This window comes from Hyla sarda, chromosome 6 (genome assembly GCF_029499605.1).
Source record: "Hyla sarda isolate aHylSar1 chromosome 6, aHylSar1.hap1, whole genome shotgun sequence".
Taxonomy (NCBI): domain Eukaryota; kingdom Metazoa; phylum Chordata; class Amphibia; order Anura; family Hylidae; genus Hyla; species Hyla sarda.
Window position 1 is genome coordinate 16,954,953 of NC_079194.1, and position 72,089 is coordinate 17,027,041.

At 44.2% G+C, this 72,089-nt stretch overlaps 1 protein-coding gene across 1 annotated transcript; it reads right to left on the minus strand.

Moving 5' to 3' along the window:
* Positions 1-33,092: 33,092 nt before the first annotated feature.
* On the minus strand, positions 33,093-51,243 carry LOC130275361 (vomeronasal type-2 receptor 26-like). Its single transcript, XM_056523237.1, has 3 exons — positions 51,189-51,243; positions 35,520-35,640; positions 33,093-34,033 (listed from the first exon to the last, which is right to left on the minus strand). The coding sequence occupies exons 1-3, from the start codon at positions 51,228-51,230 to the stop codon at positions 33,135-33,137; spliced, it is 1,062 nt and encodes a 353-aa protein (XP_056379212.1). The 5' UTR covers positions 51,231-51,243; the 3' UTR covers positions 33,093-33,134.
* Positions 51,244-72,089: the final 20,846 nt, after the last annotated feature.

The window sequence follows — 72,089 nt, forward strand, 5'->3', positions numbered from 1 at the left end:
ATGGAGTTTAATGAAGCGATTTGTGCGATAGAATCGCGGCGATATTCGTATTCGTTGCGGATCGAATTTTTCATGAAATTCGTAACTAATTCGGGTTTGTCAACTTTGATTCGCTCATCTCTACTAGCTACCATAAATCTTCAATTTAAATTTTAAAATGTATCTTTTAATCTTAGGGATTGTGAGGCCCTATGGTCTCCTCATGTTGCTGAGACATTACCTAAGAAGATTTATGGTAGCACTAGCTACCATAAATCTTCAATTTAAATTTGAAATTAATCTTTTAAACTTAGGGATTGTGAAGCCCTATTGTCTCCTCATGCTGCCGCCAGCTCCAGGCTGTGTCATTCAGCCACTATAGGGTTTACTTATTCTGCTGGACCTGGAACATTACCTAAAAAATTTTTATGGTACCACTAGCTACCATAAATCTTCAATTTAAATTTGAAAATTCATCTTAGGGATTGTGGAGCCATATGGTCTCCTCATGCTGCTGCGAGCTGCAGACTGTGTCACTCAGCCACTATATGCTGCCACCAACTCCAGGCTGTGTCATTCAGCCACTATATGGTCTCCTCATGCTGCTGCCAACTCTGGGCTGTGTCATTCAGCCACTATATGGTCTCTTCATGCAGCCAACACCTCCTTGCTGTGTCATTCAGCCACTATATGGTCTCTTCATGCTGCCGCCAACTCCACGCTGTGTCATTCAGGCACTATATGGTCTCCTCATACTGATGCCATCTCCAGTCTCTGTCATTGTGCCGCTCTGCTGCAGTGATTCTAATAGCCATGCCGGTAATCTGCATGTCATACTAAATAACAGTATTGTTTCACTAACACAGCACACTCCCTATGAGTGTTAGGACAAGACAAAGTGGTCTTTAGCCTTTCTGTAGGCCAGAAATATACATTTTTAATATTGATTTGCCATGAAAAAGTCCTTCTCTGTTGTGCAAAACTCAACTGACATAAACTTGTTAAAAATGCAATTTCTTTTCTTAACATATATATCTTTTTTTTATGTTTTCAAAGTTTTTTCAAGGGGTATTCTGGTGGGAAAAAAATGTATTTATTTATTTATTTTTTCAAAACAATTGGTGCCAGAAAGTTATACAGATTTGTAAATTACTTCTTTTAAAAATTCTTAATCCTTCCAGTACTTATCAGTTGCTGTATGCTCCAGAGGAAGTTAAAGGGGTACTCCGGTGGAAAACTTTTTTTTTTTCTTTTTTAAATCAACTGGTGCCAGAAAGTTAAACAGATTTGTAAATTACTCCTATTAAAAAATCTTAAACCTTCCAAGAGTTATTAGCTGCTGAATACTACAGAAGAAACTCTACTTTTTGGAACACAGAGCTCTTTGCTGACATCACGAGCACAGTGCTCTCTGCTTATATCTCTGTTTATTTTAGGAACTGTGCAGAGCAATATTTCTCCTACTCTGGACAGTCCTTAAAATGAACAGAGATGTCAGCAAAGAGCACTGTGCTCGTGATTCAGCAGAAAGCTCTGTGTTCCAAAAAGAAAATAATTTCTTCTGTAGTATTCAGCAGCTAATACGTCCTGGAAGGATTAAAAAATTTTAATAGAAGTAATTTGCAAATTTTACTTGATAGCAGACAGGGACGGGTTCACACTTCCACATACAGAAAATCGACTGCTGGTAACACCATTCTGCGCACAGTCATGTCACCCAAAACATACGGTTTTAGCCGTCCCGGTGGGTGAACTGACTCGTGCTATCAGAAATTGTTCCACAGATGAATCTTTTCAAATAGAATCGGATAATATTTTTCATCGCTTGGGTCAGAGAGGTTACCAGCCCTGGTGTCTGAACAGAGCCAAAAATCTAGAGACAGTCTCCTTACACCAAAACCTAATCAAACATTTTCGAATACGGTATCAAAGCCTACCTTTACCACTACTTACAGTCTAGAATTCAATAGTATTAAATCTATTATTAATAAATTCTTACCTATCTTATGTCAGGACACCATCCTTAATAAATATTAAAAAAATGGCATACATTTTTCGAGTAGACGGGCCCCTAATCTAGGTAATCTTTTATCTCTGAGTGCCTTGCCACTTGCTTCCACTGCAGGTTCTCGTTCATGGATTAAACTGAATGGGTTTTTCAAATGCTGTTTACCTAGATGCGTCGTGTGTGCACATGCTGCCAAGACTTCTACGATTTCAATTCCTGATTCGAATTCTGTGCCGATTAAACAATTTATCAACTGTGAATCTACTCACGTACAAAATAGATTGTAATAGCTGCAATGTATCCTATATCGGCAGCACTAAAAGAACTTTGAAAAAACGCATCCAGGAACATCTAAGAGCTATTGGCAGCAGTTCTTACACTAACGCATCCAATGTCTCCAAACATTTCAAAAATGTTCACGATGGTAATGTAGCCCACTTTTCTTTTTCAGGTATTGAGATAGTTTGTTCACATGACAGAGGTGGAAACCGCATCAAATCATTACGCAATAGGGAGATCTTTTGGATTTACTCTTTGCGCACATTTCAACCACATGGGTTCAATTTTAAATCGGACGTCATTCTTCATTACTAACTAGTTTTAGGTTGCCATTGATGCTTTATATATATTATTATCTATTGTATTATTATTTATAATCATTAGTGTTTTGGCAACCTTTTTCCTCTAAATATACACTTTGTGTCCTCCTAAAAAATGATTTATGATTTTGTACCTGTTATATATAGCAGATGGGTGCCTCTATTTTTGGAACGGACAGGGTGAATCCCTGGTTCGTAGGATAGAAATCTTACTCACCTGTTCCATTAGGAGGTTGGGATTCATTCCCCCACCCTTCTGCTTCCCACCATGCATCTGATGAAAGGTCACATGACCTGAAACGCGGCATACTTGGCGCTGATTCCTGGAATTTTAAATGTTTGTCTTATTGAAGTCTCTCCATGTCGATGATTTTACGTGGTTCCAATAAAGGTGAAGTTTCTTAATCGCTGGCATCTACCTGCTTTCTTCATAATTTGCAAATCTGTTTAACTTTCTGTCACCAGTTGATTTAAAAAAAAAATAATTCCACCGGATTACCCCTTTAAGTTGTTCTTTGCAGTCTGACCGCAGTGCTCTCTGCTGACACCTCTGTCCATGTCAGGGACTGTCCAGAGCAGGAGAGGTTTGCTCATCGGTGAGCACTGTGGTCAGACAGAAAAGAACAACTCAACTTCTTCTGTAGTACACAGCAGCTGATAAGTACTGGAAGGATTCTGATTCTTTTATATAACTTACCAATCTGTTTAACTATCTGAAGCCAGTTGAAATAAAAACAATTTTTCCATCTGAGTATTCCTTTAACCCCTTCAGGACGGAGCCCATTTTGGCCTTAAGGACCGGAGCGTTTTTTGCACATCTGACCACTGTCACTTTAAGCATTAATAACTCTGGGATGCTTTTAGTTATCATTCTGATTCCAAGATTGTTTTTTCGTGACATATTCTACTTTAACATAGTGGTAAATTTTTGTCGATACTTGCATCCTTTCTTGGTGAAAAATCCATAAATTTGATGAAAAATTTGAAAATTTTGCATTTTTCTAACTTTGAAGCTTTCTGCTTGTAAGGAAAATGGATATTACGAATACATTTTTTTTCTGGTTCACATATACAATATGTCTACTTTATGTTTGCATCATAAAATTTATGAGTTTTTACTTTTGAAAGACATCAGAGGGCTTCAACGGTCAGCAGCAATTTTCCGATTTTTCACAAAATTTTCAAACTCAGTATTTTTCAGGGACAAGTTCAGGTTTGAAGTGGATTTGAAGGGTCTTCATATTAGAAATACCCCATAAATGACCCCATTATAAAAACTAAACCCCCCAAAGTATTCAAAATGACATTCAGTAAGTGTTTTAACCCTTTAGGTGTTTCACTGGAATAGCAGTAAAGTGAAGGAGAAAATTCACAATCTTCATTTTTTACACTCACATGTTCTTGTAGACCCACTTTTTGAATTTTTACAAGGGGTAAAAGGACAAAATTTTTACTTGTATTTGTAGCTCAATTTCTCTCGAGTAAGCACATACCTCATATGTCTATGTAAAGTGTTCGGCGGGCGCAGTAGAGGGCTCAGAAGCGAAGGAGCGACAAGGGGATTTTGGAGAGTATGTTTTTCTGAAATGGTTTTTGGGGGCATGTTGCATTTAGGAAGCCCTTATGGTGCCAGAACAGCAAAAAAAAACCACATGGCATACCATTTTGGAAACAAGACCCCTCGGGGAATGTAACATGGGATAAAGTGAACCTTAATACCCCACAGGTGTTTCACGACTTTTGCAAATGTCAAAAAAAAAAAAAAATTTCCTAAAATGCTTGTTTTCCCAAAAACTTTTAATTTTTAAAAAGGGTAATAGCAGAAAATACCCCTAAAAATTTGAAGCCCAATTTCTCCTGATTCAGAAAACACTCCATATGGGGGTGAAAAGTGCTCTGCTGGCGCACTACAGGTCTCGGAAGAGAAGGAGTCACATTTGGCTTTTTGAAAGCAAATTTTTCTCTGGGGGCATGCCGCATTTAGGAAGCCCCTATGGTGCCAGGACAGCAAAAAAAAAACCACATGGCATATCATTTTGGAAACTAGACCCCTCGGGGAACGTAACAAGGGGTTAAGTGAACCTTTATACCCCACAGGTGTTTCACGACTTTTGCATATGTAAAAAAAAAAAAAATATTTTTACCTAAAATGCTTGTTTTCCCAAAAATTTTACATTTTTAAAAAGGGTAAAAGCAGAAAATACCCCCCAAAATTTGTAACACAATTTCTCCCGAGTACGGCGATACCCCATATGTGACCCTTAACTGTTGCCTTGAAATACGACAGGGCTCCAAAGTGAGAGCGCCATGCGCATTTGAGGCCTAAATTAGGGACTTGCATAGGGGTGGACATAGGGGAATTCTACGCCAAGTGATTCCCAAACAGGGTGCCTCCAGCTGTTGCAAAACTCTCAGCATGCCTGGACAGTCAACGGCTGTCAGACAATATTGGGAGTTGTTTTGCAACAGCTGGAGGCTCCGTTCTGGAAACAGTGGCGTACTAGACGTTTTTCATTTTTATTGGGGAGGGGAGTGGGGCTGTGTAGGGGTATGTGTATATGTAGTGTTTTTTACTTTTTATTTTATTTTTTGTGCTAGTGTAGTGTAGTGTTTTGTGTTTTTAGGGTACAGTCGCACGAGCGGGGGTTCACAGTAGTTTCTCGCTGGCAGTTTGAGCTGCAGCAGAAAGTTTGCGGCAGCTCAAACTTGCAGCCAGATACTTACTGTAATCCTCCGCCCATGTGAGTGTACCCTGTACGTTCACATTGGGGGGGGGGGACATCCAGCTGTTGCATAACTACAACTCCCAGCATGCCCGTTGGCTGTCGGTGACTGCTGAGAGTTGTAGTTTTGCAACAACTGTAGGCACACTAACTCAGTGTTTCACAACCAGTGTGCCTCCAGCTGTTGCAAAACTACAACTCCCAGCATGTACGGTGCATGGTGTACGGTGACTGCTGAGTTGTAGTTTGCAACAGCTGGAGGCACACCGGTCGTGAAACACTGAGTTAGGTAAATAAAAAACTCTGAGTTTCACAACCAGTGTGCCTTCAGCTGTTGCAAAACTACAACTTTCAGCAGTCACCGACAGCCAACAGGCATGCTGGGAGTTGTAGTTATGCAACCAGCAGATGCACCACTACAACTCCCAGCATGCCCTTTAGCTGTTTGTGCAAGCTGGGAGTTGTAGTTATACAACAGCTGAAGGTACACTTTTCCATAGAAAAAATGTGCCTCCAGCTGTTGCAAAACCATAAGTCCCAGCATGCCCATAAGGGAATGCTGGGAGTTGTGGTGGTCTGCCTCCTGCTGTTGCATAACTACAGCTCCCAGCATGCCCTTTTTGCATGCTGGGAGCTGTAGCTAAGCAACAGCAGGAGGCTGTCACTCACCTCCAACGATCCAGCCGCATGGTGTCAGTTCCGCCGCCGCCGCTGCTCCTGGGGCCCCGATCCCAACATTGACGCCGGGGATCGGGGTCCCCAGCACCCGCTCACATCCTCCGGAGGAGTGACACCCGCAGCAGGCGCCCTGATTGGTCGGCCGGTAATCCGGCCGACGAATCAGGGCGATCGTGAGGTGGCACCAGTGCCACCTCACCCCTGCAGGCTCTGGCTGTTCGGGGCCATCAGAGACGGCCCCGAACAGCCAGTAATTCCGGGTCACCGGGTCACTGGAAACCCGAGTGACCCGGAATCGCCGCAGATCGCTGGACTGAATTGTCCAGCGATCTGCGGCGATCGCCGACATGGTGGGGCGTAATGACCCCCCTGGGGGATATGCCGGGATGCCTGCTGAACGATTTCAGCAGGCATCCGGCTCCCGTCCCCAACCGGCTAGTGGTGGGGGCCGGAATTCCCACGGGCGTATGGATACGCCCTTGTTCCTTAAGGACTCGGGATGCAGGGCGTATCCATATGCCCTATGTCCTGAAGAGGTTAAGGACTAGGTCAATTTTAGCTATTTCCTCTTTGCACTGTAATAATTATAACGCTCTTATTTTTTCATCTGCACACTCAGATAAGGACTTGGTTATTGCGTGACCAGTTGTACTTTGTAATGAGACCTTTCATTTACTCTATACATATACTCTTTTTTTACCCTGTTCATCCTGTGGTCAAAATAACATTATCTTAATACTTTAGGCTGGGTTAATTACAGCAATTAGAGATGAGGGAACTTTTAAAAAATTCAATTCGGCCAATTCGCTGAATTTTCCGAAAAAGTTTGTTTTGATCTGAATTTTTTCGCGATGAATCTATATTAAAAAAGGCCATTTCTAGCCTACATACAGCCTCTATAGGGGTATAGAACACTTTGCTGTGTTCTAAAATGCATATGGAGTGTGCTGGGGTAGTGAAATAATACTGTTATTCAGAATAACATGCAGATTACCGGCATCGCTTTTATAATCACTGCCGTACAGCAGCACAATAACAGAGCCTGGTGATGGCATCAGTGTCAGGAGACCATATAGTGACTGAATGACATAGCATGGAGGTGTTAGCAGCATGAGGAGAGCAATTAGTGGCTGAATGGCACAGTGTGGAGGTGTTGGCAGCATGAGGACCCCATATAGTGGCTGAATGACACAGCGTGGAGGTGTTGGCAGCATGAGGAGCACATATAGTGGCTGAATGGCACAGCGTGGAGGTGTTGGCAGCATGAGGACACCATATAGTGGCTGAATGACACAGCATGGAGATATTGGAAGCATGAGGAGACCATATAGTGGATGAATGGCACAGCCCGGAGTTGCCAGCAGCATGAGTAGGCAATAGTCCTTCACAATCCCTAAGATTAAAAGAGGAATTAAGACATTTAAACTGAAGATTTTGGATAGCGGGTGCTACCTATGAGAAAATGCTTAATTCCCAGACCCAGGCCCCACAGCGGCATCAGTAAACCATATATTGCCTGAATGACACAGCCTGGAGTTGGCTGAAGCGCGAGTATACAGCAGGGCTTCACAATCCCCCCCAAAAAAACACAACAATTCTATACATTTTTGAGAAAGATTTTGGATAGCGGGTACTACCTATGAGAAAATTTGAAATTCCCAGACCCAGGCCCCACAGCGGCATCAGTAACCCATATATTGTCTGAATGACACACAGCCTGGAGTTGGCTGATGCACGAGTACACAGCAGGGCTTCACAATCCCCCCCCCCCCCCCCCCCAAAAAAAAAAAAAACAACAATTTTATAATATATAGGTGCTACCTATGAGAAAATGTGAAATTCCAAGACCCAGGCCCAGCAGCGCCATCATTTTTTGATATGAAATTTAAAACAACCTTTGCGTGTCCCGGAATCCAGAGTGTGGGTGCAAAGGACCAAATCCCACAAGCCCCCACAGGGCTCATGTGGCCGTGAGATTTAGGCGCAATGTCTCCATTGCCCTGACCGGCCATTGTTTCCAAGACTTCTCACCAAGGCAAACCATGTAAAGAACAGCGTGACACCGCCGTGACCTGCAACACATGGTATGCTGAAGGGCCACTGTGACTTGTCTGGGCAGTGGAGGCTTAAGACACAGTAGAGGATGTGGAGGCGGAGTAGCTCACTGTCACAGGACCAACGGGCTGACAGAGTGTAGCAGGAAGCAGCATTGAGTACACACCAGGGCTTCAGAATCCCAAAGAAAAAACAACCATTTAAAAAAAAAATGTAAGAATATTTAGGACAGCTGGTGCTACCTCTATAATGCCTGAATGACACAGCCTGGAGTTAGCTGATGCATGAGTACACACTAGGGCTTCACAATCCCTCCCAAAAAAACACAACAATTTTAAAAATTTATGAAGAAGACTTTTGGATAGCGGGTGCTACCTATGTGAAAATTTGAAATTCCCAGGCCCAGCAGCGCCATCAGTAAACCATATATTGCCTGAATGACACAGGCTGGAGTTGGCTGATGCATGAGTACGCACCAAAGCTTCACAATCCCTAATAAAAAAGACAAACATTTTTGACGAAAATTTTAAACGAAAATTTAGGACGAGTGCTCTCTATTTATTACCAGAATGACGCAGCCTGGAGTTGGCTGCAGCATGAGGAGACCATTGAAATGTGTGATTTTTTTATTTGAAATTTAAATCAATATTTGTGTCCCAGATACCGCGGTGTGGGTACAAAGGACCTAATCTCACAAGCACCCACAGGGCTCATGTGGCCGTAAGATATAGGTGCAACATCTCCATAGCCCTGACCAGCCATTTTTGGTTTTTGTACCTTTGTTTAAGAACAAGCGCATATCAAAGAGTCCAGAAGACTCTATAATGCAGGACGATGGAGCAACAAAAGACATTCTTCTATAAAAAAAATTTTTTATGAAATAAAGAAGCAGAGTTCATCCCTCTGCGTATTTTTTTTGAAAATTTTACTTAAAAAATCACACGCAACAAGCGTTCAGTGGTGTAATGGTTATTATTGTGGAAAATTCAAGTTTATTACTGTGATAATTATCTGAAAAGTTGAAAAAAAACACTACCAAAGAGTGTTTAATAACCCCATACATTGCACCATAAATGTTGAAATTTAAATTAAGCATGTATGTATGTATTTCAAAAATCCTAAAATTAAAGGCCCAATCCCAGAAGCATTATGAAGTCAAGTAGTTCCTGAAAGACACAGGAGCAGTCAGAAGTAGGCATCAGCAGTACCCAAGAGGCTTTAATAACCCCTTACATTGCACGATCACTCGCAAAATCGAGCAATAACAGGTGTGTTATGCCCTCAGATGTCCGAGGCTGCACGCGCGCTACACTGAACGGACCAGTGTGTAACCCGCTGAACCCCGTTCGCGATAGGGATCAGGGATTGCAATTATTTGCCAGGAAAGAAGAATCACAACTAAGTGCTGCTCATAAGCTCGTGTTCATTAAGTCCCTGCCCTTTGTACAAACCGCATGTCTCTACTACCGATTAAATGGTTTAGTGAGGTCCTCGGATCGGCCCTGCTAAACTTCCAAAAATTGAAGGCCCAAGGCCTGAGGCATCAGGGAGGCAATTATTTCCTGAAAGACACAGAATGAGTCAGGAGCAGTCATTCGCAGTACCCTAGAGGGTTTCATAACCCCTTACATTGAAAGATCAATGTTGAAATTTGCATTAAGCATGTATTTAGCTGCTGCTAAACATCCAAAAATTGAAGGCCCAAGGCCCGAGGCATCAGGGAGGCAATTATTTCCTGAAAGATACAGAATGAGTCTGGAGCAGTCATTCGCAGTACCCAAGAGGATTTCCTAACCCCTTACATTTAAAGATCAATGTTGACATTTGCATTAACCCCTTCATGACCCAGCCCATTTTCACCTTCAGGACCTGGGCATTTTTTGAACATCTGACGACTGTTACTTTAAACATTAATAACTCTGGAATGCTTTTACTCATCATTCTGATTCCGAGATAGTTTTTTCATGACATATTCTACTTTATACAAATTCACCGATGTGGTCTAAAATAGCAGATGATCCTCAACCCCAAGTGCAGTTGTGCACTGTAAGCTGGGGTAGAGGTCCTGCATTTATAGACCACAATATAGGTTCACTACTGTGGTAGATGTGACAACGACATTAACTAACCCTCAAAACTGATGTTAAAATTCAGACATTAGCCAGTATATCCTTATATTAAGGACATACCGGAGCCCGCACACCAATGCCAAGGTTTCTCAGATGGTACGGGTCCTAACAACTAACCTACCTGTGCATGATAGGCAAAACCAGGAACCAAATTACAGCAGTATTAGGCCTAGGCTTGTAGACTGCTCCCAGGTTAGCTCCAGTGTGACTATGCACACATAGAATGGGAGAGGGAGAGACAGGCTACAAGCCCCACCCTGGTTGGCTAGATATAGTGCCGGCCTCACAGGTGAAACCTTAATGCTACCCAGTATGATAAAAAGGGTGCATTAGTATAAACTTTAGACATGAAACAACTTACAATTGCGTGGTCTGCAATGGCAAGAGATACTCAACCCCAAGTGCAGTTGTGCACCTATACTGGGGTGGAGCTCCTGCACTTGTGGTCTGTTGCTATAGGCGATCCCCAGCATGAAAATATGCATACAATGGAGGATGCCTGCAAACGGTCACAAGTCCCACAAGGCATCCTACACATGAGAAATGTGTGGATGCATGGAATTTAAACATTAGACAAATTTTACCAATAACTTTATGTTATTGGTAAAATTTCACTGATATTTGCATCCTTTCTTGGAAAAAAAAAATCTAAAAATTTCTTGAAAATTTTGAAAATTTAGCATTTTTCTAACTTTGAAACTCTCTGCTTGTAAGAAAAATGGATATTCTAAATAAATTACATATTGATTCACATATATAATATGTCTACTTTATGTTTGCATCAAAAAATTTATTGTTTTTACTTTTGGAAGACATCAAAGGGCTTCAAAGTTCCGCAGCAATTTTCCAATTTTTCTCAAGATTTTCAAAATGTACTTTTTCAGGGACCAGTTCAGGTTGGAAGTGGATTTTAAGGGTCTTCATATTAGAAATACCCCATAAATCACCCCATTATAAAAACTGCACCTGCAAAGTATTCAAAATGACATTCAGTAAGTGTTTTAACCTTTTAGGTGTTTCACAGGAATAGCAGCAAAGTGAAGGAGAAAATTCAAATGTTCTTGTAGACCCAATTTTTAAATTTTTACAAGGTGTAAAAGGAGAGAAATCACCCTAAAATTTGTAACCCAATTTCTCTCAAGTAAACACCTCATATTTGTATGTAAAGTGTTCGGCGGGCGCAGTAGAGGGCTCAGAAGGGAAGAAGCAACAATGGGATTTTGGAGAGTGAGCTTTTCTGAAAGGGTTTTTGGGGGGCATGTCCCATTTAGGAAGCCCCTATGGTGCCAGAATAGTGGACCCCCCCCACATGACCCCATTTTGCAAACTACACCCCTCATGGAATTTAATAAGGGGTGCAGTGAGCATTTACACCCCCCTGGCGTTTGACAGATATTTGAAACAGTGGATTGTTCAAATGAAAAATTGTATTTTTCATTTTCACAGACCACTGTTCCAAAAATCTGTCATACATCAGTGGGGTGTAAATGCTCACTGCACCCCTTATTACATTCCATGAGGGGTGTAGTTTCCAAAATGGGGTCACATATGGATATTTATTGTTTTGCGTTTATGTCAGAACTGCTGTAACAATCAGCCACCCCTGTGCAAATCACCTCAAATGTAGATGGTGCACTCTCCCTGCTGAGCTTTGTTGTGCGCCCCCAGAGCACTTTGCGCCCACATATGGGGTATCTCCGTACTCGGGAGAAATTGCATTACAAATTTTGAGGGTCTTTTTTCCCTTTAACCTCTTGTGAAAATGAAAAGTATGCGGCAACACCAGCATGTCAGTGTAAAAAATTTAATTTTTATACACTAACATGCTGGTGTAGACCCCAACTTCACCTTTTCATAGGGGTTAAAGAAGAAAAAGCCCCCCAAAATTTGTAAGGCAATTTCTCCCGAGTACGGAGATACCCCATATGTGTCCCAAAACTGTTGCCCTGAAATACGACAGGGCTCCAAAGTGAGAGAGCGCCATGCGCATTTGAGACCTAAATTAGGGATTTGCATAGGGGTGGACATAGGGGTATTCTATGCCAGTGATTCCCAAACAGGGTGCCTACAGCTGTTGCAAAACTCCCTTCATGCCTGGACAGTCAATGGCTGTCCGGCAATACTGGGAGTTGTTTTTTCGCAACACCTGGAGGCTCTGTTTTGGAAACAGTAGCGTACCAGACATTTTTCATTTTTATTGGGGAGGGGAGGGGGGCTGTGTAGGGGTATGTGTATATGTAGTGTTTTTTATTTTAGGTTATTGTAAGTGTAGTTAAGTGTTTTTATGGTACAGTCACACGGGCAGAGGTTCACAGCAAGTTTGCCGCTGGGAGCTTGAGCTGCAGCGCAAAATTTGCGCCATCTCAAACTTGCAGCACTCACTGTAAACCTCCGCCCATGTGAGTGTACCCTGTACATTCACATTGGGGGGAGGGGGGCAAATATCCAGCTGTTGCAAAACTACAACTCCGTGCATGCCCTTTGGCTGTCCGTGCATGCTGGGAGTTGTAGTTTTGCAACAGCTGGAGGCACACTAGTTGCGAAACACGGAGTTAGATAACAAACTGGTGTTTCGCAACCAGTGTGCCTTCAGCTGTTGCAAAAACGACAAATCTCAGCATGCAGTTACAGCAGAAGGGCATGCTGGGACTTGTAGTTATGCAACAGCTAGAGGCATACTGCTACAACTCCCAGCATGCCCTTTGGCTGTCCGTGCATGCTGGGGGTTGTAGTTATCTAACAGCTGAAGGCACACTGGTTGCAAAACACTTGAAAGTTTATTACTTAACTTAGTGTTTCCAAACCAGTGTGCCTCCAGTTGTTGCAAAACGACAACTCCCAGCATGCCCAGACTGCTCAGGCATGCTGGAAGTTGTAGTTCGGCAATATCTGAAGGATCAGATGTTGCCGAACTATAACTTCCAGCATGCTTGGGCAGCCTGGTATGCTGGGAGTTGTAGTTTTGCAACATCTGGAGGTCAACAGTTTGGAGACTATATGGTCTCCAATCTGTGCTCTTCCAGATGTTACAGAACTACAACTCCCAGCAAGCCTGGACAGACTGAGCATGCTGAGATTTGTAGTTTTGCAACATCTGGAAGAGCACAGATTGGAGACCATTATACAGTGGTCTCCAAACTGTGGACCTCCAGATATTGCAAAACTGCAACTCCCAGCATGCACAGAAAGCCAAAGGCTGTCTGGGCATGCTGGGAGTTGCAGTTTTGAAACTCCCAGAGGCAGCGGTGAGATCGCTTTAAGGCTGCCAATGAAGATGCCGCCCTGCTGCTGCAAACTCACCGCGGGGATGCACCACCGCCGGGACCGCCTGGAGGAGGCCGCTCGCGCCGGGACCGCTCAGGACACCGCATGGCCGGGTAAGTGATGCCGGGGGACGGGTAAGGGACACTTAGCAGAGCGGTGTGTGTCCCGATCCCGTGATCGGGACTCACACACCGCGCTGCTGTCAGCTAGTCAGATTTGACTAGCTGATAGCAGCGATCGCTGGGGGAGGGGGTGGGGGATGAAACCCCCCGTGGTCGCATGGTAAGATGGCTGGCTATCAGTGATAACCACCATCTTACCGGGCGCTGCGGGATGCCCCGAGTAGCGGCAAAAATGTTCATGACGTACCTGGTACGTCATGGGTTGGGAACACCTTCCCACTCATGACGTACAGGTATGTCATAGGTCGGGAAGGGGTTAAGCATGTATTTAGCTACTGCTAAACATCCAAAAATTGAAGGCCCAAGGCCTGAGGCATCATGGAGGCAAGTAGTTCCTGAAAGACACAGAATGAGTCAGGAGCAGTCAGGAGCAGTACCCTAGAGGGTTTCATAACCAACCCCTTACATTTAAAGATCAATGTGAAAATTTGCATTAAGCATGTATTTAGCTGCTGCTAAACATCCAAAAATGAAAGGCCCAAGGCCAGAAGCATCAGTGAGGCAAGTAGTTCCTGAAAGACACAGGATGAGCCAGGAGCAGGCAATCGCAGTACTAAAGAGGGTTTCATGACCATAATTGATAACCCAAAAGGGTTTCATAACCAACCATAATTGGGAAATGTTGATGTATCAGCATGGTCAATCTACTCTGAGGCATATGGCATTGGTGGCTGGAAATCCTGGCTGATCCATCCCTGATTCATCTTGACAAATGTCAGTCTCTCCACATTTTTAGTGGACAGACGAGTTTGCCTTGGGGTGACTATGGCCCTGGCCGCACTAAACACCCGCCCTGATGGCATACTACTGGTAGGGCAGGACAGCTTTTCCATGGCAAACTCTGCTAGTTGCGGCCATAAATCAAGTTTGGCTGCCCAGAAGTCCAGCGGATTTTCAATGGTTGTTGGCATGGCCATGTAAAGGTATGCCACCACCTGCTGGTTCAGGTCCTGTTCCATGTCTACCTGCTGCTGATGAGTTGCTTCACTATGCGGGTGGAGAAAGCTACTCATCAGCGACTGTAGACTCAGGCTGCTGCTGATTGAGCTGGTACTGCTCCTGCCCCCCCTCCCCAGCAGCCATGGCAGTGGAAAGTGAGTGCAGAGGGCCCCCCTGAGTCAGACCTGCGAGTGGATGGACTATGTGGCCGATAGGCATCAGCCAACTGACTACGTAGAATCTCTCTGTAGTAGGTCAGTTTGTCCTCCCTCTCAGTGGGTGTAAAAAAAGGCCCCCATTTTGGGACGGTAGCTAGGGTCTAATAAGGTGGGGATCCAGAAGTCATCCCGCTGATGAATTTTGACAATTCGGGGGTCACTACGCAAGCAACTGAGCATGCATCGTGCCATTTGCGCCAGTGACTCAAAGGCACTACCTGCCTCCATCTCGACTGCATACTGCCACGGTGTGTCTGGGTCCTCTGCCTCACCTTCCTCATAACCCTCCAGCTCCTCTGGCTGCTCCTACTCCTCCTCTCCTGTCCGATAACAAGAAACACCGTCCATCTCATCCAACCTAAACTGTGCTCCGCTCTGCCCCTTATCGTCCTCCTCCTCCAGTTCAGCCCCCACAGGGCTCATGTAGCCTTGAGACGGTGGAGGATGAGGAGGTGGCGTTGCACACTGTAACAGGACCAACTGCCTGGGAGCGAGAGCGTGGAGGAGGAAGCGGTGTGACCTGTCCAAGTTGCTGTTGTGGCTGTGCAGCAACCACATTTACCCAGTGGGCCGTAAAAGACAAGTATTTTCATGCCCGTAGTTACAGCTCCACACGTCGGCGCTGCCGTGCACTTTTGAACACACCGACAGGCTCAAGGACTAGCCCACCTTCTCTTGTACAAACTTATGCAGGGCTGGTACTGCCTTCTTCGCAAAGAAATGACGGCTTGGGACTCTCCACCTCGGCTCGGCACAAGCCATCAATTCTCTGAAAGGTGCAGAGTCCACCCCTTGAAAAGGGAGGGACTGCAGCACCAGCAACTTGGACAGTAGCACATTCAACTTCTGCGCCGTTGGATGAGTGGGGGCATACTGTTGTCTCTTGGACATGGCTTCGCCAATGGATTGTTGGCGGAATGACTGACTAAAAGCCGGAAAAGCAGGAGCGACAGAAGGAGGGTTTGACACACAGCTCCCTTCGGCTGAGGTGGTGGAGCCTTGGCTGGATGAAGGAGGGAGCGGATGGCCACTGGGTGATGCAGCAGGCAGGACCACTACATCGGAGCCACGGTTCTCCCAGGCCGCTTTATGGTGGCGAAGCATGTGTTGATGCAGGGCCTTGGTGCCGACATTGGGACCCTGGCCAAGCTTCACCTTCTGCCGACAGATCTTGCATGTGGCTACGTGAACCTCCTCCGGATGCCTTATGAAAAACTTCCACACCGCAGAGTAGCTTATTTTCTCACCCGCAGTCCGCACTAATTGAATGCTACTGGCACCGTCTTCAGGAACCCCTGTTTCACTACCTCCCGGAAAGGTAGGCTGCCGCGAAGCAGGTGGTCTCCCCCGGGCACGTTTGGCTCCTGAATTTCCATTACTGCAACCACGCTGACTGCCAACCGTGCTACCACCTTGCTGCCTCAAGGGCAACCTGCAACTCTCTTCTTCTGATGATGATGATGCCCCTTCTGCTCCCGGCTACCAATTGTGATCAGCTTCATCATCATCAACAGGTGTGTGCACGTCACTGATGTCCTCCTCAGATTCCCCAACAGTGTCTGCTTCAGGAACCTGAACCCTTGCAACACCGCCTCCCACGTCACTCTCCGCATCACTACTTGGCCGCCTAGCGGAGCAGGCAGCGCATGTCTCCTCCCCTTCTTGGCTGTCCAGTAGCTGCTGACTGTTCTCTATTAGATCGTCCTCAGTAAATAGTGGAGCTGAGCCCACAGCATAAGATACTTCTTTAGGAGAGGGAACAGCATAGGACAAAGGCAATGGGAGGACAGGGACTTCTCCCAGGCCATGCCAACTGAGGGTTGTGTCTTAGGAATCCACCGACTGTTGACTGGGGGTGTCAGATGTCACTTGTGATGATGTGGAGGAGTGTGTTAACCAATCGACAACGGCAGATGAGTTGCTGGTGGAGACACGACCGCTGGCTGATAACGGGAGCTCAGGTCTCTCGCTGCGACTCCTGCTGCCACTCTCCCCAAGTCTGCTGCCAACTCTACCTGAAGTATTTAAGCCTCTGCCACTACTCTGTGCATGTCCTGTGCACGTGCATAGTGCGTTTATGAGGGTATTACAATACGCTACACTACTCTTTAAACAGTATTTGTCTAGAACAGCAGCCGGTGATTACTTATGGCTGTCCTTTCACAGTATTTAGGCCCTTGACAGATTAACAGGTACTAGATGGTACAATACTTGGATGTACGTATGCGGTATGTACTGATGAGGGCAGTAATATGCGTAACTATACGCAGAAAAAACTCTGTATTTTTGTAAAACACCAGCCGGTGAATACTATTTTTTGGACTTTGACGGTATGGAGCACCTTGACAGCTTAACATGTACTAAATGGTTCAATACTTGGAATTACCTATGCAGTATGCACGGAGGAGGGCAGTAATATGCGTAACTATACGCAGAAAAAAATCAGTATTTTTGTAAAACATCAGCCGGTGAATACTATTGTTTGGACTTTGACGGTATGGAGCACTTTGACAGCTTAACATGTACTAAATGGTACAATACTTGGATGTACCTATGCGGTATGCACTGATGAGGGCAGTAATATGCGTAACTATACGCAGAAAAAACTCTTTAAAAAAAAAAAAAAAACAGCCGGTGAACACTATTGTTTGGACTTGCACAGTATGTAGCCCCTTGACAGATTAACAGGTACAAAATGGTACAAATGCACTACAGTCCACTGAACATTCACGTATTTCTGAACAGCAGCAGGACCCAACAGTGCAGCACCACACACAAAAAAAAAATTCCAGGGATTACACCCTAAATTGCACTCTGTCACACAATTCTGAGCAGCAGAAGATTTGTGGAGCAAAATAAAAAACTCAATTGGGCTGACAAATTAGGAGATAAGATGCTTCAGAAAGTTCAGGCAGCTTGGAGATCTGTATGAGGCAGCTGACAGCTATCTGCCCCTCTCTACTGCAATGCTCAATAACGTGAATAGGAGGTTTAGCTATCAATGATCCTTCTCAGTGTAACAGCAAAGCACTCTGCACTCCTGTCTTTTCCTAATGCTGATGTGACTAGCAGTTGCAGTGTAACGCTGTGGTATGAGCTATTCCCACACACGCAGTCCCGTCCTCTCTATCCGAGTGCATAGATGAAATGAAGAGAGGCAAGATGGCCGCCGATTATATGGGGGCTGTGACATCACAGGGGTCAGTGAACACTGATAGGCTGCATCTCACATATGATTCAGGGTCAGCCCGTCTACCTTCATTCCTGCCGCTGTTTCCCGCCCTCCCATAATCCCCTGCCCCATGTACTCACATGTGGATCCGCCATTTAGGTCTCCAATAGCCTGGAACGCTGTAAAATGGAGTTTAATGAAGCAATTCGCACGATCGAATCGCGGCGATATTCGTATTCGTTGCAAATCGAATTTTTCATGAAATTCGTAAAGAATTTGGGTTTGTCAACTTCGATTCGCTCATCTCTAACAGCAATACCAAACTTTTTTGTATTGATCTGACTTTTTGCTTTTTACTTCAGTTTTTCTGGGATTTGATGCAATCCAAAAACACTGCTTTTGGTTTGGTGTTTTTTTTTTTTTTACATTTACTCCATTTACTGCCGTACAGGAAAAACAATTTTATATTTCAATAATTCTGACAACTATACACATGATAATACCAAACATGTTTTAGTTTTTTAATTATGTTTACATGTTTTTTGTATAAAAAATGAAAATAAACTTTATTAGTCCCCTTAGGGGACTCTTTAGGCAGATTCATTAGATTTATATACAGATCATGGAAAAAACTTGCTTGTTTGAATGAATCAGGCATGGAGTAATAAGAAATTGAAACCACCTGTGGTAAATGGCACTGATTAGAAAGTACTACATCACCCCTGCTGTCCGCTGCCTACTAAAACTCCCACCTATCCTCCACTGCCTGCTGTTCTTTGGCTACTACACCTCTCACCAATCTCACCGATCCACCATCTCCTGCTATCTGCTGCCTACTACAACCCCCACACTACAACACCACTAAAACTCAGCAGTCCACCACCTCCTGCTGTAGGCTGGCTACTATAACTCTTACCAGTCTGCCACATCCAGCTGTAAGCTGGCTACTATAACTCCCACCAGTCTGCCTTTGCATGCTGTATGCTGCCTACAACTACCACCAATCCACCATCATTCTTTCTGCTGCTACTACCAGCCAGGCCTGCACATACACAGGACAACCCATGTTGGCTATTACAGCTCTTACTAGTCTGTTACCTCCTGCTGTACTCTGGCTATTACAACTCCTATGGGTCTACCACTGACTTCTGTCCTTTATGTTGGCTACTGCAAGTTCCACCAGTCTACCACTGCCTGCTGTTCACTGGCTACTACAACTCTCACCAATCTGCCATCTCCTTTAGACTGCTACCTTCTAAAACTCCCACCAGTTCACCACTTGCTGCTGTCCGCTGACTACTACACTTCCACCAGTCCACCATTTCTTGCTGTCCGCTGCTTACTAAAACTCCTAGTCCCCCACTGCTTGTTGTATGTTGGCTACACCTACCACCAGTCCACCATTACCCTTGTTGCTGCTACTAATAGCAAGGCCTACACATACACAACCCATGATTTCCAAAAAAGGGATACTTTTTGGAACACTTGGAAGTGGTCATACCTATGTGTGCATTTTAACACTGGTAGACATCTGCCAACAACCAGGTATACTTTATGCAGCTTCATTTTAGTGTTGAGGCTTATTTCATTGTCAGTTCACAGAGAACTAGTTCAACGCAAACTGAACATTTTCTGGAAGTTCGGCGAGCCTGACAACCCAAACTTTTCAAAAGTTCGCTCATCTCTACCCAATGTTAATGCTGCTTCCTCTCTATTCCAATACAGAGGAATTGACCGCTCAGTGAATCAGTGGCTACTGGTCTACTGGTTATACCTCTAGTTAGGCAGCCAAGCATTTGACTTGCATTTTCTACTGCCTGGCTTCACTGTTGACTCAGGATTGAGTGTTATCAGCATTCCCTTAGTACAGGCTGCCTGCTGTATTGGAGCACCGATCGGTTGGGACGGAGACAGGTAGGGAATTTGCCGCGATGGTCCTGATCAGCTCCTTGAGCTAGCTAGCAATGCTTTTTTACCATCTCAGATGCTGCAATTAACTTTGATTGGGGTCGATCCACTCTCACAAGGTGGCCTTGACGTGGTGAGTGGGCTTGTATACTAACAACCTGTTCATTTTTTTAAATTATGCTGAGAAGCAAGTAGATCAAAACATAAATGGTTGATGTGCGGCTATGTTTCTCTTTGTGTTGTACATTTGTAGACTCTCCCATCTTCCATGGCCAGCACTCCACTCCACCCAGTCAGCCCAGTCATTTTTAATTAGCAGGGGACTGCATAAGGGTTTCCTCCTTACATTCTCCCAGCCCTCTGGTAGGGAGCATTTGGTAAGTGTTCACACTGGTGGACACTGGTGTGGATGTATACTAACAACCTGTTAGTTTTTTAAATTATGCTGAGAAGCAAGTAGATCAAAATACAAATGGTGGATGTGCGGCTTTGTTTCTCTTTGTCTTGTACAATTAACTTTGATTGTTGCATCTATAGGGTTAATGCTTGGCAACGTCAGTCATTAGCCGGGGTCCTGGCTGCTGATCTGATAGCAACTGTGACCGGTTATGAAGCTCAATCGTTTCCTGAAAGGACTCAGGACCTGCATGTACACCCTGTGTCCTCTAAAGGGCATTTTGTAAATGCATTGTGTTACACTAGGCCCACGTTTTTCTCTTTTTTTTTTTTTTTTTAACCCATACATAAGGACTGAGGGGTGTGTAATATATTCTACTAACTCTGCACTTTAATTACCATATTAGATGCTTTTCTTTAGAATTTTTTGATTGTATTATTGAATTACAATAAATATACACATATTCATAATCTTGCATCTAATTTATTATATTGGTATGCTATTTATTTATGGAAAGAAAACAATTCCTCCTGGCACATTTAGACAGAATATGCTTTTATTTTATATTACTTAAGTGTCTTTAAACTCTGAATAATGTTTTTTATTAGAGACAAGGCAAACTACGTGAAAAACAAAGATAAAAAGTGGCAAAAAGGTAGGATGGACAACAATGGATAACATTAGTAATAGAAATAAAATATACAGTATTACAGGATGGTAGACAAATATAAATGATTATAATATAGCTCCAATGCAACCAACCTTGATCTTTGACCCCACAATTGACAAAATATCATACTACTAATAAATTGTTGCCTAGAATCTAGTAGCCATGATTATTTTAGACACTGTTTCTTACAGTGTAAGAGTCCTTAAGTTGCTTTCTGTAAACTCCAGGTGGCCACTCGGCCATCCAGCCCAGACTGATGGAGTGCTGCAGTGATGGTTGACTAAAAGAATGATGATCCACCACTTGTGATATGAAAAGCTTTATTGAAGATCACTGGACACAGGTAAAACCGACCATACCACAGACACATTTTGAGCACATGCACTCTTCCTCGGTGATGGTTGTCTGTCTGAAAATGTCTCCTATCTGCACACAGGATGTTTGGAGTTCATCAAGAATAGAGTTGAGCAAGCCGAGACCCCTAAATCCAGATTCCATATGAACTTTGGGGGGTTTGCGGCTTGCCGAATTTTTTGAAAATTGCCAGGTTCCCACGAGCTGTGCCCCCAGCTAGACTTGCTTAACTCCTTGCTGGGCTGAGCAGAATGCGAGCTGAGCAGTACTTATTAACTCTGTAGGGGGAGAGGCTTGTATACATTATTTAGCCTTCACTGTATATTGTATACCAAAGATCTGCATACTGACCTGCTTTCTGGTCCGGCCATATTCTTTGGTAACCTCGTCTCTAATGATGACGTTACTAGAGGTGGAGCTACCAAAGAAGGACATCACAGCCTGGAATGAAAAGGCTGACTGTGAATGATGGGAGTTGAAGGTAAGCAACAGCAAGCCTATTGCTGTTGCTTAACTATAACCTCATCATTGTCAGACAGCCAAAGGCTGCCTGGGAATGATGGAAGTTGTAGTTAAGCAACAGTGAGCCTACATCTGTTGTTCAACTACAACCCCAATCATTCAAAGACAGCCAAAATCTTTGGCTATTGGGGAATGACGGGAATTGTAGTTCTGCAACAGTGAGTCTCCATCTGTTGCTAAACTACAACCCCATCACTCCAAGACAGCCTTTGGCTGTCTGTAAATTATAGGAGTTGTAGTTAAGCAATAGCAAGTCTCCAGCTGTTGCCTAACTACAACCCCATCATTCACAGTGAGCTTAAAGGGGTATTCCAGGCCAAAACTTTTTTTTTATTTATTAACTGGCTCCAGAAAGTTAAACAGATTTGTAAATTACTTCTATTAAAAAAATCTTAACCCTTCCAATAGTTATTAGCTTCTGAAGTTGAGTTGTTGTTTTCTGTCTAACTGCTCTCTGATGACTCATGTCCCTGGAGCTGTGCAGTTCCTATGGGGCTATTCTCCCATCATGCACAGCTCCCGGGACATGACATCATCATTGAGCAGTTAGACAGAAAACTTCAGAAGATAATAACTATTGGAAGGATTAAGATTTTTTAATAGAAGTAGTTGCCAGGCAGCCATAGGCTTTTTTAATGTGTTGTGTTTTTTTTTATTTTTATTTACTATACAGGCTTAGTAGTGGAAGCCATCTCATAGACGGAGTCCACTACTAAGTTGGGGCTTAGCCTTAGCCACAAAACAGCTAGCTAACCCCAATTATTACCCGGGTACCCACCACCACAGGGGTACCAACAGGCCCGCAGAATAAAAAATTACGCTCCTGGGCCTATAACTAGGTCCAGTAACTAGGAGGGCCAATAACTATGGTCCTTGCCCATCCTGGTTATGTCAGGTTGTTGCTGCTGGGTTTATATCTGGCTGAAAGTAAAAATACTGTGAACCACACACTTATTTATTTAAAGAAAAAAAAGTGAGTGGTTCCCCGTAAATTAATTAATAAAAAAAACACAACACATTTAAAAAATGTTTTATTACAGAGATCCAAAGGCTGTCTGAAAATGAGGGGAGATGTAGTTTAACAACAGTGAGCCTCCAGATGTTACTTCAAAACCATCATTTCCAGACAGCCAAAGGCCAAAGACTGTCTGGAAATGATGGGACGGATCTGAAATGAGAAGAAAATAAAAGCACAAAAAAATGGGTTAGTACAGATAGTGCCCTCTTCCCTAGGGGACAGCGCCCATAATGCAGTGTATTTTCAAACAGGGAGCCTCTATCTGTTGCTAAACTACAACCCTCCTCATTCCAAGACAGTCAAAGACTGTCTGGAAATGAGGGGAATTTTAGTTTAGCAACATCGAACCTCCAGCTCCAACTTAACTACAACACCCATCCTTCTCAGACAGCCAAAGACCACAGTCTGTCTGCAAATGATGGTAGTTGTAGTTTAGCAACAGCTGGGGGCTCCCTATTTCAGAATGCACTACCAAAAAGAGTCTGTTAACATTACACATTTTTAGCATGCCTTTTTAAAACAAAAAGGCATGCTAGAAACGCACAATGTGAACAGACCCATACTTACCAACCTTGTTCCTGATTTTTCTCGTCTGGAGCTCCGCCTCTAGTGACATCATCATTAGAGAAGAGGCTACAGAAGAAGAGGCCCCAGGAAGGAGGTTGGTAAGTAGATCTTTATGGGCATTCGGTCAGAGCCAGTGCTTCCTTACTGCAATGCCAAAAACCTTATTGCCCTAGGTTCTTCCATATTAGACCCCTAGAGAAACCACCAAATGTCTTCTAAGTAATATTATGCAAACTAAACCCTTAGAACTTTAGGAACTATTCACTTTGGTGCACATACTACATACACACAGCAGGGGATGCTTTAAAGGAAAACTCTCAGCCTGTTAACCCATGAACTGGGTTATAGTGTGGGTGAATAAGAGTCCAACGAGGGGTCACTTACTTATATATGTCCAGTATTTCCTGAGATATGTCCCCCAGAAGATCCTCTGCTAAATTCAGTGAATCACATGCAGAGGGAAGGGATTTGCCGGCTTAATGTGCACATTTATTTTTTGTGACTTTTTATCTTAATGACACTTACTGTGTTCTACATATACATCTGCTGCTAATTTTACCTGGCCTTTCCTATCGATACAGACTTTTGTATTTGTATCATATGTTACCAACAGGTGATATAGTCTGCCACTTCACTGATACTTAGTGTGCTTAGACTAACAAGTTGATATATTACTCAACATCAATTAACAACTACAGTGCTATTTGTGTCCTCTGTATCCCTACAGTTGATATTGCATCTCTAACCCTTCAGCCTTGGGCTATAATGATTGTTTAAGTATTTCACTGCAATTTTATACAGGTACTGTATACACAGAAGGACTATTCTGGTACATTTTAATTTGAAACATAATTTTTCTGCTACTAGTCTCATATTTTATGTCATTTTAATGCATAATCTTATTTTATTCTATTTTACCTCTGGTCACAAGGACCCTGTGTCTTACCAGAAAATATATATGTTTTTATTAATAAAATATATTTTTAACTGTTTAATCTGTTATCTTGTTTTATCCATAATCAATTAGATCTTGAGCACCAAATATTCTCTTATGTTATTGTTTTGTTAGACATCTTGGGATATACAGTAGGTGTCAGTGTTCGCCAGCTCCATCTATTGGTGTCTAATTGCCGACATGTACAGGGTTTCCCAGATAGATTCAGAAACTTCTGGCTCTGCATCAGATATCTTTCTGCAGGGAGACTCTTGAGAGGTAAGTATGGTTGTTTTTTCATTTATTTTATTATTTATTTTTACTAACTTTTTTTCTCTCCTGGAAGAGGACTAGGAATACTTCAGGACAAGAAGTGAACAAAGATTTTTTTTTCTTACTTAGGGTATTATTGGTTTTTTTTTAAAAAAAAGTTCATTTTAAAACCTTGTGCATTTTTTTCTTCATACTTATTTTGGGTTCGTAGCAGAAGCTGCCTGATGGATGGCAACCACTACTTAGCCAAAATTTAGTGTTAGCCCATAAAAGGGAGAGCACTAACCCCCAATTATTACCTCTGTACCCAATAGCACCAGGGGTTTCAGGAAGAGCCAGGTACCCACAGGCCTGCAGCCTCGAAAAGTGACACCCTAAGACTTCGGTAGCGGTAGCAGGCTGGTAGTAGTAGGTTGAGAAGGGGCCACAATAAATGGCCCTTGCCACCCTGGTAACACTAGGCTGCTACTGCTTGATTTGTATCTGGCTGGTTACAAAAAAATAAAATTACCTCACTTTTTTATTTATTCGGTTATTTGGCTGGTTAGGGCTTGCCTCACAGCAAATCTGATTCTGCTGTGCTGTAAGCTCTGCCCCATCTTGCACAACTACTACTTAAATCATGCATGGTCAGTCTTAGGATGATGGTAGTTGGAGGATTTTTTTCCTTTAGTTTTCTTCTTTTTTCTTTTGTCCTGATTATTTCAAGACCAAGAACAGATGAAAGAAAATTTCATTTTTATTTAACCCCTTCCCGCTACATGACGTATACATACGTCATGACCGGGCTCCCATGATAGAACGCGGGGTCACACGCTGACCCTGCGTCATATCACGTCGATCCCTGGTGGCCATCAACGGCCGGGATCCGTGGCTAATGCCGGACATCACCGATTGTGGTGATACCCGTTATTAACCATTCAGACCCGGCGATCAAATTTGATCGCCGCTCTAAAGTGAAAGTAAACTTTGCCGGTTAACTCAGTGGAGCTGTTCGGGACTGCTGCGATGAAATCGCAGTGTCCCGAACAGCTTGCAGGACAGCAGGAGAGTCCCTACCTGCCTCTCCGATGGGGCTATAACACTGATCAATGCCTGACTATTGCCTGGCAGTGATCAGTGTAGAAGGTCAGTGTGTGCAGTGTAGTCTCCTATGGGGGCTATAACACTGCAAAAAAAATAAAGTGTTAATAAAGATCATTTTCCATAATAAAAGTCAGAATCACCCCCCTTTTCCCAATTAAAAAAAAACTGTGTAAATAAAAATAAACATATGTGGTATCGCCGCATGCATAAATGTCCGATCTATAAAAATATATAGTTGATTAAACCACACGGCCTATGGCGTACATGTAAAACAATTCCAAATTCCAAAATACCATATTTTTGGTCACTTTTTATACCATAAAAAAAAGTGAATAAAAAGCGATTAAAAAGTCCAATCAAAACAAAAATGATACAGATAAAAACGTCAGATCACGGCTCAAAAATATAAGCCCTCATACATATGTGGAAAAATAAAAAAGTTATAGGGGTCACAAGAGGACATTTTTAAACATATACATTTTCCTGCATGTAGTTATGATTTTTTCCAGAAGTACGACAAAATCAAACCTATATAAGTAAGGTATCATTTTAACTGTATGGACCTACAGAATAAAGAGAAGGTGTAATTTTTATCAGAAAATGCACTGCGTAGAAACAGAAGCCCCCAAAAGTTAAAAAAAATTGCATTTTTTCTTACATTTCGTCGCACAAGGATTTTTTTTTCCCATTTTACCGTGGATTTTGGGTAAAATGACTGTCAGTGCAAAGTAGAATTGGAGGAGCAAAAAATAAGCCATAATATGGATTTTTAGGGGCAAAATTTTAAGAGTTATGATTTTTAGAAGGTGATGAGGAAAAAAATGAAAATGCAAAATCCTCTGTCATTAAGGGGTTAATAAAAAGGATAATGAGGATAATTCATGTGGTGTGTTTTTTATTTATTTTTTATTTTTTTTAAACCTGGTGTGTGTCAATCCTAGTGGAGTTGAATGAACTTTCCATATTTTGGAAAAAATGTTTTTTGAAATAAACTTCAAAGCACATGTATAACACTGTAAGGCTATGTCCACACGTCGGTATTTCCATGCAGAATACCACATTGGAATTCTGCACGGAGATTCCACTGCAGCAGAGTCCCATTGAATGCAACGGGATTCTGCTACGCTGTGCACATGACGGAATTTCCGTGTCAGATGTTTCCGGCACAGAAATTCTGCGCAGAATGGACCTGCGCAAGGAATGCACTACAGAATGTCAGCACAGATAATCTCTAAGCATACATTCTGCAAACTGCAGGCATAAACATCTCATAAACGGCTGTGAATTGCATGTAGTGTCCGCAGAAAGAATAAACATGTTCATTCTTTCTGCAGACATGGAAAACAGAATTTCCGTGCCGGAAACATCTGTCACAGAAATTCCGCTGTGTGCACAGCGCAGCAGAATCCCAGAATTACGAGTGGAATTCGGCAGAGAAATTCTGACATGTGAACATAGCCTTTGGGTCCAATCAAAAGAACGAATTTCCACACATCTGCACCAATTCCGCTTCTGCATTCATTTAGGTGGTTTCTGGCTTGTGCGGAATTGGTGTGGAATCCGTGCGGAATACGCATGCTGAAATTCAGAAGTGTGAATGGTAGTGCGGAATCCAATAGAAGTCTATTGGGCTTTAATTTGAGGTGGAATCTGTGTGGAATTCCCCATGCTGAAATTCTGCCATGTTAATAGACCCTTAAGGGTCACCTAGGAATGTATTTAAGTAATTTTAAAGTGGTTTTAAATCTAAGTCAATGTCAATGTTGTGGTGACATGCAGTAATCCCTGGTAACAAATAGCTTGTTTAAAAACAAACTGCTCTAGTGGATTTTGTATGTTTTTTTTTTTACATTGAAATAAAGCTGCATAAAGTATTCCTTTTTGTTGGCAGATGTCTGTCAGTGTTAAAATACACAAAGAGGTATCGTCCACCATGACAGCCCACATGAGAGAGACTGTCCCATAGGACCGAATAGGAACAGGACACGGAAAGGGTTAAAAGACCCTCCCCCCCGGCACCTTCCCCAGTGTTTTCCTGTTCCTATTATTTTCCTGAGCCTCATGGGGCTCCTATTTTTGGGTTAAACTTTTTTTATTTTTGTTTTTAATTTTTTTCCCTGGGCTAGGGGACTGGGGCTATTGCTGCTTCCCTCCCCTATGAAAGCCCTATGGTCGCGGAGGTCCTCTTTCCCCTGCCTCCGGGAGTACAGGATATGCGCTCCTGAGGGGGTTTATGTACCTGTACAGGAGGGAAGGCCTCCTTTCTTTAGTGCGACCTTCCCTCGTCTGGTCCCGGGATCCCTGTGCTTCGCGCGCAGGCTTCCCACATCTCTGAGGCCGCATGTCGCTGGGAGTTACCGGAGCTCTGTATGCGGCGGGCGTGCTGTAGCAGAGTTCTGGTGGCACTTCCTGGCCGGCTGCGTCCTTGTGCAGCAGCGTACGTGGTCCCCTGGGAACCGGGCAAGAAACTTTGGTTCCGGGCAGTACGGAGATGCAATGGACCGGAAGTGACGTCACGGGGTGCCAAAATTCAAACTGCAGAGCCTAAAGGTAGGGAACCAGCGTCTCCACTGTGTCTGTGCTGTGTTTCTATTCTAACCATGGACTCTCAGGCTTCCTCCAGAGCTGATTCTGCGGAGCAGCCTGTTCCTTTGGTCTCTGTAAGTAATATCTTTCCTGCTTATGGATATAGGGCTGCAAAGATATGTTTCCTCTTTTACTTAGTGGGTCCCTTCTCTCTTTCAGGGAGACAAGGAACCCTCTCAGAAACCTAAAAAAGAAATATGTTATGTGCCTAGCTAAAATTCCAGAGAAAGGAAAATCCTTATGTAAAAAATGCATTTCTAAAGTGGTACAAGAGGAAAAGTTGAGATCTTCTGAGGATTTGAGGTCGCTTATATGCCAAGAAATTCAGGCTTCTTTAGCGAATTTTAATCCTCTTCAAAATCCTGGTGTTTATGAAACGCCATCTGGTTCTCATTTAATGGCTCCTTTGGATGTTAATACTTATCCAAAATTACCGTCTGCCTCCTCTCATGCAATTGGTACTGCCGCCTTTCTTCCACCTAGTAACTACCCCGTAGTTCCATCTCAATATGCTCCTCCTGCTAAAAAAGCAAAAATTATGGATATATCTGATTCAGAGGAGGATGATCTTGTCTCCAGATCAGATATTGAAGGGGGGAACAGGGCGAAGTGTCTTCCGTTCCACCTAAGGAAAATGTAAAATATTTTTTGTCAGCAGAGGATACTGATATTTTGGTCAAGGCAGTCAGAGGTGTGATGGGGTTGGAAGAGGTTGATAAACCTACGTCCATCCAGGATCAAATGTTTGGCGGGTTAAAAAAAAATGTTTTCCCTATCCATGAAAATCTGAAAAGTCTGATTCTGGATGAATGGCAGGACCCTGAAAGGAAATTTAAAATTTCCAGGGAAATAAAAAATAGATTGCCTTTTGAAGGAAAAGACATCGAATTATGGAATGACATTTCTAAAATAGACTGCCAATTATCAAAAGTGGTAAAGAAAACATCTCTTCCTTTTGAGGATTCATGCCAACTCAAGGACCCCATGGATCAAAAAATGAATGGTCTATTACGAAAAATCTGGCAAGCATCTACCGCCATTTTGAACCCGAACATAGCAGCTACTAGTGCAGCTAGAGCTCTTTTTATCTGGCTTTCTCAGTTAGAAGAACACATTGAGAATAAAACGCCTAGAGAGGACTTATTGGCTTCTGCACCCATGTTAAAAATGGCGGCAGGTTTTTTTGGCAGATGCTTCGGCTGAATCTGTTAGAATGGCGGCTAAGTCCACTGCCTTATCAAATTCATCCAGAAGAGCTTTATGGCTAAAGTTTTGGAAAGGGGATCCCACCTCCAAGAATAAACTTTGTGCCATACCTTGTATAGGGAAATCTATATTTGGGCCTTTTTGGAAAATATTTTAGGAAAGGCCGTGGATGATAAAGTTTTTCCAGAAGAAAAAGCTAAAAAACCTGCAAAAACTTTTTTTCGGCCCCAAGGAAGGTCAAATTATAGATGTAAAGGAAAAACGGGTAGGTGGAGTTACCCCAAAGGGGGGAAAGGTAAAGATTTCCTCCTCAATCCCTCTCAAACTGCCAAAAAGCAATGACTGCTGGTTGGTTGGAGGAAGACTCAAGCATTTTGTACCTCAGTGGCAATCTGTAACAACAAACCCTTGGATCCTAAACCTGTTGTGGGTAGGATACAAGATAGAGTTTTCCTCCCTCCCACCTCAACCTTCCCCTCTCCTGCAAGAGAGAATGCTGGAGGGGGTAAAAAATCTGCTGCATTTGGGAGCTATCACTCAAGTTCCGACATCGGAGAGGAGTCAGGGTCACTACTCTTCCCTCTTTCTGATCCCGAAGCCCAATGGGTCGTTCAGAACGATAATAAATGTAAAATATCTGAACAAATTAATTTCCTACAAAAGATTCAAAATGGAATCAATAAAAACAGTGATTCCCATGATAGCTCCCAATGCAGTAATGATTACCCTAGACCTCAAAGATGCATACTACCATGTACCTATTCACCCAGAGCATCAGAAGTATCTCCGGTTTGCGGTCAAGATAGGGGATCAAATCTTCCATTACAAATTTGTGTGTCTGTCACGATTCGGCTGGCTGGAGGTGGATCCTCTGTACCAGAGAGGGATTGGCGTGGACCGTGCTGGTGGACCGGTTCTAAGTTGCTACTGGTATTCACCAGAGCCCGCCGCAAAGCGGGATGGTCTTTCAGCGGCGGTAGCAACCAGGTCGTATCCACCAGCTACGGCTCAACCTCTCTGACTGCTGAAGATAGGCGCGGTACAAGGGAGTAGACAAGAGCAAGGTCGGACGTAGCAGAAGGTCAGGGCAGGCAGCAAGGATCGTAGTCAGGGGCAACGGCAGGAGGTCTGGAACACAGGCTAGGAACACACAAGGAAACGCTTTCACTGGCACAATGGCAACAAGATCCGGCGAGGGAGTGCAGGGGAAGTGAGGTATAAATAGGGAGTGCACAGGTGAGAATACTGATTAGGCCTGCTGCGCCAATCAGTGGCGCAGCGGCCCTTTAAATGGCAGAGACAACAAAGACGGGGAACGGGTCAGGTACGGGAGCCGAGATGCGCATTGCGAGCGGGCGCGTCCCGCATCGCGAATCGCATCCCGGCTGGGAGTAATATCGCAGCGCACCCGGTCAGCAGGGCGCTGCGAATGAGAGAACGCTGCGAGCGCTCCTGGGAGGAGCGGGGACCCGGAGCGCTCGGCGTAACAGTGTCTTCCTTTCGGAATCTCATCAGCTCTGAAGTTATTCACAAAGATAATGGTGGAGGTAGTAGCACATCTTCGTCTACAAAATATAATTTTGATCCCTTATTTAGACGACCTGCTGATGACAGCCTCCTCAAAACATCTTCTCCTATCTCAATTGGATCTGGTAATACAGCATCTCCAGAACTTGGGGTGGATTGTCAATCTAGAAAAATCGGATCTTCTTCCATCCCATAGAAAGATCTTTTTAGGCATGCTTATTTCAAAAATCAAAACTGGTGTCCATGAGAGAAGCAATGTCAGTGTTGGGGTCTATGACCTCCATGATTCCTGCGGTCAAATGGGCTCAATTCCACTCAAGACAGCTTCAGGTTCAGACTCTTTCTGTATGGAACAGATCTCAACTGGCGCTAGACAAAAAATTCACATTAACCCCCTGGGATAGTGAGGTCTCTAAATTGGTGGTTGGAAGCCACAAACCTAAAGAAAGGGGTCCTTTGGCTGTCAGATCCAGTCATTGTGACTACAGATGCATTATTTCCCTCCCTTTTTTTTTGTTGTTGTTGGGGTTGTTTTCTTCTACTGGCATTACTTTTTCTGGTGTCCCTTTTTAATTTGTAAAACACTGGGGAAGGTGACGGATGGGAGGGGCTTTTAACCCTTTCTGTTTCCTGTTCCTATTGGGTTTTATGGGACCGTCTCTCATGTGGGCTGTCATGGTGGACTCAAGAAAACCGAATTATCGGTAAGTAAATAATTCTATCTTTCCAAGTGTTTCAAAAATGATCCCTTTTTTTAGGAGTTGCAACAGAATGCGTCTGGGCAACAGACAGTGTCTCAAAATAGTGAAAAACAGAATATTGATTAAACTGTAGACAGCAAAGAAATTGCTTTTGTAAATATTGAAACCTAAAAAAAACATATACGAAACCCTTTTTGGAAAGTGCAACAGGATATTGAAGAACCTGTACACAGTAAAGAAATCACTTGAAAATGTTTTGAAAATTTTAATAATGATTAAAAATTTTCCTTTTTGGGGATCATGGCAGGTTGTCTATGTGTAGGCCTGGCAGGTAGTAGCAGTACATCCCTTAGGTAACAATTCATGTCATGTAGGAATACCGGGTTTAAAAACGTTGTCATAATTTAATCCAACATGAAGATGCTGATACTGCTTTAATCCAACGTGAAGATGTTGATATTGCTCTTGCCTCTTGCAGGGGTAGTGCTGGCAGAGGTAATGGAGCATTGTTTTAGCTGGAAGCGGAGAGTGGACCCCCATTGGACAGTTGTGTACTGTTGGAAGACCGTGGCAAGTCTTAGAGAGTGGTATCCTTTACTCATCTCTTTCCCCTATGCACACAATATGCATGTTATTGTCAGCAGGCATCATTGGTAGCAATAGCCAGAGGGCAGCAGGCATTGGTTAACTAGTGATAGCTGTAGCCAGAGGACAACAGGCATTGGTGGACTAGTAATAGCTTTAGCCAGTGGACAGCAGGAAGTGGTGAACTAGTAATACTTGTAGCCAGGTCATGTGATGCCTCTGTATGTGCTTATGAAGAGCTAATATTCCTAAACTCAGACACTGGCTATGCCTACCATCTTCTTTCAGAGACAGCACTGTGCCTGGTTTTCTGCATCTGGTAAGATAGAAAAGAATTTCAACAAGGCAGGTTACCATTAAGAAATAAGTACACTACCACACGACTGTGCCCCTGCTCTTAATCGCCCCCCCCCCCCATTCCTCTCATTATGAACTTCTGATATTTGATCATGAGCTCCTTGCTTCCTCTCAGCATATCCACAATGATGCCTTACAATCTCACCACTACCAGTCCAATTGATGCTGGTCCTGCCACCAACATTCTTACTGGCAGAGGTCATGACAGGGGTGCTCAGTCCTCTACACTGTCCAACAATTCCTTTACTAAACATATTTTAGCTACTAAAAAAAATTTGAGGGATATTTTTGTTTTTGGGGTGATTCGCCTACTAGTCAACTTTTACTCTCAGTGCTAGAAATGTTAAACCCAGCAACAAATACTATATATTTTTGTTAAACCCAGGGAGTATATGCAAAGCAGCTCAACCATACCAACTTTTAGGTAGTCTTCCCTTAGAATGCTACATAATAAATGTCTATGACATCTTTAAAGAGTTACAAAGTAATAAAGAGCACTAGTTGCCTCTAATATACAGGGTTTTTTTGACATTCAATTCAGGTCTAAATAATATAATAAAACATTTTGGGAAGAATATGAATCCCAAGAGTCCAGCACTTGATCCTAAGATGGCAAAAACCTGCACGGCCGTCATGTATTTGCCTTTAGTGCTGATATACGCCGGTATAAATGAGATCCATACACTACAGAACACCAACATGCTGAATGTGATGTGATGAGCTTCATTAAATCTATCGGGCAACTTTTTTGCAAAGTAAGCGACAAGAAAACATAAGAGTGCAAGGAAACTGTTATAACCGAGAGCTAAATAAAATATCACATGAGAACCTACATTACAATGTAATATAAGAATCCCAGGTTTAGACACTGAATCTCTATCAGAATATGGAGGATATAACTGTATCCAGCATACACAGATACCAAATTCGCCTATAAGGCAAAATATAATAAACACACGGGAAAATTTTCTAATATGTATTGTGAATCTCTTATTGGGTTTAGTAACTTTAAAGGCAATTAGAACAGTGATGGTTTTTGCCAAAATAGAAGAAACAGCAACAGCAAAAACTAAATTAAAAATAATATTCTGTAACAAACAAGTCATGTTGTCTGGATTACCAATAAACAATAGAGAACATAGAAAGCACAACATGAGTGAGATAAGGATGGTGTAACTGAGATTTCTATTATTGGCTTTAACTATAGAAGTCTCTTTATATTTAATAAATATAACTAGAATGATAATTGACAAAATAAATAATAGGACAATAAGTGATGTCAACAATGATCCAAGTAAATTCTGAAAAGATAAGAAATCAACTGATCTTTTCACACAAGCAGTATTTCCTAAATTCGGCCATTCATCTTCTGGGCACTGTTCACATTTATCTGCATCTAAAAGAAAAGACATATAGTGGAGAAAAGACAACAGTAAATACATTTTATACACCATGATGTTCATAAATAACCCTTTAAGGACATAGCAAATTTTCATTTTTGCATTTTCTCTTTTTTTCTTGTCGCCTTCTAAGAGACACTCTAATGTTTCCATCCACAGATCCATATGAGGACTTGTTTTTTGTGTGACTAATTGTACTATGTAAGGACACCTTTTATTTTATCAAAGATGTATGACACAACCTAGAAAATATTCTTTATTCGAGGAAATTGAAAAGAAAACCAAATTGTTGCTATTTTGGGGGGTTTTGTTTTATGCAGTGCACTTTATGGTAAAAATTACATGGTTTCTTTTTTTGTGGGTCAATAGGATTTGAATGATACCTAATTTACAGTATATAGTTTTTCTATTAATGTACAACTTTAGTTGAGGGATGATCTTTTTTTACTCCATGATTTGAAGTCTTTATAACTTTTCATAAATTTTTTTCTGATAATAGAAGTGACCAAAAACCAGCATTTATGTCAGGTAAATGTTCAAGTTTATACCTCTTACCATGTGGGATCATAAACATTATATTTTGAAAATTTGCACAATTCCGCACGTTGTGATGCCAAATAAGTTTTTTTTTTTTTTTTTGCTAAATTATTTTTATTAGGATTATATTAAAATTTTGACATTACATTTTTTAAGTCCCAATAGGGGACTTTTACATGCAAATCATTAGACTCCATTTACTGTTCAATGCTATGCTTTTGCATAGCATTGAGCAGTGATATCAGCGTTCCACTGATGCAGCCAAGCTCTGTCAGGTTGCATCATTGGAAAGGCTATTTGGTGGCCGGAGGCGGGAAAGCAGATTTTCTTCCCCCTTTTCCGCTTATTGGACCTTCGAGATCATTTTCTGGGGCCCGATAAGCACCACTGAGCTACAGGCAATTGAAATTAATTCTTTAGACTTTGTGATCGAGTGATCAACATTGATCACGGCATCTAAGGTGTAATGACGGCAGTGGCAAAATCACCGCTGTCAATCATTAGCAGTGAGGTCCTAGCTAGGGGTTAATCAGCAAACCGTTCATAAATATAGATTCCAGACAATTGCTGTAATAGCCATTGCTTACCATTGCATTACAATCCCGTCCAACCCTAAATAGTTTGTTGTTTTAAGTTATTTCAACTAAAGTGCCTTGCATAAGTATTCACCTCCTTGGAATTTTCTACAATTCTTTATTTTTTTTTTTATTTTTTTTTTTTTAATAACCACAGATTCAAATGTATTTCATTGCTATTTTATGTACACAAAATAGATCCGTCATTTGGAAGTGGAAGGGAAATTATTATTATTTTTTTTAAATAAAAACAAAGAGGTGAGGGCATATGAATTTACCTCTTTACTGTGAAACCTATAACAAAGATCTGTTTTTGTATTTATTTATAGCTAATGTATATTATGAGTACAAAAAGAAGTATGTATCTCACCAGTTTTATTAGAATATTCCCCAGCAGGGCAAGGGGCACATGAATGGCAGCAGTATATTCTTTGGTTTAAAGCTCTTCTAAATCCAGTGAGACAGGTGTCAGCACATGACGAAGAACGTTCCTAGAAACAATGTGATGTTAAATGAAATGATAAAATAAATCACTAAAATTAACCAAAAATAACATTCAGATTGATAATGATTAAAAAAATAAATACTAAAATGTTTCTCTTTCTTATGGCTGTCTCAGTTTTTCATCTTGCTATTCATTCACCCAATTTTACAAGGCATTCATGCAGCAATCCAGGGGAAGGAGGGAAAAAACTAACAAAAAAAAACTAGTAAGTGATCAAAATAGAATCCAAAAGAGATTACACTCACCATCCAAGGACTTCATTCAACAGAGTGTAGGCATATACAGGTGGAGGCAGGGGCACACCCGGTGTACCCCCGCCTCCGGCTATATATGCCTACACTCTGTTGAATAAAGTCTGTGGATGGTGAGTGCAATCTCGTTTGGATTCTATTTTGCTTTACTTTGTTGCTGAGGTGAAACGCCGACATCCAGACTTTGCCTCATCTGCACTAACACCATTCCCCGCTCCTATACACTGCCCTAGTCCTGCAAGTGCCGGATCCCCATCACTCCGGTTTCCAGTTACTATTAGGTGATCGGTGGGTATCCCACTGCTGGGACCCCAACAATCACCTAGTCAGCTGTTGCAAAACTGAAGCTCCTATCATGCCGGGGAGCTTCAGGCACAACAGGTCACTACCAAACTGCAGCATAATATCCAACATCAAGTAAGTAAAGGGAGTAGATACTCCTGTAAATGGTGAATCCCACAATAGATCAACAGGAGAGCAATAAGATCAAAGATGAGGCTTATCCCCCGTAGGGCTTGTTGTGATACACACATTCCAACAACGAGTGACGGCTGTCAGATACAGATTAGCACGTTCTTCATTTCTAATTATTTTTCTTAAACTATTCTTATTTATCATATTCTTCTTATAGCATGTGTAAATCCCATGTTTCAACACAAGCTATTATCCTTACCATGCTTGTTCCATTTTGACAGTACGATATTCCTTATTATGCTTGTTCCACATTACACTCACATTAAATTGTCATTCTTCATGTTCATTATTATATTTTTTTCTGCCCTTCACATAGTTGCACTGATTATAATTGTATTTTCATGTTTTGGATAGTGCAACTTATAGGCAATTGTACTCACCCTCCGTTTACACCATAAGTACGGTACTATATGTATACACACTGATTTATGCCATGAATAACTGTACACTGATACCCTCAAGCATAAATTCTAGTTTTTTCATTCCCTTTTATTGCTTTTTATTTTTACTTATATTTTAGTATTTTGTATTTTTAGTATTTTTGTATACTTAGTATAATTAACGCTGTTCTCATATTCACTTGCTATAAATTACTCCTAAATAGTGCATTTCCTATTGCATATTCCATTCCAGTTTTTATCCCGCACAATGGGGAATTCAGTCCATAGTTTACAAGTTACCTACATTTTCACATAATAAATAGTGGGATAACCCCCATCAGACATTTAACCTCTTAAGGACGTAGGGAGTACCTGTACACCCTACGCCTGGTCCCGGTGTTTAAAACGGCGAGCGGCATCGATCGTTGTGCCGCGCGCTGTTAGCCCTTCAGACGCTGTGATCAAAGTTGACCACCGCGTCTGAAAGCGAAAGTAAACGCTTCCCGGCAGCTCAGTCAGGCTGATCAGGACATCGCGATAAAATCGCCATGTGACGATCAGCTAGGACGCAAGCGGGGGTCCCCTCACCTGTCTCGGTCGCGTCCGATCGGCGATTGATTGCTCCAAGCCTGAGCTACAGGCTTGAGCAATTGAGCCCCTATCTCACTGATCCGTGCAAACCTATGTCTTTGCAGGGATCAGCATAGGAGATCATTGTGTGCAGTGCTATAGGTCCCTATGGGAGCTATAGCACTGCAAAAAAAAAGTGAAAAAAAAGTTAACAAAGGTCATTTAACCCCTTCCCTAATAAAAGTTTGAATCACCCCCCTTTTGTTATTAAAAACAGTGTAAATAAAAATAAACATATGTGGTATCGCCGCGTGTGGAAATGTCTGAACTATAAAAATATATCGTTAATTAAATCGCACGGCCAATGGCGTACGCGCAAAAAAATTTCTAAGTCCAAAATAGTGTATTTTTGGTAACTTTTTATATCATGAAAAAATTACTAAAAAGCGATCAAAAAGTCCGATCAATACAAAAATGGTAACAATAAAAACTTTAGAACACGGCGCAAAAAAAAATTAGTCCTCATACCGGCCCGTACGTGGAAAAATCAAAAAGTTATAGGGGGTAGAATATGAGAATTTTTAACTTATAAATTTTCCTGCGTGTAGTTATGATTTTTTTTCCGAAGTACGACAATATCCAACCTATATAAGTAGGGGATCATTTTAACCGAATGGACCTACAGAATAAAGATAATGTGTTATTTTTACCGAAAAATATACTGCGTAGAAACGGAAGCCCCCAAAAGTTACAAAATGACATTTTTTCTTCAATTTTGTCGCACAATGAATTTTTTTACTGTTTCGCCATGGATTTTTGGGTAAAATGACTAATGTCACTGCAAAGTAGAATTGGTGGCGCAAAAAATAAGTGTTACACCGAGCGCTCCGGGTCCCTGCTCCTCCCCGGAGCGCTCGCGGCATTCCTCTCTCTGCAGCGCCCCGGTCAGACCCGCTGACCGGGAGCGCTGCACTGACATTGCCGGCGGGGATGCGATTTGCATAGCGGGACGCGCCCGCTCGCGAATCGCATCCCAAGTCACTCACCTGTCCCGGTCCCCGGCTGTCACGTCCTGGCGCGCGCGGCTCCGCTCCTTAGGGCGCGCGCGCGCCAGCTCTCTAAGATTTGAAGGGCCAGTGCACAAGTGAAAGCTGACAGCGGCGTCTAAAGGTGCCTGTATCCAGTCCCTGGTGGTCCAGTAGGGTGGATCGCTCCCCCACAGCGCGATCGCGGGGGAGCGATCCACTACTGAGGTAGCCTGAGGGCTTACCTCTCCTCCTGTGTCGGCTCTGGCTCTCTGAATGATACAGCCTGGCAGGACCAGGCTTTATCAATCGAGCGCAGAGCACACAGATGAATGGGATTGTATGTAATCCCATTCATCTGTATGAGGAATCAAATGATTCCTCCTAAAAGTCCCCTAAGGGGACTAAAAGTGTAAAAGAAAAAAAGGTTAAAAAAAAGTTTAACACACACATCAACCCCTTCCTTATTAAAAGTTTAATAACCCCCCTTTTCCCAAATTCCATATAAATAATATATAAACATAATAAAAATAAACATATGTGGTATCTCCGCATGCGTAAATGTCCGAACTATAAAAATATATAATTATTTAAACCGCATGGTCAATGGCGTACGCGCAAAAAAATTCCAAAGTCCAAAATAGCATATTTTTGGTCACATTTTATATAATGAAAAAGTGAATAAAAAGCGATCAAAAAGTCCGATCAATACAAAAATGGAACCGATAAAAACTTCAGACCACGTCACGAAAAATGTGCCCTCATACCACTCCATATGCAGAAAAATAAAAAAGTTATAGGGGTCAGAAAATGACAATTTTAAACATATACATTTTCCTGCTTATGATTTTTTCCAGAAGTACAACAAAATCAAACCTATATAAGTAGGGTATTATTTTAACCGTATGGACCTACAGAAAAAAGAGAAGGTGTCATTTTTACCAAAAAATGTACTGCGTAGAAACGGAAGCCCCCAAAAGTTACAAAATGGCATTTTTTCTTAAATTTTGTCACACAATGATTTTTTTTTCCATTTTGCTGTAGATTTTGGGGTAAAATGACTGATCTCACTGCAAAGTAGAATTGGTGGCGCAAAAAATAAGCCCTCATATGGATTTTTAGGTGCAAAATTGAAAGGGTTATGATTTTAAAAGGTGAGGAGGAAAAAATAAGTGCAAAAACAGAAAAAACAGTGGTCCTTAAGGGGTTAAAGACACAATAAGGACACCGCTCTCTCACTATCAGGAAGAAGCCTACAACTGACCTCTCCCTACCCGAGTTCGGCTGTACCATCGGTCTGCCAGTGGCTTCGCATGGAGTGCAGAACCACAGTGGGTAACTGTGAGAGCGATGAGGGTCATCTCTACATAGCAGCGAATGACCAATGATGGGTGCATAGCAGAGTGACATCTTTGCTGCTCTCCTAAATACAGAATTAGTTTGCTAGATAGATTTTTTTTTTTCCCACAGAGGATGGCTTATCCCTCCACAGGAGCGGGTTGAAAAATACCAGGAACTATTTATAGCATAGTTGCTAACTGAGATTCCCCCGTTAAATCAGTTACATTGTATGTGGACAAGTGCTGTATTTATTACATCCCTACAAACGAACTTGATGTGTTTGCCATTTGCTATTTACAGTGGACTTGGTAAGTTGAATAGATTGAAAGTCATTTTTTCTGTTTCCAACATAGTGGTGGAGTTAGATTTGGGTCATTATTTGTTTATTTATTCCTTTATGAGAATTTTAAGGTTTTTCTGGATTACAGATTAACTGCAAGGGCCCTGCAACTTGCCCTGTAGAGGCACCTTATTTTAAAGTGTATTTTAGCTATCATTATTAAATTCAATTGGTTTATAAGTAGAGATGTCGCGAATTGTTCCCGGCGAATTTAGCATGTTCGCGTTCGCATCACTGGGCGAACATATGTGAAGTTCGATCAGCCCCCTATACTTTAACATTACAGTAAACTTTGACCCTGTGAGTCAGAGTCAGCAGACACATTACAGCCAATCAGCAGCAGTCCCTCCCTTCTAGACCCTCCTACCTACCTTACCTGGTTGGGAGGGGTACTCCAGAATCAAACTTAAGTTCCTTCAAGCAACTAACTACTACAGTATTCAAAGGGCTGAAAGATATCAGTCCGTGTGTCTTGCAACAGCTGGAGGCACCCTGGTTGGGAGGGAACCGCTGGTTGGGAGGGGTACTCCAGAATCAAACTTAAGTTCCTTCAAGCAACTAACTACTACAGTATTCAAAGGGCTGAAATATATCAGTCCATGTGTTTTGCAACAGCTGGAGGCACCCTGGTTGGGGACCACTGCTTAAAGGGGGAACTCCGCGGGCAAGCTTTTTTGCTCATTGTCACACTAGTGCAAATCACATTAGGTGTGACAGTTGTGCAAATTAAAAAAAACTAAACTTTTTTTGGCTGTTAAATAAAATAAGTTGTCACTGTCAGTTACATAGTTACATAGTTAGTATGGTTGAAAAAAGACATACGTCCATCAAGTCCAACCAGGGAATTGAAGGGAAGGGTGTAAGGGGATAAGGGAAAGGGATGTAGTTTTATAATTCTGCATAAGCATTAATGTTATTTTTTTCAAGGAATGTATCTAACCCTGATTTAAAGCTGTTAATTGTTCCTGCTGTGACCAGTTCCTGAGGTAGACCGTTCCATAAATTCACAGTCCTCACAGTAAAGAAGGCGTGTCGCCCCTTTAGACTAAACCTTTTCTTCTCCAGACGGAGGGAGTGCCCCCTCGTCCTTTGGGGGGGTTTAACCTGGAACAGTTTTTCTCCATATTTTTTGTATGGGCCATTTATATACTTATATACGTTTATCATATCCCCCCTTAAACGTCTCTTCTCAAGACTAAACAATTGTAACTCCTTTAATCGCTCCTCATAGCTAAGATGTTCCATGCCCCATATTAGTTTAGTCGTGCGTCTCTGCACCCTTTCCAACTCCGCAGTGTCCCTTTTATGAACAGGCGACCAAAACTGAACAGCATATTCCAGGTGAGACCGTAGCAATGCTTTATAAAGGGGGAGTATTATGTCCCTGTCCCTCGAGTCCATGCCTCTTTTTATACATGACAATATCCTGCCGGCTTTGGAAGCAGCAGCCTGACATTGCATGCTATTCTGTAGTCTGTGATCTACAAGTACACCCAGATCCTTCTCTACCAGTGACTCTGCCAGTTTAATCCCCCCTAAGACATATGATGCATGCAGGTTATTAGTACCCAGATGCATAACTTTACATTTATCCACATTGAACCTCATTTGCCAAGTGGATGCCCAGACACTTAGTCTATCCAAGTCATCTTGTAACTTATGCACATCCTCTATAGACTGTACCGTGCTACAAAGCTTGGTGTCATCTGCAAAGATAGAAACAGAGCTGTTAATACCATCCTCTATATCATTGATAAATAAATTAAACAGCAGCGGGCCCAGTACTGAACCTTGGGGTACACCACTAATAACCGGGGACCAATCAGAGTACGAATCATTGACCACCACTCTCTGGGTACGTACGATCCATGAGCCAGTGTTCAATCCAGTTACAAACTAAAGTTTCCAAGCCAGAGGACCTTAACTTACCTGTCAGACGTCTGTGAGGGACAGTATCAAACGCTTTGGCAAAATCCAGAAACACTATGTCCACAGCCATTCCTCTGTCAAGACTTCTACTCACCTCTTCATAAAAGCAAATTAGATTGGTTTGACAACTTCTATCCTTAGTAAACCCATGCTGGCTATCACTTATAATACTATTATCCCCTACGTATTCCTGTATGTAATCCCTTATAAGTCCTTCAAACAATTTACCCACAATGCACGTTAGACTTACCGGTCTATAATTGCCTGGCGAAGACCTAGAGCCCTTCTTGAAGATTGGTACCACATTCGCCTTGCGCCAGTCCCTTGGCACAATATCAGACACCAGAGAATCTCTAAATATCATGAACAAGGGTACAGATATTACTGAACTTACCTCTCTAAGAACTCTTGGGTGTAGTCCATCCGGCCCTGGAGATTTGCTTACATTTACTTTACTTAACTTACCTTGTACCATCTCTACATTAAGCCAGTTCAGTACATTATATGATGTATTACCAGCAATGACCTGGCCAATGTCAGCTCCTTTTTCCATAGTGTATACAGAACTAAAGAACCCATTCAGTAGCTCCGCCTTCTCTTGATCGCCCGTGACAACCTCCCCATTATCATTATTAAGGGGTCCTACATGCTCTGTCCTTGGTTTTTTTGTATTTATATATCTAAAAAAATATTTAGGATTAGTTTTGCTTTTTTTGGCCACCTGTCTCTCATTTTGAATTTTTGCAGTTTTTATTACATTTTTACAGATTTTATTAAGCTCCTTGTACTGTTTAAATGTTATCGCTGATCCATCAGATTAGAATTTTTTGAATGCTATTTTTTTTGTTGTTTATTGCTCCTTTAACCTCATTTGTCAGCCATGTAGGATTTAGTTTTAATCGTTTATATTTGTTCCCCTTTGGTATATATTTAGCTGTATAGTTATTTAGAGTTGATTTAAAGATGTCCCATTTACCTTCTGTATCAGTATTTGAGAACACCTCCCCCCAGTCTATGTCCTGTAGTGCAGCTCTCAGCCCAGGGAAATTTTCCTTTTTAAAGTTATTTGTTTTTGCTTTCCCCGTCTGTCTTTGTTTTCTACATTTTAAGTCAAAAGTAACTATATTGTGGTCGCTATTACCAAGGTTTTCCCGCACAGTTACATTACCAATCAGCTCTGCATTGTTGGAAATGATCAGATCCAACAAGGCATCACTTCAAGCAACGAACTACTACAGTATTCAAAGGGCTGAAAGATATCAGTCCGTGTGTCTTGCAACAGCGGGAGGCACCCTGGTTGGAAGGGAACCGCTGGTTAAAAGGTGTACTCCAGTATAAAACTTAAGTTCCTTCAAGCAACTAACTACTACAGTATTCAAAGGGCTGAAATATATCAGTCCGTGTGTTTTGCAACAGCTGGAGGCACCCTGGTTGGGGACCACTGCATAAAAAGGGAACTCTGCTGGCAAGCTTTTTTGCTCATTGTCACACTAGTGCAAATCACATTAGGTGTGACACTTGTGCAAATTAAAAAAAAAAAAAAACTTTTTTGGCTGTTAAATAAAATCTGTGGTCACTGTCAGTTCATGTCACAGTTGCCATTTTTTTTTTTGCCTGCAGGGCAAATTGTGACACCCTAGTGCAAATCACATTAGGTGTGACAGTTGTACAAATTTAACCAAAGAAATTACAGGCAGAGGAAGGCCACCCGCAGGGGCCTTTGTGGTGCTGGGATTCCCTTTGGCCCTTGAATGGCCAGTGTTCAGAGGCCACGTACCCTGAACCCCCAAAGTTCTGAGGACTTAGTTGACTGGCACAAGACACCCAATCAACTACAGCTGCCGCTCGGAACCTTGAGGCACTGTCCTCCTCCTCTAGCTTAGCTTCGGGCAACTCTCATGCTACCACTTGCCCGCCTGCCGCCACCACCAACACTAGCACCACAGCAGCTTTACTTGATCCATCAGAGGAGTTATTTACACATCAGTTTGAAGACATGAGTGATGCGCAATCATTATTGCCAGAGGATGTAGTTAACAGGGATATGTCTGAGTCAGGCAGCATTACACACATGGACGTACGGTGTGATGATGATGTTGTACCCACTGCTGCTACCTTTCTTGAGGTGTCAGATAGCGGTGAAGGTGTTGATGATTACGATGTGTCCGTGGATGCCACGTGGGTGCCCGCTAGAAGAGAAGAAGAGGGGGAAAGTTCAGATGGGGAGGAGGAGACGAGTTGGAAGCAGGGGGAGGTCATCGCAAGGAGCTAGTGGCACAGTCAGACAGCATGCATCGGCACCCGGGGTCAGCCAGACGGGACGCCAATCAACGTATTCTGTTGCCACCACCAGAATGCCGTCATCGCTGAGCTCAGCAGTGTGGCATTTTTTTGTGTGTCTGCCTCTGACAACAGCGAGGCCATTTGCAACCTGTGCCAGAAGAAACTGAGTCGTGGGAAGTCCAACACCCACCTAGGCACAACTGCTTTGCAAAGGCACATGATGTCATATCACAAACGCCTATGGGATCAACACATCAGTACAAGCAGCACACAAAGTCAAAGCCACCATCCTACTCCTGGTCCAGCATCTTCAGCCAGGTCAACCACTGCTGCCCTCCTTGCCCCCTCTCCTTGATGGCCTCTCCGTCTCTCGCCTTGAGCAGTTCCTGCTCATCTGCCCACAGTCAGGTGTCTGTCAAGGAAATGTTTGAGCGCAAGAAGACAATGTCTCAAAGTCACCCCCTAGCCCGGCGTCTGACAGCTTGCTTGTCGGAACTGCTAGCCCGCCAGCTTTTACCATACAAGCTGGTGGAGTCTGAGGCCTTTAAAAAATTTGTAGCCATTGGGACACCGCAGTGGAAGGTACCCAGACGAATTTTTTTTGCACAAAAGGCAATCCCCAACCTTTACTCCATTGTGCAAAAGAAAATTATGGTATGTCTGGCACACAGTGTAGGGGCAAGGGTCCCTCTGACCACTGATACCTGGTCTGCAAAGCATGGTCAGGGCAGGTATATCACCTACACTGCGCATTGCATGGCACATGTGTGTAATCTGATTGTACAACGCTTTGTGCTCTAGTACCCAGGCTCACAGGATGTCCTGAAGCAGTCCAGAAAGGTGTATGGCCTTTTCAGGCGTTCCTACAACATGCCAGTGAGGCGCTTGATTTGCGACAGCCCGACACGTTGGAATTCTACACTCCTAATGTTCGACCGCCTGCTCCAACAAGAAAAAGCCATCAACGAATATTTGTATGACCGGGGTGCTAGGACATCATCTGCGGAGCTGGGAATTTTTTTGTCACATTACTGGAGGCTCATGCGCAATGCCTGTAGGCTCATGCGTCCTTTTGAGGAGGTGACAAACCTGGTCAGTCGCACCGAAGGCACCATCAGCGACATCATACCGTTTGTTTTCTTCCTGGAGCATGCCCTGCGAAGAGTGCTGGATCAGGCAGTAGATGAGCGTGAAGAGGAAGAGTTATGGACACCATCACCACCAGAAACAGCCTTATCAGCATCGCTTGCTGGACCTGCGGCAACGCTGGAAGAGGATTGTGAGGAAGAGGAGTCAGAGGAGGAATGTGGCTTTGAAGAGGAGGAGGAAGACCAACCACAGCAGGCATCCCAGGGTGCTCCTTGTCACCTATCTGGTTCCCGTGGTGTTGTACGTGGCTGGGGGGAAGAAGATTATACCTTCCCTGACATCACATAGGACGAGGAACGGGACATGAGTAGCTCGGCATCCGTCCTTGTGCAAATGGGGTCTTTCATGCTGTCGTGCCTGTTGAGGGACCCTCGTATAAAAAGGATGAAGGAGAACGACCTGTACTGGGTGTCCACCCTACTAGACCCCCGGTATAAACATAAAGTGTCTGACATGTTTCCGCATTACAGCAAGGCGGAAAGGATTCAGCAGGTCCAAAATAAATTAAGAAGTATGCTGTACACAGCGTATAAGGGTCATGTCACAGTACAACAGGGATCTAACAGGGGAAGAGGTGAAAGTAATCCTCCTCCTCCTCCCACAAATACGCCGGCAAGGACAGGATGCTGTACAGATGGAGGACATGCAGAGCTTTTTAAGTCCTACGCATCGCCACAGCCCTTCGGGGTCCGCCATCAGAGAACGACTTGACCGACAGGTAGCAAACTACCTGGCCTTAACCGCAGATATCGACACTCTGAGGAGCAATGAACCCCTTGACCTCGTGTGTGCTGGCTTGACCTGTGGCCTGAGCTTTACCAATTTGCGCTCGAACTTCTGGCCTGTCCCGCTTCAAGTGTCCTGTCAGAAAGGACCTTCAGTGCAGCAGGAGGTATTGTCACTGAGAAGAGGATTGCGGGGTCTGGAAAAAAGGTTCCCGGGATGTTCGGCGCCAACCGTAGATGGAATAAAGATGTGGTGAGTCTCAGTTATTTAAAAGTGTTCTTTATTGCAGTATCAGACGCGTTTCGAGGTCTTGCACCTCTTTATCAATGATTATGGCAGACGTCCACAAGACGTCCACAAGGTTGTTGTGTGCCAACACAACCTTGCAAGGTGAGATCATCATTCATATCCACCTATTTCTTCCACCTAGTACAAACATACTGCCCAATAGGAAGCTCTGATTTTGTATTTTTGTATACAGCCCCACCACTGAGAAGAGGAGTCGCCTTGGTCAAAAAAGTCTGGATTACCTCACCTTTCTTAAGATGAATGAGGGATGGATCCCGAAGGGACTGACACTGGGCGATACATTTGACTGAACAAGGCCTGATCAGATGAGCTGCCTTGGGCTAAAAATGGTCCACAGGCTGCTGTATTTGAACTCTGAATGCCGGATGACTTGCGTGACTTATCCGCCATCAACTAGGATTCAAGCCGCAATGTTTTAGGGCACTATCTGCCTGGCGAAACAAACGGAAATTTTTCTGGCCGCTGCTACAGCAGCGGCTGCAACAATACCATATTTTCTAGCCAGGTGTACATGCCTAATTATTCTGGCCTCTGCTGCTGCACTTGTTATAGTGCTGCAATTTTTCTGGCTGCTGCTACAGATGCGGCTGTGACAATACCAAATTTTTCATCCATGTGTACATGCCTAATTTTTCTGGCCTCTGCTGCTGCACTTGTTATGGTACTGCAATTTTTCTGGCTGCTGCTACAGATGCGGCTGTGACAATACCAAATTTTTCATCCATGTGTACATGCCTAATTTTTCTGGCCTCTGCTGCTGCACTTGTTATGGTGCTGCAATTTTTCTGGCTGCTGCTACAGAAGCAGCTGCAACAATACCACATTTTTCATCCATGTGTACATGCCTAATTTTTCTGGTACTCTCTGCTGACATCTCTGTCCATTTTAGCAACCGTGGATATTAGATGTATGCTAAGGGTAGCATGGTGGCTCAGAGGTTAGCACTGCTGCCTTGCAGTGCTGGGGCCTTGGGTTCAAATCCCACTATGTGCTGCCTAATATGGGGGAATCTTATGTGCTGACTAACATGGGGGAATCTAACTATGTGATGCCTAAAGGGAGGCTCTAACTATGTGCTGCCTAATATGGGGGAATCTATGTGCTGTCTAAAGGGGGAATCTAACTATGTGATGCCTAAAGGGGGGCTCTATGTGGGGGCTAAAGCACATTATTCCAAACCATTTAGGAATAATAGGTGATGTATGCCCTTTATGGATTAAAACCAGACTCTGCATCAACTATGTAATTTTCCATGGGAGTTTTGCCATGGATCCCACTCCGGCACACCACAGTCCAGGTGTTAGTCCCTTTGAAACAACTTTTAAATCACTATTGTGGCCAGAAAGAGTTCCTGTGGATTTCAAAATTCGCCTGCCCATTGAAGTCAATGGCGGTTCGCCCGGTTCGCGAACATTTGCGGAAGTTCGCGGACCAAAAATGTTATGTTCGCAACATCCCTATTTATAAGTATCTCACAACTTTGAAGAATAATAGGGTAATTTGTGTATAGGACACTCTATTGACAACTCACATACTGTATATAGATCCTCCTACATTTTCCCTGAGAGCCAGTTAGAGGAACACGGACCCTTTTACTGTAGTTTCTTGATTTCTAGGCACATATTTGTGCCATAGGGGTTAAGCTTGGTATCTCTTATCAGGTAGCACTATCGAGCTGCCCTCACACACATTTGTTTACCATTCATAAATTAATCCAATTCCCACAAGTTTTAATAAAGGGGTACTCCACTGGAAAACATTTTTTTTAATCATTTAAATTTGTAAATTACTTCTATTAAAAAATCTTAATCCTTCCTACTTAGCTGCTGTAAAGTACAGAGGAAGTTCCTTTCTGTCTGACCACAGTGCTCTTTGCTGACACCTTTGTCCATTTTAGGAACTGTCCAGGGCAGGATAGGTTTGCTATGGGGATTTGCTCCTACTCTGGAACATTCCTAAAATGGACAGAGGTGTCAGCAGAGAGCACTGTTGTCAGACAGAAAGGAAATTTAAAAAGAAAATAACTTCCTGTGTAGTATACAGCAGCTGATAAGTACTGGAAGGATTACGATTTTTAAATAGAAATAATTTACAAATTTGTTTAAATTTCTGGCACCAGTTGATTTAAAAAAAAAAAAAAATGTTTTCCAGTGGAGAACCCCTAGTGTTTATATACAAAAACTAAAAGGACAAGTACACCATTAGAAACCAGTGTGGTCTCTCTAACTGCAAACTATGGATACTAACAACACTGCCTGCCGGCTAGGAAGACTGTCTTTGAAGACACATTGGGCCTCATTTACTAAGCTGAAACCGACCAGTTTTTGTCTGGTTATTTTGTCTGAGACATGTCTGCGCCAGTGTGCGACAGTGTGCGACAGTGTGTGCCTGAAAAACCCGACAAACCAGAGAAAGGTGCGTGGTCTGGTGCAAAAGGGGGCGTGGTGGGCCAAAAGGGGCGTGGTTTCACAACCCGCCGGATTTACTATGGAATTCACAGAAAATCCTGTGGGTAAATGGCTGGAAATATCGACCTAGAAAAAGCTGGTCAGAAAATGTTCCCGACTTTTCCCAATAGTAAATACAGAGGAATCCTGCATGTCTGAAACAACTTTTCCCACTAGTAAAAACCCGACAATCTTAGTAAATGAGGCCCATTATCTTCAATTTAGTATCAATAGCAATAATAGTATCACAGCCCACCTCGACATGTTTTGCCATGCTTAGAGGCTTTTTATAGAGGTAGCAGGCTTATAATCGCTAAAATACCATGCAGAGGTTTTATAAGCTCTTATGATGACATACTGGTGGGAGTGGATTCAAACTAACCGATCCATAAGGGTTCCGTAAATGGGCACTCTCATTAAAACTGTTTGCTATTGCACTCCTTATGGTAAATAAAAAATATTTCTAAAATACTTTGTTTTAACCCCTTAACGACCACGGACATAAATGTATGTCCTGGTTTGGCGGGACTTCCCGCACCAGGACGTACATTTACGTCCTGTGTATGACCGCGAGCATCGGATGGGTGCCCGCGTCATACACGGCAGGTTCCGGCTGCTAGCAGCAGCCAGGGACCCTCCCGTAATAGCCGACATCCGCGATCGCGCGGATGTCCGCCATTAACCCCTCAGATGCCGTGATCAATACAGATCACGGCATCTGCGGCATTGCGGTACTTTGATTGGATGATCGGATCGCCTGCAGCGCTGACGCGGCGATCCGATCATCCAGCATGGCGGCCGGAGGTCCTCTTACCTGGCTCCGGCCGTCTCCCGGGGTCTTCTGCTCTGGTCTGCGAGCGAGCAGACCAGAGCAGAAGATCACCGATAATACTGAGCAGTGCTGTGTCCTATGCATAGCACTGCACAGTATTAGCAATCAAAGGATTGCTATAGATAGTCCCCTTTGGGGACATAAAAAGTGTAAAAAATATATTTGAAAAATGTAAAAATAAAAAGTAAACAAAAGTGAAAAATCCCCACCCCCAATAAAAATGAAAATTGTCAGTTTTTCCCATTTTACCCCAAAAAGCGTAAAAAAAAACAAAAAAAAAAAACATATTTGGTATTGCCGCGTGCGTAAAGGTCAGAAATATCAAAATATAATGTTAATGATCCCGTACAGTGATTGGCGTAATCGTAAAAAAAAAAAAAAAAAAAGTCCAAAAATGCTGCTTTTTTAGCACATTTTATTAAAAAAAATTAATAAAAATGATCTAAAAGTTTTATATATGCAAATGTGGCATCTATAAAAAGTAAAGATGATGGCGCACAAAATGAGCCCTCATATCGCCCTATATACGGAAAAATGAAAAAGTTATAGGTGGTCAAAATAGCGCGGTTTAAGATTACTGATTTTGTACAAAAAGTTTTAGATTTTTTTTAAGCGGTACAAAAATAAAAAAGTATCTAGCCATGGGTATCATTTTAATCATATTGACCCACAGAATAAAGAACATGTGTCATTTTTACCATAAAGTGTACAGTGTGAAAACAAAACCCTCCAAAATGTGCAAAATCTTGGTTTTCATTTAAATTTCCTCCCTAAAAATTTTTTTATTTTGGGTTCGCCATACATTTTATGGTAAAATGAGAGGTTTCATTACAAAGTACAATTGGTCACGCAAAAAACAAGCCCTTATATGGGTCTGTAGATGTAAATATAAATGAGTTATGGGTTTTAGAAGGCGAGGAGGAAAAAACGAAAACGCCAAAATAAAATTGGCCTGGTCCTTATGGTGAAAATGGGCTTTGTCATTAACCTGTTCAGGACGCCGGGCGTATCCATACGCCCTGCATCCCGAGTCCTTAAGTACTGAGGACATATGGATACCGCCGCTAGCCGGTTGTGGACCGGATCAGGATGCCTGCTGAAATCATTCAGCAGGCACCCCGGTACATCGCCCAGGGGGGTCCTGAGGCCCCCCCCCCCCATTTCGGCGATCAGAGAAAATCGCATGTCAATTCAGACATGCAATTTTCTACAATTCCGGGCTGATCGGGTCTCTGGTGACCCGATCACCCGGAAAACAGGGATGATCGGAGTTGTCAGTGACAGCCCCTATCAGCCTAAGGGATAGGAGTGAGGTCGCAGTGCTGTGATCTCCTCCTATCCCCTGCCACTAGTCAGAACTGAGTTTTGACCAATGGCAGCGCAGGATAGGGGGTTGCCATGGAAACCCCCCATTCTGCTCACACCTGGATGTCGGGCAGAACGGGGGGGGGGGGGGGGAAGAAAATGGAGGCCTTTACCTGAGGACCAGATGCGTGGGGCCCGGCGATCATCGCAGACATCCAGCGGAGATCACGGCTCAGGTAGGGGGGGAGAATCGACAGTGGGGGGGAGAAATGAAAGTGAAAGTAATGTGATCTTTACTATGGCAACCACTAGGAAGGCCGGACTGCAACTCCCAGCATGCCCAGACAGCCAAAGGCAGTCTGGGCATGCTGGGAGTTGTAGTTTTGCAACATCTGGAGGGTCAGTTTGGTGACCACTGTTACAGTGGTGCCCAAACGGTAGCCCTCCAGATGTTGCCAAACTAAAACTCTCAGCATGCCTGGACTGCCCAGGCATGCTGGGAGTTGTAGTTCTGTAACATCTGTCATTTAAGATTTAGCAATTTTCATGAATTTTTTTAAAATTGCTGCTCTACTTTGAAGCCCTCTAATTTTTTCAAAAAGTTAAAATATGTCCATTTTATGATGCCAACATAAAGTGGACATATTGTATTTGTGAATAAAAATAAAATGTATTGTGAATATTCATTTTCCTAACAAGTAGAGAGCTTCAAAGTTAGAAAAATGCAAAATTTTCAACATTTTCATGAAATTTAGGGATTTTTCACCTTAAAAGAATGCAAGTAACGCTGAAAATTTACCACCAAAATAAAGTTGAATATGTCACAAAAAAACAATCTCAGAATCAGAATATTCGGTAAAAGCGTTTTCACGTTATTAATTCGTAAAGCGACGGTGATCAGAATTGCGAAAGAGGGCTCAGTCCTTAAGGTGAAAAAGGGCTGCGTCCTTAAGGGGTTAAGGGATTAAAAAAAAAAATGAAGTTTTCTGTTTTATTTGTCTTTAAAAAAGCTGCCACTAGGTGTCTCCCTACTTGTCCAGAGCACAGAATTTGCACAGAATTTAGACTCCTGCTGGTCTGGCAGAAGTCCAAACACAGGAAATGGTCACTTTTTATACCATAAATTTTTTTATAAAAAGCAATCAAAAAGTCCGATCAAAGCAAAAATGGTACCGATAAAAACTTCAGATCACGGCACAAAAAATGAGAAATTTAATGAGAAAAATAAAAAAGTTATAAGGGTCAGAAAAGGACATTTTTAAACGTATTAATTTTCGTACATGTAGTTATGATTTTTTTCCAGAAGTAAGACAAAATCATGTAGGGTATCATTTTAATCGTATGGACCTACAGAAAAAAGGAAATGTGTCATTTTTACAAAAAAAATGCACTGCGTAGAAACGGAAGCCCCCAAAATTTACAAAATGGCATTTTTATTTTCAATTTTGTCGCTCAGACTTTTTTTTATTATTTTTTTTTTCACCATAGATTTTTGGGTAAAATTACTGATGTTATTACAAAGTAGAATAGGTGGCAAGAAAAAAAAAAAAAGGCATCATATGATTCTGTAGGTGCAAAATTGAAAGGGTTATAATTTTTAAAAGGTGAGGAGAAAAACACGAAAATGCAAAAACGGAAAAACCCTGAGTCCTTAAGGGGTTAATAATAAGGGACATCTCTCAGGACCAATGACTACCATTAGCCCTGATCAATCATAGTTTCCATATCTCACCCTTCCTGATTGGGCGAGATAGGCCTTACTATATTCACACTCTGCGCTTGCACTTACCCTCTAATGTGCATGTGAGCTGCCTATGGCAGTACTTTCAGTGCTTATGGCCTTCATCTAGCGTTGTAGGATGCACAGGAACTATTTACTCAAACCTTCAATCATGCATGAGGGGAGCAAGCACTAGTATTTACAGCCATATCTGATATGGCACCTACTCAATCGTATTGTTTCTTAAAGGGGTTCTCCGGTGCATAGACATCTTATCCCCTATCCAAAGGTGTCTAAGCACCGGAGAACCCCTTTAAGAACAGTGTTTCTTATGAACAACGCCGGATGGTGATGTGTAAGCGTTAATTTTTAACGTAAATTTGTTTTCCCTTAGTCCTAACAGCAGCACAAGTGGGGTGTTCTGCCCCTGTGAAGCTGGCAGGACGGTGGAATTTTTTATTCCGCCCAAGTAATTAAAGACTTAAATAGACCCCCATATAAGGCCTCCTCCCTTAGGCCACATTGCTTAATAACAAGTAAAACAAAACAATTTGGGCGGGGAAATTTGTGTGCTGCTGTTAGGACTAAGGGAAAACAAATTTACGTTAAAAATTAACGCTTCCCTTACGTCCTAACCAGCAGCACAAGTGGGGACTTAGCAAGTAACAACACAAATAGGGAGGGACTACGGCAGAGTGGCACTTAGGATTGATTGCCCGAAGGCCAACTATTCCGAACGTTTGGCATTAACCCTGTATTGACTGATAAATGTATTATGCGTGCTCCAGGAGGCAGCAGCGCAGACTTGTTCTAGAGGAACAACTTTTCTTTCTGCAAAGGAAGTGGAGACTGCCCTAGTGGAATGGGCAGTGACAAAGGCAGGAGGAGCTAACTCCTGGGCTACAAAAGCCTCCCGGATTGCCTCTTTAATCCATCTACTCAGAGAGGGTTTAGAGGCTTTAAGACCTTTGTTCTTCTCAGAAAAGGAAACAAGAAGGTCCTCCGATCTTCTAAATTCTCCAGTTCTTGAGATGTAAATTCTGAGGATTCTTGAAATGTCCAGAGTATGGTCAGCAGCTTCCTCGGGAGAGGATGGATTAGGACACAGAACTGGAAGGGATATAGCTTGATTGATGTTGGAGAACGTCGGGACCTTAGGAACAAAGGTGGGCAAAATTCTCAACAGGACTCTATCCTGGAGAAAAAGCGTATAAGGCTCGAAAGCCGAAAGGGCCTGAAGCTCGCCAATCCTTTTGGCTGAGGTTATGGCCAATAAGAAGGTGACTTTAAGGGACAAATACCTAAAGTCGACTTCTTCCAGAGGTTCAAAGGGGTGTGAGCATAACCCCTTAAGAACAATAGTCAAATCCCATTTGGGAATGGGTCTGAGAACTGTGGGTTTAAGTCTTTCAGCTCCCTTAAGGAATCTTCTGATTAGGGATTCTTGTGATAAAGATCTGTCTAAAAAGGCAGAGAGCGCTGAAACTTGAACCCTCAAAGTGGATGGGCTAAGACCCTTGTCAAGGCCATCCTGAAGGAAACGTAAAATTGCAGAAAGAGGAGGATCTGAGGTTACTACCTCTTTCGTAGCACACCATCGAACGAAAATCTTCTTTATCCTAGAATAGACCTTGTTTGTAGACTCTGCTCTAGAGTGTGCAATAGTTCTCAAGACCTCCGCAGGAAGCCCACTACTTAGTAAGGTCCTGTCAATCTCCAGGCTGTCAGATTGAGTCTCCTCAGATCTAGGCAGGAGCCTGTGTTGTGAGACACAAGGTTCTGCACGTGGGGAAGCCTCCAATAACACCCCTGACTCATCCTCATGAGTTGGGTGAACCAGGACCTCTTGGGCCAGAATGGTATGATGGCAATCACTGAGGTCTGGTCTTGCCTGACTTTCATCAATACCCTTGGTATCATGGAAAGTGGAGGGAATATGTAGGCCAGCCTGAACCTCCATGGAATGGACAGAGCGTCTATCGCCACTGGATTGTTCTCTTTGTAAAGAGAGCAAAACTTGTTCACCTTGGCGTTCAGACGAGTTGCCATGAGATCTATCTCTGGCATACCCCACCTTAGGGTTATCTTCCTGAAGATGTCTTCATTCAGGGACCATTCCCCTTGGACCGGAAGCCCGCGACTGCAGAAAGGTGGGTTAGATTGAGCTCTGCCCAAGAGAGAATTAGTCCGGTCTCCTTGAGGAGCACTTGGGACTTTGTGCCACCCTGTCTTTTGATGTAAGCCACCACAGTGGTGTTGTCTGACCGAACTCTTATCGCTTTCCCTAGAATAAGGGGTGCGAAATGGAGAAGAGCTAGACGAACTGCTCTCAGTTCTCTCATGTTGGAGGAGAGAAGTTTCTCCTGAGGGTTCCAAGTACCCTGTACTGGATTCTCGTCCAGATGGGCTCCCCAGCCCAGAAGGGAGGCGTCCGTGGTTAAAGTGATCCACTGAGGTTGAATCAAGGACTTCCCATCTGTCAGATTCGCCCACCATCTGAGAGACGCACGGACTTCGGTCGACAGGTTGCTCTTTTTGTCCAACCCTCTGGGGTTGCGATTCCAGACCTTCAAGACTTGATCTTGGAGAGGCCGGAGGTGCCATAGGGCCCAGGGGACTGCCTCTGCAGACGCTGACATATGACCCAACATCTTCATTAGAGTTCTGATGGGAACCTTGCGAGGGACCATCAAAAACTCAGCAGCTCTTATGACTCGATCTTTCCTTTCTGGAGTGAGGGATAGAGTCATCTGAGAGGAGTTCAGGACAAACCCCAGAAACTTCCTTGAGGTGGACGGGTTGATCTCTGATTTCTCCCAATTTATAAGCCAGCCCAAGCGCTGGAGAAAATCTAGAGCCAGATGAAGATGAGACTGTAGAACGTCTAGAGTAGCGGCTTTTAGAAGCCAGTCGTCTAGATAAGGAATGATCTCTAGACCTTTTAGTCTGAGAGCAGAGACCACTGGAGCCACGACCTTTGTAAAGGTGTGGGGGGCTGAAGTGATGCCGAAAGGCAGAACAGCGAACTGGAAATGCTTTACCATACCGTTTATGGTGACAGCAACCCTCAAATATTTCCTATGAGCAGGAAAAATAAGAACATGCAGGTAAGCATCCTTCAAGTCGATGGTAACCAGGAGATCTTGAGGGTCCAGGATACTGACTACTGAGCGAATGGTTTCCATCCTGAACCACCTTTTCCTTATAAAACGGTTCAAAAAGCGAAGATCTATGATCATACGCCAGTCGCCCGATGGTTTCGGCACCAGAAATATTGGGTGCCGGGGGGAACTTCTTCTAGTGCATGTTTCCCCACGTACTGTAGGACAGAGTCCTCTAGAACAGCCTGTTTTGGCTGAGGAAGTAGCTTTGTTAAAACAAATTTCCTTGGAGGAGGGGAGATGAAATCTATTTTGTACCCCGACTGAATGACATCCAGAACCCAAGGATCCTGAATTTCTTGCATCCAGGTTGACAGAAACAAACTTAAACGTCCTCCGACCGGAGGGGGATTGGTAGATAGCTTCTCTACCTGAACTTCCCGAGGGAAAGGGAGAGGGTAAACGTTGGTGGACCTTAGAGGAGAGTCATAGCTCGGCCTTACGGTCTTTACCGCGTCCGCGTCCTCCACCACGCTTTTGAGTAGACTGGTGTCTCTGGGATCTGGAAGGGCCCTGGAACTCCCCCCCCCCCCCCCCTGGATCTACCCTTGCCCCGAAAGGACTGTACAGGTAGACATTTACCTTTCTTATCCGCAAAACCCTCCATGATTCGGTCTAACTCAGACCCAAAGAGCCAATTAGGCTCAAAGGGCATCCCACAGAGGTTGAACTTTGAGGTATTGTGAGCTACCCAGGGACGCAACCACAGGGGGCGCCTGCTTGCGGATGAGAGCGCCATGGACTTGGCAGCAAGTTTAAGGTGCTGTTGGGATGATTCGCATAAGAAGTCTACCCTGAGAAGTAGCGTTTTGAAGCTGTCCAGAATATCCTCCCTAGCAACATTACTTTCAATCTCAGACTGAATGCGTTGTACGCGTTCTTTGACAAAGTCCGCAACCTCACTTGAAGCGACAGCCACTGAGGCAGATGCTGAGGCTGCTGAATAGTTGCGTCTTAGAAGGGAGTCCACTTTCCTGTCAAGGGGGTCCTGGAGGTTACTGCCATCATCTGCAGGAACTAGAACCCTCTTGGACAGCTTGTTAACAGCCATATCCACCTTTGGCGGTGGCATCAAGGATTCCGACTCAGTTTCTGATAGAGGAAACATCAGCTTGAACCTCCGGGTAACAACAGCAGGCTTGTCTGGGTGCTTCCACTCGGCTTTCATCAGTTTCCTAAGTGTATCATCCACTTTGAAAACCAAAGGTCCTCTAGAGGTGGATGTAGAGGCTTCCCCTTGATCAACATCCTGATCCCTTGATAAGATAGATCTAAGCAATCTCTGCGTCTTTTCCGCAGGAAAAAGAGGCGGAGAGATCACTTCCTCTACTGACTGTTCCGACTGATCGCCCACGGACATAACGGAATCCTCCACGACAGACGGAGGACCAGACTCGGTCCTAGACCTCTTAGGGGCAAAGGAATTCTTGATCTCGTTGATAGAATCCCATGAATTCCTTCATCCAGATGAACATGTCCTGGACTGTAGGTTCAGCTGGATTAGCGTGTGGACGACATCCAGGACACCTGTTCTATTCATAGGAATCAGGCAGTGGAGTACCACAGTCAGCGCAAGTCAGATGACGCTTCTTTGAAGCAGACTTGCGACTACCAGCAAGTGTATCACTCGACGGAGGAGTGGACATAGTTCTGGAATTAAAAAGGTTAGAAAAGACACCAGAACTGTTACCATTGCAGCGCAAATGGAAAAAGAGTACCTATTGAAAAATAGACAAGCTCTTTTACAAAACCCAAGAATAGCAGGAACCACACAAGTGTAGTCAAACTAGAAAGGCAGCAAGAGGCCAAATGAAGGCCAGTACTGCCATAAATAGGGGAGAGGGCGGGAATTTTAAAATAAGCCCCGCCCCTCCAGGAAGTCAGAGCACCTAGCAGATCGAAATCTAAAAAACGATCTAAAATAAAACATTTTTGCTCTGAGCCCCTTCCCTACCTTGGAAGGGGCAGATAACTAATATATTAAGTTAAAATATAGTTAAAACTAGCGCTCATTGCGCCAGAAGGCTCCGATGCCGGACCGGAAGTCGTCAGATGACGCACTTCCGGTCCGCGGCTCCGCACACAGCAGCGGACCGGAGCCGCTGCTGGAAGGTAAGGGCGGAATGCCCGAGTAACAGGGGGATCGGAGGATCCCTGAACCATAGAGGGCGGCGCTCAGCGCCGCCTGAACAAAGAAAGGAAGCTGTATCTACGAACCCGGACCGAAGTCCGGGGTCATAGATACAGAGTCTGAAAAAAACTCAGCTGGGGCAGCGCCAAAAAACGCCGCCCAGGCTGACAGAAAAAAGGGGCAGCAAGCTGCAACCCTGAGAAAAAGAAAAAAAAACCTTCTCCACATAAAAGAGGGGGAAGGGAAACTCCATGAAGGCTCTGCTAAAAAACCAGAGCCTGCACAGGACAGAAAAAAAGCAATGTGGCCTAAGGGAGGAGGCCTTATATGGGGGTCTAATTAAGTCTTTAATTACTTGGGCGGAATTAAAAATTCCACCGTCCTGCCAGCTTCACAGGGGCAGAACACCCCACTTGTGCTGCTGGTTAGGACGTAAGGGAAGTCTTTTTTTTTTTATAACACATAAATAAAGGAAATAATACCTTCTCTAACTGTCATTATTGGTATATATCTTGTTGTTTATTCATAGTATCACCAATCATACTATTTATTCATTTCTGTAACTATTAAGTGCCACTTTGAACACTATTTACATGGAAACCAAAGAATGTGTTGTGTGTATTTATGTGATGCATAAATACCCATGCGAAAAACTCAATAAAGAGGGGGGTGCAGTGGGGAAAAAGTATTTAGACAGCCACCAATTGTGCAAGTTCTCCCACTTAAAAAGATGAGAGAGGCCTGTCATTTTTATCATAGGTATACCTCAACTATGAGAGACAGAATGAAAAAAAAAAATCCATAAAATCACATATAGTCTGATTTTTAAAGAATGTATTTGCAAATTATGGTGGAAAATAAGTATTTGGTCACCTACAAACAAGCAAGATTTCTGGCTCTCACAGACCTGTAACTTCTTCTTTAAGAGTCTACTCCACTCGTTACCTGTATTAATGGCTCCTGTTTGAATTTGTTATCAGTATAAAAGTCACCTGTCACCAACCTCAAACAGTCACACTCCAATCTCCACTAAGGACACCAGAAACAAAAAATTGTACACCTGTACCAGGCTGGGAAGACTAAATCTGCAATAGGTAAGCAGCTTGGTGTAAAGAAATCAACTGTGGCAGCAATTATTAGAAAATAAAAGACATACAAGCTTACTGATAATCTCCCTCAATTTGGGGCTCGACGCAAGATCTCACCCAGTGATGTCAAAATGATCACAAGGGTGAGCAATAATCCCAGAACCACACGGCGGGACCTAGTGAATGACCTGCAGAGAGCTGGGACCAAAGTAACAAAGGCTACCATCAGTAACACACTACTCTGCCAGGGACTCAAATCATGCAGTGCCAGATGTGTCCCCCTGCTTAAGCCAGTACATGTCTGGGCCCGTCTGAAGTTTGCTAGAGAGCATTTGGATGATCCAGAAAGGATTGGGAGAAGGTCACATGGTCGGAAGTAACCAAAGTAGAACTTTTTGGTAAAAACTCAACTCAAACTCAACGTGTTTGGAGGAGAAAGAATGCTGAGCTGCATCCAAAGAACACCATACCTACTGTGGAGCTTGGGGGTGGAAACATCATCCTTTGGGGCTGTTGTTCTGCAAAGGGACAAGGACAACTGATCCGTGTAAAGGAAAGAATGAATGGGGCCATGTATCGTGAGATTTTGAGCAAAACCTCCTTCCATCAGTAAGGACATTGAAGATAAAACATGGCTGGGTCTTTCAGCATGACAATGATCCCAAACACACCGCCCAGGCAACAAAGGAGTTGCTTCATAAGAAGCATTTCAAGGTCCTGGAGTGGCCTAGCCAGTCTCCAGATCTCAAACCCATAGAAAATCTTTGGAGGGAGTTGAAGGTCCGTATTGCCCATCGACAGCCCCAAAACATCACTGCTCTAGAGGAGATCTGCATGGAGGAATGGGCCAAAGTACCAGCAACAATGTATGAAAACCTTGTGAAGAGTTACAGAAAACGTTTCCCCTCTGTCATTACCAACAAAGGGGATATAACAAAGTATTGAGATGAACTTTTGTTATTCACCAAATACTTATCCATAATTTGCAAATAAATTCTTTAAAAATCAGACAAATGTGATTTTATGGATTTTTTTTTCAATATGTCTGTCACGTACCGGCCGGACTGGTAGTGGATCCTCTGGACCAGTGAGGCGATAACGCGGGTTGTATTAGAGGACCGGTTCTAAGTGGTTACTGGTTTTCACCAGAGCCCGCCGCAAGGCGGGATGGACTTGCTGCGGCGGTAACCACCAGGTCGTATCCTCCAGTAGCAATGGGATGAGAAAGACGGAGGAGGAGGGTGAGTGGTACGGGGCGCGATCCGTGAGCGGGCCTGACCCACCACACGGATCGCGTCCCCGCCGGTATGAACACAGCAGCGCTCGCGGTCATAGACAGAGACCGGAGCGCTGCTGTTAACAAAACACCGCGAGGGCTCCAGGGAAGCCGCGGGATGCTGAGCGCTCGGCGTTACAGTACCCCCCCCCCTTAGGTCTCCCCCTCTTTTTGGAGCCCAGGAACCTATGGATGAGCTCCTTGTCGAGGATATTGTCCTCAGGCTCCCAAGACCTCTCTTTGGGGCCACAATTCTCCCAGTCAACAAGAATTTTTTTTTACCTCTGACGACCTTGGAGGCGAGGATTTCTTTTACTGAGAAGACGTCAGAGGAGCCAGAGACAGGAGCAGGAATGGAGACCTTGGGGGAAAAGCGGTTAAAAATTAGAGGTTTGAGAAGGGAAACATGAAAGGAATTAGGAATACGAAGAGAAGGAGGAAGATGGAGCTTGTAGGAGACAGAGTTGATTTGACTTTTGATTCTAAATGGCCCGAGGTAACGTGGACCCAGCTTGTAGCTAGGGACACGAAACCGAATATACTTGGCAGAGAGCCACACTTGGTCTCCAGGGGCACAGACAGGAGGAGTTCTTCTCTTCTTATCCGCATGTTTCTTCATTCGAGAAGAGGCCAGTGAGAGCGACTTTTGAGTCTCTTTCCAAATCGAGGAAAAGTCCCGGGTCAATTCATCTACGGCAGGAACTCCAGATAAGGTGGGAATGGGGAGGGGGGGAAGTGGGTGACGGCCGTACACTACAAAGAATGGAGACTTGGCGGATGACTTAGAATCTTTGAAATTGTACGAGAATTTAGCCCAGGGTAACAGGTCAACCCAATCGTCTTGGCGGGAGGAGACAAAATGTTGCAGGTGGTCACCAAGGATCTGGTTCACTCTCTCTACTTGTCCATTGGACTGCGGGTGGTAGGCGGAGGAAAAATTCAATTTAATCTTTAATTGGGTGCAGAGTGCTCTCCAGAATTTTGAGATGAATTGAACGCCTCTATCAGAGACGATATGCTTAGGCAGTCCATGGAGACGGAAAATGTGCAAAAAGAATTGCTTCGCCAACTGTGGCTCAGAAGGGAGACCAGGAAGCGGGACAAAATGAGCCATTTTCGAGAATTGATCAACGAGCATGCAAATGACAGTGTTGCCATGGGATACAGGAAGGTTAGTGACGAAATCCATCGCTATGTGTGACCAAGGCTGTTCGGGCAATGGCAGAGGAAGGAGAAGACCCGCAGGTTTCTGGCGAGGAGTCTTGTCACGTGCACAGACAGCACAGGATCGTACAAACTCAGTCACATCTTTTTCAAAGGCAGGCCACCAATAGTGTCTGGCAATCAACTGAATGGATTTCTTGATTCCAGCGTGACCCGCCAAGTGGAAGGAATGAGACCATTTGAGAGTCCGGAGGCGAAGACGTGGAGGGACATAACTTTTTCCTTGAGGAACTGGCACCAGAGAAGCAGGGGCAGCAGGGATCAGACACTCAGGAGGGATGATGTGTTGGGGAGAGGCCTCAGCTTCCGTGGCACCGGTGGAACGTGATAGGGCATCCGCCCTGACATTCTTGTCTGCAGGTCGAAAATGGATCTGGAAATTGAAGAGGGCAAAGAATAACGACCACCTAGCCTGGCGAGCCTGGATTTAAGCGCTGGGCGGACTGTAGGTAGGACAGATTCTTGTGGTCAGTGTAGATGGTGATAGAGTGAAGGGATCCTTCCAGGAGATGTCTTCACTCCTCTAGTGCCAACTTAATGGCCAGCAATTCACGGTCACCAATAGCGTTGTTTTTTGAAGAAGGACCGCCCGGCTCCTACCGAAGAGGCGTCTAACTCAAGGAAGAATGGTTTCAGAGGATCGGGTCAAGTCAAGACTGGGGCGGAGGCGAAGGCGGCCTTAAGGCGGGTAAAAGCTTCTTCCGCTTGGGGAGACCAGGATCTCGGATTTGCATCTTTCTTTGTCAGTGTCACAATAGGAGCCACGACGGAGAAGTGCGGGATGAACTGACGGTAGTAATAAGCGAATCCAAGGAAGCGCTGGATAGAGCGAAGTCCTGAGGGGCGTGGCCAATCTAAGACCGCGGAGAGCTTGTCGGGGTCCATTTGAAGACCTTGTCCTGAGACCAGGTATCCCAGGAAAGGAAGACAGCTACGTTCAAAGAGACGCTTTTCAATTTTGGCATAGAGATGGTTAACACGGAGATGCTGGAGCACTTGACAAACATGGAGGCGGTGTTCCTGTAGGTTGGAGGAGAAGATTAGTATGTCATCAAGATAGACCACTACGCAGGTATACAGTAAGTCCTGAAAGATTTTGTTGACAAAGTCTTGGAAAACTGCAGGGGCATTGCAAAGTCCAAATGGCATGACGAGATATTCAAAGTGGCCATCTCTGGTGTTAAAAGCGGTTTTCCATTCATCACCTTCACGAATTCTAATGAGGTTATAGGCGCCCCTGAGGTCAAGCTTTGTAAATACTTTTGCTCCACGCAGTCTGTCAAAGAGCTCAGAGATGAGAGGCAGAGGGTAACGGTTCTTTACCGTAATTTTATTGAGGCCACAATAATCTATGCAGGGACGTAGTGAACCATCCTTTTTAGCCACGAAGAAGAACCCCGCTCCGGCAGGCGAAGAGGACTTCCTAATGAAACCCCTCTTGAGATTTTCCTGGATGTATTCAGACATGGCCTTGGTCTCTGGAGCGGAGAGAGGATAAATTCTGCCACGGGGTGGTGTGGTACCAGGGAGAAAGTCATTAGGACAGCCGTAGGGTCTATGTGGTGGCAAGACCTCCGCTTGTTTTTTACTAAAGATGTCAGCAAAGTCTTCGTAGGGCTTGGGAAGACCAGGCCGAGGAGTAGCGATGGGGACTTGGCTGATTGGTACAGATTTAAGGCAATGTTTGTGGCAGGAAGCGCCCCAGGACTTAATGTCTCCAGTGGTCCAGTCAAGGGTAGGAGTATGTCGCTGGAGCCAGGGCAAGTCAAGCAGAATGTCCGAGGTACAATTTGGTAAAACAAAGAATTCAATTTTTTCTTTGTGGAGTACTCCAACAGTCTTGAGTAAGGGTTCTGTGCTGTAACGCACGGTGCAGTCCAGATTCTCTCCATTTACAGACGAGATGAAGAAGGGCTTGAAGAGACGGGTAACTGGGATATTAAATCTGTTGATGAATTAGGCTTCAATAAAATTTCCTGCAGAACCAGAGTCCAAGAAGGCCACCGCAGAGAAGGAGGAGTTAGCGGATGGAGAAATCCGCACTGGAATAGTCAGGCGTGGAGAGAAGGAATTCACACCTAGTAACGCCTCTCCCACGTTAACTAGGTGCATGCGTTTCCACTGACGCGGAGGACGAATAGGACAGTCTATAAGGAAATGTTCAGTACTGGCACAGTACAAGCACAGATTTCCATTTCTGCGGCGAATCCTCTCTTCTTGGGTCAGGCGAGACCGGTCCACTTGCATAGCCTCCTCGGCGGGAGGCACAGGGTTAGTTTGCAGAGGACTTTGGAAGAAAGGTCCCGAGCGAGGAAACCGTCGGGTGTGAACAAGATCCTTTTCTTGGCGGAGCTCCAAGCGTCTCTCCGTAAAATGCATATCTATGCGGGTGGCCAACTGGATGAGTTCAGGCAAGGTAGCAGGAGTTTCTCGTGCGGCCAGAACATCTTTGATGTGGCTGGATAAACCTTTCTTGAAGGTCGTGCAGAGGGCCTCATTGTTCCAAGCTAGCTCAGAGGCGATGGTGCAAAACTGGATTGCATATTCGCCCACAGAAGAGCTCCCTTGGACGAGATCCAGAAGAGCCGTCTCGGCAGTGGAAGCCCGGGCTGGCTCCTCAAAGCAGCAGCGTACTTCGGAAAAGAAGGACTGGACTGAGGCAGTGGCAGGATCGTTGCCGTCCCACAGCGGTGTGGCCCAGGAAAAGGCCTTCCCAGATAACAAACTGACCATGAATGCCACCTTCGACCGTTCTGTGGGGAACTGGTCCGACATCAACTCAAGGTGCAGGAAACATTGGGACAGGAATCCCCGACACATCTTAGAGTCCCCATCAAATTTCTCTGTAAGAGACAAGCAGACTCTAGGGGTAGTTGCAGCAACTCGGAGTGGAGGAGAAGCTGGAGCTGGCGGAGAAGATGGTTGACGCTGGGCAGGCAGAAGGTGCTGGAGCATGGCGGTCAACAGCGTCAGCTGTTGTCCTTGTTGGGCGACAATGATAGTCAGATCAGCAACACTCGGCATCTCAGCGGGATCCATGGCCGGATCTACTGTCACCGGCAGGACTGGTAGTGGGTCCTCTGGACCAGTGAGGCGATGACACGGGTTGTACCAGAGGACCGGTTCTAAGTGGTAAGTGGTTACTGTTTTTCACCAGAGCCCGCCGCAAGGCGGGAAGGACTTGCTGCGGCGGTAACCACCAGGTCGTATCCTCCAGTAGCAACTCGACCGCACTGGTAACTGATATGGCATGGTACACAAGGACTAGGCAGAGGCGAGGTCAGATGTAGCAGAAGGTCAGGGCAGGCAGCGAGGTTCGTAGTCAGGGGCAACAGCAGTAGGTCTGGGTACACAGGCTAGGGAACACACTATACACTTTCTCAGGGCACAAGGCAACAAGATCCGGCAGGGATAGGAAGGGGAAGTGAGTTTATATAGAGTAGGGAGGTGATTGAACTGATTGGGCCAGGCACCAATTAGCGGTGCGCTGGCCCTTTAAATCTTAGAAAGCCGGCGTGCGCGCTCCCTAGGGAGCGGGGCCGTGCGCGCCGAGACGAGACAGATGGAGGAGGGTGAGTGGAACGGGGCGCGATCCGTGAGCGGGCCTTACCCGCCACACGGATCGCATCCCCGCCGGTATGATCACAGCAGCGCTTGCGGTCATAGACAGAGACCGGAGCGCTGCTGTTAACAAGAGGCCGCGAGCGCTTTGGGGAAGCCGCGGGACCCGGAGCGCTCGGCGTTACAGTCTCTCATAGTTGAGGAATACCTATGATTAAAATTACAGGTCTCTCTCCTCTTTTTAAGTGGGAGAACTTGCACAATTGGTGGCTGACTACTCTAAGATCAACTATTATCCATCCCATATTTTATTCTATCTACTCCAAGGAGAAAGGGATTGATCTCCTATATGAATCCATAACACTATCCTAAATACAATATACCACTTTACTGTGCACAACAGATAAACCCTATATACATAGGAAACACACAGGTATGTTCTCTGGCAGCTGTAGTGATGGAGTAATGCTGTCTTGAATATTGACTTTGCTATGTCATGGTAACCATTCTTGACTGTTTTTATGTCAATCATTATATGACAGAATACAATTCTACATTATGTGAAATGGTCTTTCAAACTTTTCTAGCACAATGTTTACCTGAAACATGGAATTACATACCTCTTTAATTATTTTGGCCCACTTGGTATAATCTTTTCTTATACAGAATCTGTTGCTCTCATTGGCATTAGGGTAATAATCTCCAACAGTCTCTTTTGTGTAGGTTTTGTTTGGAAAAACGACAACATGTAATAATTCTAATCGTGTATTGGATATTCCCATTTCATCAAATACAATATTGTCCTCAGAAGGAGTTTGAAAATGTAAGTTTCTTATATATTTGTTCAGCTGAAAAAATGCAAAAAAAAATCTAATTTTGGTAATATTGTTGCCCAACTGATTTACAGAAATTGGTACTACAGTCTACCACCAAAATCAGTTTACAGAAAGTAGACTAAAATATAACTTTTATTAAATGCTTATTAAAAAGAAGCACATCCCCTTATTAACTTATAATTTTCGATGAGCCGACAAAAACTGAGACCAAAACACCAAATGAGGAAGAACACTTCCAATACTGATAATATACGACTGATAAAGCACAGCACACACTATGTATAATAAATTATAACAAATGATGTGTTTCCTCTTAACCAAAATCATCAGTAGAGAGATGGCAGCAAAGATACAGCTTGATCTCTCAGAGCTTAGGTATGATGACTACGATCCAGCCTCAAATAATATTGTTGCTCATCTTATTTCCTAATATTGCAGCTCATCTCCAGTCATGAGAATTTGACTGGACTATGATACCATGCTGCTCGAGAGACTGCCCAGATGCTTTCTCTGTCTCTCAGTGTATTGTGAGACAGAGACAGGAATGGTCTTTGGGGTTTGCTATATTTCCCCATAGTCATGTCATATGTGGATATCAGGTTTCAGGAATAGCACATAACATTCAGGCACAACCAGGGGCGGATCCAGAGTCTAGTCTCGGGAGGGGCACTATTAGAGAATTTTGCATTGGCGGACAGAAAATAAGGTGTTGCTTAAAGAACTTACAATATTATTAAATGTATCCAGTATAATAATCAAGTTTTTACCATTTAAAACTACAGCTTCCAGTATGACCTAAGTAGTGGTGAGGGGATGCTGGGAGTTGTTGTTTCCCCCATCATTACTGCAAAACTTACAAGTGACTACAGCTCTGATGGGACAGTCAGGACAATACACAATGATATCAGTGACTACAGGTGACGTCTTCTCTATAGTCTTTCCTTATCTAATTCAGATGGTACATACCACCGGGTCCAGCTAAATATTCTCGCTGCATAACTTGACGCCCAGACGTCTCCTCACTATGTCAGCGGATTCTGATCCTCTATATGAAAACAAGTAGTATTATAATACTGCCAAATACTGTATCCTCTGAATATAATTCTGACACACTGTACCCTCCGAATATACTACAACTCACTTTACCCTTTGAATACAATACTGCCACACACTGTACCCTCTGAATATAATACTGCCACACACTGTACCAACTGAATATAATACTGCCACACACTGTACCAACTGAATATAATATTGCCACACACTGTACCCACTGAATATAATACTGCCACACACTGTACCAACTGAATATAATACTGTCACACATTGTACCCAATGAATATAATACTGCCACACACTGTACCCACTGAATATAATACTGCCCACACATTGTACCCACTGAATATAATACTGCCACACACTGTACCCACTGAATATAATACTGCCACACACTGTACCAACTGAATATAATACTGCCACACACTGTACCCACTGAATATAATACTGTCACACACTGTACCCACTGAATATAATACTGCCACACACTGTACCAACTGAATATAATACTGCCACACACTGTACCCCAGAATATAATATTGCCACACACTGTTCCCCTGAATAGACTACTGCCACACACTGAACCCCAGAATACAATACTGCAACACACTGTACCCCTGAATATAATACTGCCCACACACTGTACCCTCAGAATATAATACTGCCACACACTGTACCCTCTGAATATAATACTACCACACATTGTACGCTCTAAATATCCCTCTGAATACAATACCATGTTGTATTGTGGCTAATGAAAACCGTACTACCCCAGAAATTCCTTATACTCTGTGCCCCTCATATATAGTAATAATGCCCCATCCTGTGTTCCCACATATAACTATGACCTGTCCTGTTCCACCTCATAATAATAATGCCCTCTGTCCTGTGCCCCTACCATATAATGTCCCCTGTGCTGTGCCCCTCACATATAATGCCCCTGCAATGTTCCCCTCACATATAATGCCCCCCAATCCTGCTCCCTCAGGGGGCATTATAAGTGAGGGGAACATAACAGGGGGGCATTATAAGACAGGGCACATTATATGTTAGGGGCACATGACAGGGGGGCATTATATGTGAGGGGCACATGACAGGGGGTTTCTCACTTATAATGCCCCCCTATCAAGTGCCCCTCACATATAATGCCCCTGTAATGTTCCCCTCACATATAATGCCCCCTGTCCTGCCCCTTCAGGGTGCATTATAAGTAAGGGGCACAAAACAGGGTGCATTATAAGTAAGGGGTACATAACAGGGGGCATTATAAGTTGAAGTACATTATATGTTAGCGGCCCAAGACAGGGGGGCATTATAAGTGAGGGGCCCAAGACAGGGGGGCATTATAAGTGAGGGCCTGTTATGTGCCCCTCACTTATAATGCTCCCCTGCCATGTGCCCCTCACATTTAATGCCCCCTGTTATGTGCCCCTAACTTATAATGCCCCCTTCATGTGCCCCTCACATTTAATGCCCCTGTAATGTTCCCCTCACATATAATGCCCCCTGTCCTGGGGTAAGGGGCACATAACAGGGTGCATTATAAGTAAGGGGCACATAACAGGGGGCATTATAAGTTGAAGTACATTATATGTTAGTGGCCCAAGACAGGGGGGCATTATAAGTGAGGGGCCCAAGACAGGGGGGCATTATAAGTGAGGGGCTCAAGACAGGGGGGCATTATAAGTGAGGGCCTGTTATGTGCCCCTCACTTATAATGCCCCCCTGTCATGTGCCCCTCACATTTAATGCCCCTTGTCATGTGCCCCTCACATTTAATGTCCCCTGTTATGTGCCCCTAACTTATAATCCCCCCTTTATGTGCCTCACATTTAATGCCCCGTTATGTTCCCCTCACATATAATGCCCCCTGTCCTGCACCCTCAGGGGGCATTTTAAGTAAGGGGCACATGACAGGGGGCATTAAATGTGAGGGGCACATGACAGGGGGCACTAAATGTGAGGAACACATGACGGGGGGCATTATACGTTAGGAGTCCTCCTGTCATGTGCCCCTCACTTATAATGCCCCCCTGTCATGTGCCCCTCACTTATAATGCCCCCCTGTCATGTGCCCCTCACTTATAATGCCCCCCCTGTCTTGGGCCGCTAATATATAATGTGCTTCGACTTATAATGCCCCGTTATGTTACCCTCACATATAATGCCCCCTGTCCTGCACCCTCAGGGGGGCATTTTAAGTAAGGGGCACATAAAAGGAGGGCATTATAAATCAGAGCACATTATTTGTTAGCGGTACATGACAGGGGGGCATTATAAGTGAGGGGTACATGACAGGGGGGCATTATAAGTGAGGGGCACATGACAGAGGGGCATTATAAGAGAGGGGCACATGATAGGGGGGCATTATAAGAGAGGGGCACATGACAGGGGGGCATTATAAGTGAGAGGCACATGACAGGGGGGCATTATAAGTGAGGGGCACATGACAGGGGGCATTATAAGTGAGGGGCACATGATGGGGCCCTGTCATTCTGCCGGAAGTGGCCATTCCAATGTCCCCCTCAGGAAGCTCCATGCAGGGTTCAGCACCCCCTTCCAGCAGACTGCAGGGGCCCTGTTGGGGAGATTGTAGGGGGTCCTAGCGCTCGGATCCCCCACAATCTATAACTTATCCCCTCTTCTCGGCGTCTAAATAGGCTGTAAGTAAATGAAAAATAGATGCTGGCAGCAGTAGGATAGATATGATATAGATAGATATTAGATAGATATGAGATAGATAGATATGAGATAGATAGATATGAGAAAGATAGATAGATGTCACGATGCCGGCTGGCAGGAGGTGGATCCTCTGTGCCAGAGAGGGATAGCGAGGACCGTGCTAGTGGACCGGTTCTAAGACACTACAGGTTTTCACCAGAGCCCGCCGCAAAGCGGGATGGTCTTGCTGCGGCGGTAGTGACCAGGTCGTATCCACTAGCAACGGCTCACCTCTCTGGCTGCTGAAGATAGGCGAGGTACAAGGGAGTAGGCAGAAGCAAAGTCGGACGTAGCAGAAGGTCGGGGGCAGGCGGCAAGGTTCGTAGTCAGGGGAGATAGCAAAGTTCTGGTACACAGGGTATAAACACACAAAAACGCTTTCACTAGGCTCTAGGGCAACAAGATCCGGCAAGGAAGTGCAAGGGAGGAGACTAGATATAGCCAGGAAACAGATGGGAACCAATTAAGCTAATTGGGCCAGGCACCAATCATTGGTGCACTGGCCCTTTAAGTCTCAGGGAGCTGGCGCGCGCGCGCCCTAGAGAGCGGAGCCGCGCGCGCCAGCACATGACCGCAGGAGACGGGAACGGGTAAGTGACCTGGGATGCGATTCGCGAGCGGGCGCGTCCCGCTGTGCGAATCGCATCCCCAACGGCCATGACAGGGCAGCGCTCCCGGTCAGCGCTGACCGGGGAGCTGCAGGGAGAAAGGCGCCGTGAGCGCTCCGGGGAGGAGCGGGGACCCGGAGCGCTAGGCGTAACAGTACCCCCCCCCCCTTAGGTCTCCCCTTCTCTTTATCGGGTAACTGCCTCCCCTGGGATGAGGACACCGGGAAAGGAAGGAGGGATTCCTCAACGGCAGGCAGAACCGCAGGAGTAGGAATGGGGAGAGAGGGCAGAGGGCGAGACCTGGCACGGGGCAGTGTGACACCAGGACGAGGGCCATGAGGGGACACAGAAGCTTGCCTGGGAGGGGGGGAGGGGCATTTCCTGTGGCAGGCAGAGTCCTTAATGACCTTAGGGGGACCGGATACAGGAGGAACCACAGAGTTACGGCAAGGGTTACTGGGAACCGGTTTTAGACAGTTCTTGGCACAAGAGGACCCCCAACTCTTGATCTCCCCAGTGGACCAATCCAGGGTTGGGGAATGAAGTTGAAGCCAGGGAAGTCCAAGGAGAATTTCCGAGGTGCAATTGGGGAGGACCAAAAGTTCAATCCTCTCGTGATGAGATCCGATGCTCATAAGAAGGGGCTCCGTGCGGAAACGTATGGTACAGTCCAACCTGGCTCCGTTGACCGCGGAGATGCGGAGTGGCTTGACAAGACGGGTCACCGGAATATGGAATTTATTCACAAAGGACTCCCGAATAAAATTCCCAGAAGCTCCAGAGTCCAGACAGGCCACGGCTGAGAGGGGAGAGCTGGCTGAAGTGGAAATCCGAACAGGTACCGTGAGACGTGGAGAAGCCGACTTGGCATCAAGAGACGCCACACCCACGAGAGCTGAGTGTGAGCGTGCGTTTCCCAGACGTGGAGGACGGATAGGGCAATCCACCAGAAAATGTTCAGTACTGGCACAGTACAAACAAAGATTCTCTTCCTTACGGCGATTCCTCTCTTCCAGGGTCAGGCGAGACCGATCCACTTGCATGGCCTCCTCGGCGGGAGGCCTAGGCGCAGATTGCAGTGGAGACTGTGGGAGAGGTGGCCAGAGATCTAAGTCTTTTTCCTGGCGGAGCTCTTGATGCCTCTCAGAAAAACGCATGTCAATGCGAGTGGCTAGATGAATGAGTTCATGCAGGCTAGCAGGAGTCTCTCGTGCGGCCAGAACATCTTTAATGTTGCTGGATAGGCCTTTTTTAAAGGTCGCGCAGAGAGCCTCATTATTCCAGGAAAGTTCAGAAGCAAGAGTACGGAATTGTATGGCGTACTCGCCAACGGAGGAATTACCCTGGACCAGGTTCAGCAGGGCAGTCTCAGCAGAAGAGGCTCGGGCAGGTTCCTCAAAGACACTTCGAATTTCCGAGAAGAAGGAGTGTACAGAGGCAGTGACGGGGTCATCACGGTCCCAGAGCGGTGTGGCCCATGACAGGGCTTTTCCAGACAGAAGGCTGACTACGAAAGCCACCTTAGACCTTTCAGTAGGAAACTGATCCGACATCATCTCCAGATGCAGGGAACATTGGGAAAGAAAGCCACGGCAAAACTTAGAGTCCCCATTAAATTTGTCCGGCAAAGACAGGCGGAGGCTAGGAGTGGCCACTCGCTGCGGAAGAGGTGCAGGAGCTGGCGGAGGAGAT

Coding starts and splice junctions, on each gene's coding strand:
- LOC130275361 (XM_056523237.1), bottom strand. CDS start 51,230: ATGTCTGCGATGATCGCCGGGCCCCACGCATCTGGTCCTCAG. Junction 35,641..51,188: donor CCCACGCATCTGGTCCTCAG/GTAAAGGCCTCC, acceptor CATTGTTTCTAG/GAACGTTCTTCGTCATGTGC. Junction 34,034..35,519: donor GGAATATTCTAATAAAACTG/GTGAGATACATA, acceptor CTTTTCTTTTAG/ATGCAGATAAATGTGAACAG.